The sequence below is a fragment of the Bos mutus genome, chromosome 4 (assembly GCF_027580195.1).
Source record: "Bos mutus isolate GX-2022 chromosome 4, NWIPB_WYAK_1.1, whole genome shotgun sequence".
NCBI lineage: Eukaryota > Metazoa > Chordata > Mammalia > Artiodactyla > Bovidae > Bos > Bos mutus.
The window spans coordinates 17,059-89,147 of NC_091620.1; the positions used below are offsets into that span (position 1 = coordinate 17,059).

General features: G+C 41.6%; 2 protein-coding genes across 6 annotated transcripts; one reads left to right on the forward strand and one right to left on the reverse strand.

The window, feature by feature from the left end:
- Positions 1-9,977: 9,977 nt before the first annotated feature.
- On the reverse strand, positions 9,978-17,863 carry LOC102285114 (GTPase IMAP family member 1-like). 5 transcript variants are annotated; one of them, XM_070368873.1, is made up of 5 exons: positions 17,767-17,863; positions 15,992-16,080; positions 14,876-14,916; positions 12,434-12,482; positions 9,978-11,287 (listed from the first exon to the last, which is right to left on the reverse strand). In XM_070368873.1, exons 4-5 carry the CDS (start codon positions 12,474-12,476, stop codon positions 10,446-10,448), a joined length of 885 nt encoding a protein of 294 aa, XP_070224974.1. In that variant the 5' UTR covers positions 12,477-12,482; positions 14,876-14,916; positions 15,992-16,080; positions 17,767-17,863; the 3' UTR covers positions 9,978-10,445. The 5 variants fall into 5 exon arrangements, with proteins under 5 accessions (XP_070224974.1, XP_070224972.1, XP_070224970.1 ...); XM_070368871.1 differs by having other exon boundaries at positions 15,992-16,137; XM_070368869.1 differs by lacking the exon at positions 14,876-14,916 and having other exon boundaries at positions 15,992-16,137.
- Positions 17,864-27,116: 9,253 nt separating this feature from the next.
- On the forward strand, positions 27,117-59,541 carry LOC102281688 (GTPase IMAP family member 7-like). Its single transcript, XM_070368748.1, is given in 3 exon segments — positions 27,117-27,190; positions 58,132-58,316; positions 58,319-59,541. Coding segments are annotated over 3 exon segments (924 nt in total). The 5' UTR covers positions 27,117-27,185; the 3' UTR covers positions 59,053-59,541.
- Positions 59,542-72,089: the final 12,548 nt, after the last annotated feature.

The following is a 72,089-nucleotide window of genomic DNA, read 5'->3' on the forward strand; positions in this document are numbered from 1 at the left end:
GTACTATACAGTCCATGGAATTCTCCAGGCAAGAATACTGGAGTGGGTAGCCTTTCCCTTTCCAGGGGATCTTCCCAACCCCAGGATCGAACCCAGGTCTCCCACATTGCCAGCGGATTCTTTACTAGCTGAGCCACCAGGGAAACCCAAGAATACTGGGGTAGGTAGCCTATCCCTTCTCCAGTGGAACTTCCCAACCTAGGAATCGAACCAGAGTCTCCTGCATTCCAGGTGGATTCTACCAACTGTGCTATCAGGGAAGCCCTTTCAAGCTCCATTCAGTTCAATTCAGTTCAGTCGTTCAGTCGCATCTGACTCTTTGTGACCCCATGGACTGCAGCACGCCAGGCTTCTCTGTCCATCAGCAACTCACAGAGCTTACTCAAACTCATGTCCATGAGTTGGTGATGCCATCCAACCATCTCATCCTCTGTCATCCACTTCTCCTCCCATCTTCAATCTTTTCCAGCATCAGGATCTGTTCCAATGAGTCAGTTCTTCACATCAGGTGGCCAAAGGATTAGAGTTTCAGCTTCAGCATCAGTCCTTCCAATGAATATTCAGGACTGATTTCCTTTAGGACTGACTGGTTTGATCACCTTGCAGTCCAAGGGACTCTCAAGAGTCTTGTCCAACACAACAGTTCAAAAGCATCAATTCTTCAGCTCTCGGTTTTCTGTACAGTCCAACTCTCACATCCATACATGACTACTAGAAAAACCATAGCTTTCACTAGATGGACCTTTTTCGGCAAAGTAATGGCTCTGCTTTTTAATATGCTATCTAGGTTGCTCATAGCTTTTCTTTCAAGGAGCAAGCATCTTTTAATTTCATGGCTTCAGTCACCATCTGCAGTGACTTTGGAGTCCAAGAAAAGAAAGTATGTCACTGTTTCCATTGTTTCCCCATCTATTTGCCATGAAGTAATGGGACTGGATGCCATGATCTTTGTTTTTTGAATGCTGAGGTTTAACCCAGCTTTCTCACTCTCCTCTTTCACTTTCATCAAGAGGCTCTTTAGTTCCTCTTCGCTTTCTACCATGAGGATTGTGTCATTTGCATATCTAGGGTTACTGATATTTCTCCCAGAAATCTTGATTCCAGCTTGTGCTTCTTCCAGCCCAACATTTCTTGTGATAAACTCACCATATAAGTTAAATAAGCAGAATGAAAATACACAGCCTTGATGTACTCCTTCCCAATTTGGAACCAGTCTGTTGTTCCATGTCCAGTTCTAACTATTGCTTCTTGACCAGCATACAGAGTTCTCAGGAGGCAGGTAAGGTGATCTGGGATTCCCATCTCTTGAAGAATTTTCCATGGTTTGTTCGGATCTATACAGTCAAAGGATTTAGCATAGTCAATGAAGCAGAAGTAGATGCTTTTCTGGAATTCTCTGGCTTTTTCTATGACCCAGCAGATATAGGCAATTTGATCTCTGGTTCCTCTGCCTTTTCTAAAACGAGCCTGAACATCTGGAAGTTCACAGTTCATGTACTGTTGAAGCCTGGCTTGGAGAATCTTGAGCATTACTTTGCTAGCGTGTGAGATGAGTGCAATTGTGTGGTAGTTTGAGCATTTTTTGGCATTGCCTTTCTTTGGGGTTGGAATGAAAACTGACCTTTTCCAGTCCTGTGGCCACCGCTGAGTTTTCCAAATTTGCTGGCATATTGAGTGCAGCACTTTCACAGCATCATCTTTTAGAATTTCAAATAGCTCAATGGGAATTCCATCACCTCCACTAGCTTGGTTCATAGTGATGCTTTCTAAGGCCCACTTGAATTCTCATTCCAGGATGTCTGGCTCTAGGTGAGTGATCACATCATCATGGCTATCTAGGTCATGAAGATCTTTTTTATATAGTTCTGTGTATTCTTGCCAAGTCTTCTTAATATCTTTTGTTTCTGTTAGGTCCATAACATTTCTGTTCTTTATTGAGCTCATCTTTGCATGAAATATTCCCTTGGTATCTCTAATTTTCTTGAAGAGATCTCTAGTCTTTCCCATTCTACTCTTTTCCTCTATTTCTTTGCACTGATCACCGAGGAAGGCTTTCTTATCTCTCCTTGCTATTCTTTGGAACTCTGCATTCAAATAGGTATATCTTTCCTTTTCTCATTTGCCTTTCACTTCTCTTCTTTTCTCAGCTATTTGTAAAGCCTCCTCAGACAACCATTCTGCCTTTTTGCATTTCTTTTTCTTGGGGATGGTCTTGATCACTGTCTCCTGTACAATGTCACCAACCTTCATCCATACTTCTATTAAATCTAATCCCTTGAATCTATTTGTCACTTCCACTGTATAATCGTAAGGAATTTAATTTAGGTCATACGTGAATGGTCTAGTGGTTTTCTCCACTTTCTTCAACTTAAGTCAAAATTTTTCAATAAGGAGTTCATTATCTGAGCCAGTCTTGTTTTTGCTGTCTGTATAGAGATTCTTCATATTTGGCTGCAAAAAATATAATCCAGCTGATTTTGATATTGACCATCTGGTGATGTCCATGTGTAGAGTCTTCTCTTGTGTTGTTGGAAGATGGTGTTTGCTATGATCCATGCATTCTCTTGTCAAAATTCTGTTAGCCTTTGCCCTGCTTCGTTCTGTACTCCAAGACTAAATTTGCCTGTTACTCCAGGTGTTTCTTGACTTCCTACTTTTGCATTTCAGTCCCCTCAATGAAAAGGACATCTTTTTTGTGTGTTAGTTCTAGAAGGTCTTGTAGGTCTTCATAGAACCGTTCAACTTCAGCTTCTTCAGCATTAGTGGTTGGGGCATAGACTTAGATTACTGTGATACTGAATGGTTTGCCTTGGAAAGTCAGAGATCGTTCTGTCATTTTTGAGAATGCACCCAAGTATCACATTTTGGACTCTTTTGTCTACTATGAGGGCTACTCCATTTTTTCTAAGGGATTCTTGGCCACAGTAGTAGATATAATGGTCATCTGAGTTAAATTCACCTATTCCAGTCCATTTTAGTTCACTCACTCCTAAAATGTTGATGTTCACTCTTGCCATCTCCTATTTGACCACTTCTAATTTACCTTGATTCATACACCTAATATTCCAGGTTCCTATGCAGTATTGCTCTTTATGGTATTGGACTTTACTTCCACCATCATTCACACCCACAACTGGGCGTTGTTTTCACTTTGGCCCCATCTCTTCATTCTTTCTGGAGTTATTTCTCCACTCTTCTCCAGTAGCATATTGGGTGCCTATTGACCCGGGAATTCATTTTTCAGTGTCATATCTTTTTGCTTTTTCATACTGTTTATAGGGTTCTCAAGTCATGAATATGGAAGTGGTTTGCCATTCCCTTCTCCAGTGGACCACATTTTTTCAGGTGTCTCCACCATGACCCATCAATCTTGGGTGGCCCTACATGGCATGGTTCATAGTTTCATTGGGTTAGACAAGGCTGTGGTCCATGTGATCAGTTTATTTAGTTTTCTGTGATTGTGGTTTTCATTCTTTCTGCCCTCTGAGGGATAAGGATAAGAGGTTTATGGAAGCTTCCTGATGGGAGAGACTGACTGTGGGGGTGGAAACTAGGTCTTGTTCTGATGGGCAGGCCATGCTCAGTAAATCTTTAATCCAATTTTCTGTTGATGGGTGGGGATGTGTTCCCTCCCTGTATTTGACTTGAGAGCAAACTATGGTGGAGGTAGTGAAGATAATGGTGACCTACTTCAAAAGGTCTCATGCACACACTGCCACACTCAGTGCCCCCAACCCTGCAGCAGGCCACCACAGACCCATGCCTCTGCCAGAGATTCCTGGACACTCACAGGCAAGTTTGGGTTAGTCTCTTGTGGAGTCAGTGCTCCTTTCTCCTGGATCCTGGTGCACACAAGGTTTTGTTTGTGCCCTCCAAGAGTCTATTTCCCCAGTCCTGTGTAAGTTCTGTAATCAAATCCCACTGGCCTCCAAAGTCAACTTCTCTGTGAGTTCTCAGTCCCTTTGCCAGATATCCAGGTTGAGAAATCTGTTGTGGGCCCTAGAACTTTCTTAATAGCATGAGAATTTCTTTGGTATAATTGTTCTGCAGTTTTCAGGTCATCTGCTCCATGGCTCTATGGCAGGGTTAATGGTGATCTCCTCCAAGAGGGCTTATGCCACAGGCTCAGGTAGCTGCACTCAGAACCCCTGTCCCTGTGACAGGCCATTGCTGTCCTGTACTTCCACAAGAGACTCAAACAGAGATCTGGCCCAGTATCTGTGGGGTCTATGGGTCCTGGTGAGCATGAGGTTTTGTTTGAGCCCTCCAAGCATCTCTGGCGGGTATGAGATTTGAGTCTAAACACAATTTCGCCCCTCCTACCATCTTGCCAGGGCTTTTCCTTTGCCCTTGGGTGTGGGGTATCTTTTTTTTTGGTGAGATCCAGTATTCCCCTGTCAATGGATGATTGTTCAGCCATGGGTTCGATTCTTGGGTCTAGAGGATCCCCTGGAGGAGGGCATGGCAACCCATTCCAGTACTCTTGCCTGGAGAATCCCACACACAGAGGAGCCTGGCAGGCTACAGTCTATAGGTGGCAAAGAGTTGGACATGACTGAAGTGACTTAGCATGTACACCCACACAACAGTAACTAACACAATATTGTAAAGAAACTATGCTGCAGCAAAAATTAATTTTAAAAAACTTCCAGTGTGAAGTAGTTTTAAAATATTCTCTGAAGGTAGGATGTGATAAGTTAAAGGTGCATATTGCAATTGTGGAACAACCGCTAAAATAATAAAATGAGGTACAGATAATAAAGCAATAGTAGAAATAAAAATTTTAAAATTACCCAGAAAAAAAGTAGAGAAAAGGGGGGAAAAAAGAACAAATTAGATGGGACAAACAGAAACAAATAGCAAGATGATGAATTTAAACACAACTGTTGTTGTTGTTGTTGTTTAGCCACTAAGTTGTGTCCAACTTTTCTGTGACCCCATGGACTGTAGCCCACTAGGCTCCTCTATCCAAGAGATTCTCCAGGCAAGAACACTGCAGTGTGTTGCCATTTCCTTCTCCAGGGGATCTTCCCAGCCCAGGAATCAAATCCATGTCTCCTGCATTGGCAGGCAGATTCTTTACCCGCTGAAACATCAGGGAAGCCCCAAACACAGCCATAGAAGTAATCATATTAGATGTAAACTATCTACATTCTTCAAGTATAAGACAGATGGAACAAAAAAGCAAGGCTTACCTTCATGCTGTCTAAAGGAAATCCCATGCTGAATATAAAGATACAGAGAGGCTAATGTTCAGTTTAGTTCCATTCAATCATTCAGTCGTGTCTGACTCTTTGGGACCCCATGGACTGCAGCATGCCAGACCTCCCTGTCCATCACCAACTCCCGAGTTTGCTCAAACTCATGTCCACTGAGTCGGTGATGCCATCCAACCATCTCATCCTCTATCGTCCCCTTCTCCTCCTGCCTTCAATCTTTCCCAGCATCATGGTCTTTTCAAATGAGTCAGCTCTTTGCATCATGTGGCCAAAGTATTGGGGTTTCACCTTCAACATCAGTCCTTTCAATGAACATTCAGGACTGATTTCCTTTAGGATGGACTGGTTGGATATCCTTGCAGTCCAAGGGACTCTCAAGAGTCTTCTCCAACACCACAGTTCAAAAGAATCAATTCTTTGGTGCTCAGCTTTCTTCACAGTCCAACTCTCACATCCATACATGACTACTGGAAAAACCATAGCCTTAAATAGACGGACCTTTGTTGGCAAAGTAATCAGCCTTACAGAATGTCTCTGCTTTTTTTATGCTGTCTAGGTTGGTCATAACTTTTCTTCCAAGGAGTAAGGGTCTTTTAATTTCATGACCACAATCACCATCTGCAGTGATTTTGGAGCCAAAAAAAAAATAAAGTCTTCCACTGTTTCCACTTTTTCTCCATCTATTTGCCATGAAGTGACCGGACTGGAAACTACTATCCAATCTGATCACATGGACCACAGCCTTGTCTTAACTCAGTGAAACTAAGCCATGCCATGTGGGGCCACCCAAGACGAACCGGTCATGGTGGTGAGGTCTGACGGATGTGGTCCACTGGAGAAGGGAATGGCAAACTACTTCAGTATTCTTTCCTTGAGAACCCCATGAACAGTATGAAAAGGCAAAACAATAGGATACTGGAAGAGGAACTCCCTGGGTCAGTAGGTGCCAAATATGTTATTGGAGATCAGTGGAGAAATAACTCCAGAAAGAATGTAGTGATGGGGCCAAAGCAAAAACAATACCCAGTTGTGGATGCGACTGGTGATAGAAGCAAGGTCTGATGCTGTAAAGAGCAATATTGCATAGGAACCTGGAATGTCAGGTCCATGAATCAAGGCAAATTGGAAGTGGTCAAACAGGAGATGGCAAGAGTGAACATCGACATTCTAGGAATACGCAAACTAAAATGGACTGGAATGGATGAATTTAACTCAGATGACCATTATATCTATGACTGTGGGCAGGAATTCCTTAGAAGAAATGGAGTAGCCATCATGGTCAACAAAAGAGTCAGAAATGCAGTATTTGGATGCAATCTCAAAAATGACAGAATGATCTCTGTTCGTTTCCAAGGCAAACCATTCAATATCATGGTAATCCAAGTCTATGCTCCAACCAGTAATGCTGAAAAAGCTGAAGTTGAATGGTTCTATGAAGACCTATAAGACCTTTTAGAACTAACATCCAAAAAATATGCCCTTTTCATTATAGGAGACTGAAATGCAAAAGTAGGAAGTCAAGAAACCTCTGGTGTAACAGGCAAATTTGGCCTTGGAGTATGGAATGAAGCAGGGCAAAGGTTAACAGAGTTTGGCCAAGAGAAACACTGGTCATAGCAAACACCCTCTTTCAACAACACAAGAGAAGCCTCTACACATGGACATCACCAGATGGTCAACACCAAAATCAGATTGATTATATTCTTTGCAGCCAAAGATGGAGAAGCTCTAGACAGTCAGCAAAAACAAGACCAGGAGCTGACTGTGGCTCAGACCATGAACTCCTTATTGCCAAATTCAGACTGAAATTGAAGAAAGTAGGGAAAACCACTAGACCATTCAGGTATGACCTAAATCAAATCCCTTATGATTATACAGTGGAAGTGAGAAATAGATTTAAGGGACTAGATCTGATAGACAGAGTGCCTGATGAACTATGGACGGAAGTTCGTGACATTGTACAGGAGACAGGGATCAAGACCATCCCCATGGAAAATAAATGCAAAAAAGCAAAATGGCTGTCTGGGGAGGCCTTACAAAGAGCTGTGAAAAGAAGAGAAGTGAAAAGCAAAGGAGAAAAGGAAAGATATAAACATCTGAATGCAGAGTTCCAAAGAATAGCAAGAAGAGATAAGAAAGCCTTCCTCAGTGATCAATGCAAAGAAATAGAGGAAAACAACATAATGGGAAAGACTAGAGATCTCTTCAAGAAAATTAGAAATACCAAGGGAACATTTCATGCAAAGATGGGCTCGATAAAGGACAGAAATGGTATGGACCTAACAGAAGCAGAAGATATTAAGAAGAGGTGGCAAGAATACACAGAAGAACTATACAAAAAAGAGTTACACGACCAAGATAGAGCCAGACATCCTGGAATGCGAAGTCAAGCGGGCCTTAGAAAGCATCACTATGATACTTTACCATTCGTGTAGAATGTTTGGACTGAACATGTGTTGTCAGTCCTCTTGGATATATACCCAGGAAGTGAAATTACTGCATCATATGGTAATCTATGTTTAACTTTTTGAGGCAATGCCAAACTGTTTTCTACAGCAGTTGTGTCATTTTACATTCCCACCAGCAGTGGACAAGGGTTAAATTTATCCACATACTCATCAGTATTTGTTATTTTTTCTCTTTTAAAAAAACCCAGGGAGTATGAAGTGGTATCTTGTTTTGATTTGCATTTCCCCAATGACAAATGATGTTCATTATTTTTTTTTTCATGTTTTTATTGGCCATTTGTGTATCTTATTTGAAAAAACTCCTAATCAAATCTTTCACTCATTTAAAAATTGGATTATTTGTCTTCTTGTTGCAGAGTTGTAAGAGTTCATTATATATTCTGGATATGAGATCTTTATCAGGTTGGCAAATATTTTCTCCCATTCTTTAGGCTGTGTTTTCACTTTCTAGATAGTGTTATTTAATGAGAAAAGGTTTTTAATTTTGATTAAATATAACACCTGTTTTTCTTCGGTGCTTTTGATGTCATATATTAGAAACTGTTGTCTGATACATGGTCATGAAGATTTGCACTTGTTTTCTTCTAAGAGTTTTATAGTTTTAACTCATATTTAGGTCTTGGATCCATTTTGAGTTAATGGTTTTATATCATGCAAGATAAGCATCCAAATTTACTACTTTGCTTGTGAATATCCAGTGGTCCCAACACTATATGTTGTTTCTATCCATTAATTTGTTACAGACATTCTTCATGGCATTCTTTATCCTCTTGTGTATATCCCACATATATACAGACAGCTCTCTAGTGTTGAACTAGGCGATTGCCTACCCTCTGGGATCCCTGGCATGTTCCTCCCCACATGCCCATCAGCTCAACCAGGGTCACTTAGGAACTTCCTAGCCTTCATTCCTTCCCAAAGCAGAAGCAAGAATCAGATGTTTCTCATTATTTGAGTCATAGATTAAAACTATCCATTGTTCACATGGGGCACTTTGTCATTCTATTTTCATCCTTTTTTCACATTTATTTTCACCAATCACCATCCCTTTTCTCAGAGGAGTGACAATGGCAGGATATTTCTCTGTTTACTCTAAGAGTGTATCGAAAAGTGAACAAGAAAAAAAGCAAGATCCCCTATTAGGACCTCTACTGAGATCCGCACACAACTCCTTAAACCAAAATGACCTTTGCAGCTGAGGAAATTTCAAGCCTCAGCATTGGGCATTGGTGTTCCTATTAGTGTTTGCAATGGCATCCATGCAGAGTTTGTGGGCCTCACAAACCCTCACAGGGTTTGAGGGCCTCTTAGGATTTGTGGGCCCAGTTGTTGCAGATCATTTTTCCTTTTTACACGTCTCTTTAGTGATCTCAGGGCTTCCCTGGTGGTTCAGCTGGTAAAGAATCTGCCGGTAATGTGGGAGACCTGGGTTTGACCCCTGGTTGGGAGGATGCCCTGGAGAAGAGAAAGGCTACCCACTCCAGTATTGTGGCCTGGAGAATTGCATGGGCTTTATAATCCATGGGGTCACAAAGAATCGGACACAACTGAGCGACTTTCACTTAGTGATCTGAGGTCATCAGTAGCCTGAGAATCTCTGGCTGGTAGGCAATAGGTAGAGGATACTGTAGGGAGAGACCTGGAAGTGCAAAGCTGTATTAGAGATGGGCTTCTGTTGGTGTGTGAAGACGGTGGTGTTGGGGATAAAGCAAATGTGAATAAAGAGATAGGGAGGCACACCTAGGACTGATGACACAGGCTAACCTGGCTCACTTACCTGTGCCAGACACCTGATTCTCCCAGGCATGCCTGGCACAGGGGTGACTCTCTACTCCATGATCATATCACCAGTTCTCAGCCCACAAAGACCTATTTGCCTTTTGAGATTCACACAAAATAAAATCTCCAATCCGCTTAAACCTTTAAATTTATCCCTGAATTGAAAAGCCATGCCCTTGCTTACCCTGTGAGTTGGTCAGCTAGTGAGAAAACCCCTCCTTGGGAGGAGACTTTCTGAAGGACCTCCATGGGCCCTAGGGAACCAAGGCTCCAATGACAGTCTCTTTGGACGTGCAGAAACATCTGCATTCAAGCTGCTGGGGGGCGACAATCCCCTGCCGGTACAGAGGGCCAGGTCTGCACTAATGTCTTCCCTCCTTGCCATCACACACCTGAGTGAGTGTGTGGGTGCATGGTTGTTTGCCAGTGGGGTCAGGAATGAGACAGCAGCATCTGTGTTCAATGCGTATATGAAGTGGATGAAGAAACAGCTGCAAATACTGATTTCTTTCAACACAATGTGACTGTCCAGTACATTTATTTCTTCCATTCAGTTCAATTCAAACAAATGAATATGTACTCAGACTCTGCCCTGGGGCGGTTCTGCCCTTGGTTCACCGGGGAGTCCAGGGGTGAGAGGGAAAATGGTCCTCATCTGCTTTCAGGAGTAAAAGCAGTTCAGTGACAGGATGGAGTCAAAGGCAGTCTGAGGTCAGGTGGAAAACACCTAAAATTAACAGTGGCTGTTAGGCTCTGAGGAAAGGGGAGTTCAGGGACCACCAGGTAACAGAGGAAGGTTTCAGGTGGGAGATTTGCCTGGCACGCCTCTGAGGTTGGTAGATTAGGCGAGGTGAGGGAGAAAAGAAGGGAATGCGTGCCCTGAAGCAGCAGCGCACCTGAGACGACCGTGATTATCACTGCAAGGGACGAAGTGTTATTTACAATGTGTCAGGGCTGACCCACCAAAGGCATCAGGCAGCTACCTGCAGAGCAGGTACAGCAGGAACAGGGCGCCCAGCAGGGCCACCAGGCCCAGCTTACACCAGGTCTCCGGCGCTGCTTTGGGCCACCGCCACAGCCCGGCCAGCGGCCAGCGCTCCGACCACGACGGCGCTCGGGCGGCCAGTCGCTCCGCCACCCTGCGCAGCCTCTCCTCGGGACTCAGCCCGCCCAGGGTCTGCGCCAGGCGGTACACGTCGTTGGTGTAGGGGGCGCCGCCGTGGTCCCTCACCAGCTCCTCCACCAGCCCCATCAGCTCCCCGACCTGCGCCTCCCGCTCCCCGTCAGCCGCTCGGTTGTCGAAGGCGCAGCAGCGGCCCCCGCACTCGGCCACCAGCTCCCGGAGCGCGCGGTTGTCGGTGTCGCGCACGTACTGCTGCAGCGAGCCCCCGTCCAGGTCCTCCCTGCGGGTGAAGACCACGACGGCGCGCGCCGCGATGCCCGCCCCGAAGAGCGCCTTCACCCCGCGCCAGGCCTGCAGGTCCTGGGCGGTGAAGCGGCCGAGCTGGGTCACCAGGAGCACGGCGTGGGGCCCCGGGGCGGACAGCAGGTAGCAGCGGCCTCTCTCCTTGAAACCCGGGTCTGCCTGGGCGACCTCAGGGCTGAAGAGGTCCGGGGTGTCGAGGACTTCCACGTCCCACGAGGCCCAGCAGCAGCTCCCCGTGGCGCAGGCCCTGGTCACTGCTGTGGTCGCGAGCCTGGAGAGGAAGTGCTTCCGCTGGAGGATGCTGTTGCCCGTGGCGCTCTTCCCGGTCCCCGACCTCCCGGCCAGGAGGAGGCGCAGCCGGCGCTCCTGCAGGGCGGACCTGAACTCCTGGAAACCTGTGGGCAACGGTGGTCTGTAAGCTTCGGAACCTGAGAGCAACGTGTCCTGGTTCCTGGGTCTCCTGGACGCCTTGTGAGCAAAGGAGAACAGAGCGCTTCCACGGTTGTCTTTGGGACCAACCCTTTACTGGTTTCCCTTGTGGCTCAGCTGGTAAAGAATCTACCTGCAGTGCTGGAGACCTGGGTTGGATCCCTGGTTTGGAAAGATCCCCTGGAGAAGGGAAAGGCTACCCACTCCAGTATTCTGGCCTGTAGAATTCCATGGACTGTATCATCCATGGGGTCACAAAGAGTCAGACATGACAGCGACTTTCACTTTCCCTCTACTGAGTGACCTGGTGTGAGATTTGGGCACTCCAAGGGGGTCTCTATCCGTCTGTTTCTCCTCTCTTTGGCGTCACACGTGCACCTATAGGTGCTCCAGCAGCTGCTGAACCTCTTTCTAGAGGATGCGCCTTTGTAATACAGGCCATTACTTCGTCTGATATGATCTGTCATCCAGGCTATGCGAAGCTGGTCCTTCTTTTCCCTGATGCCCTCCCACTGGGGAAAGGGGTGGGGCAGTGGGCCCAGCCGAGAGGGCTATCTGGAGTCCCATAGCCGGGGTTTGAATCATAGACCTGTCCTCTACCAGCCTTGTAACCCTGGGGAGCTGCTTAATCTAAGTGTTAAACCTCTTCTACACAAACGCAATCAATACTGTAGCACTGTCCTCATAGGACACTGTCAGAAAATAAGATGAGATCAACTCTCTTCCTTACCTTCCTGCCTCCCTCCTCCTCCTCTCTTGACTCTTAAACCTGCTGCCTAATAAGACGCTTGTGTAGCCCTCCATCCTTGTTCCCTAACATCTTCTACCTGGTGAACCATGTTCCCTCTAATACACGACTTGATGCCCTCTACATCCACTTCTGTTTATTCATTTTATTTTGGAAATGGAGATACAGGTTAGTCAAAGAACTTGATATCTCACAGCAGGGTGGGGGTAAAGATCCAGATGAAGTGCCATCCCCAGGGCTCTTGCTGCTTCACCCCAGCATCAAGTCACCTCTTGGCTTCTCTTGTTCAGTCTTGAATTAGCCCATCCCCCTACCATCCAGGGTTCACACCTGAGGGCAAATATGCATTGAGACGTGTTCTTACCATAGGCATTTTCTTCATCTCTTGCCACCTTCCGTCCTCCCATGATTACCTGAAAGAGTCCCAGATACAATTTGTTCATTCACTCATTTATCAAATAGATGTAACTGCTTACAGTCTGTCAGGCCAGGTCTAAAATGCTGGTGACCCTACAGTGAGAAGGTCGTAGTTCCTGCCTTCCCTGGGGCATTGGAAAGAGATTGGAGGAAATGTTCAGCAAAGACATTTGGAGGAGCCTAGTCTGGGGTTGGGATGATGCTGTGAGAGCACCTGGTAAGCTTGACTTTGTCTTCTCAGGGCCCCCAAATGCAAAGAGCAGAGGGGAGATGATAACATTTACTCTGTGTCAAGACGAGCCCCTTAGCTGGTCTGGAAATCAGTAGGGCTTATTGTGGGGGCTGTAAGATACTGAGACCCTGGTCTTGAAGAGCATGTACAGCTTGCTTGCCCCCAGTCCCAGTGCAGAGGCAGTAGACTGAACACTGCCTGGTGTTCTGGCCAGCCTGCCAGGACTGCCCCCAGAGCACCTCCCAGCGCCCGATATCTTATTCCATCCCTTACTGCTCCCCTCAAAGGCAGAGGCCACCACTGCCAATGGGTAGGTGAGCACCAGGGAAGGAGCAGAGAAAGCTCTGTGGTCTGGCTCCAACTCTTTGGTTCCCCATCCTGCCTCAGTGTGTACCCCTTGGTACACACTGAGGAAAAAATGAAACCAGCTCAGAAGTGAGGCCCCAAGCCCTCAGGCCCTGACTATGACCCCAGCCAAGGTGAAGACAGTCATCAATCTGGGGGAAGATTAAGCTCCCTTAAGACTCCCGCTCCTGCCACTTGGCTTTTGACTCCTCCCACAATAGGGTGGCAACTGGTATGGAGCCTAGGAGAAGCCCTGGCTGGCACCTGGCTCTGGCTGTCGCCCCTCCGACTCCAGCCCTGCCTCCCACCGCTGCGGTGGCTGCCAGCACACCCTGGGAGAAGACACAGTCACCGCTCACTTCTGGTCCAGCTCTCCCACCAAAGCCACCAGGCACATGCACACTGCAAAGGGACACTTCCACGCAAGGACATGCCTTCAAGACCAGGATAGGTGACTGTTTCACCTAACTTCATAGCAGCAGACTGAGAAAGTTAAAGAAAATGAGAAACAGAGGCCTATATTTTAAATGAAAGAACAAGATAACAGAGACAAATAATTTGCCTGCCAAAGAGTCCAAAGCAACAGTAATGAAAATGCTAACTGAACTTGAGAAAACAATAGCTAAACACAGTGGAAACTTCAGCAAAGAACTAGAGAATATAAAAACCAGTCAGAGCTGACGATTATGATAACTGAAATGAAAAACGTGCTAGAAGGAATTCAGGCCAGCTGAGGTGACACAGAAGAACACATAAGACAGAAGAGTGGAAATCACCTAACCAGAACAGCAACAAGAAAACACGTTTAAAAAATGGATGATAGTTTATGGGTCCTCCAGGACAACATCAAGTGTACTAACATTCACGTTATAGGTAGAGACGAGAGAGAAGTGGGTCAAAAATGTGTTTGGTGAAATTATAATTGAAAAGTTTCCTAACTTGAGGAAGAAAACAGATATTTGGGTACAAGAGGCATGGGGCACCGCTGTCAGAATGGCTGTCATCAGAAAACAAGAAATAACACATGTTGGCAAGGATATAGAGAAAAGGGATCCCTAGTGCACTGATAGTGGGAATGTCAGTTGCTACAGTAATGGTAGAAAACAGTATGGTGGTTCCTTGAAAAATTAAAAATAGAACTTCATATGATCTAGCAGTTTTACCTCTGGGTATATATCCAAAGGAAACGAAAACACTACTTCAGAAAGATGTATGCACTCCAATATTCATAGCAGCATTATTGATAATAACCAAGATAGGAAAGCAACCTAAATGTCCATCAATAGATGATTGGGTAAAGAAGGTGTTTTATATATACATGTGTATTGGCTTCCCTGGTGTTCAGACAGTAAAGAATTTGCCTGCAGTGCAGGAGACCTGGGTTTAATCCCTGGGTTGAGGATCTCCCTGGAGAAGGGAAAGGCTACCCACACCAGTGTCCTTGCCTGGAGAATTCCATGGACAGAGAAGCCTGGTGGGCTACAGTCCATGGGATCCTAAAGAGTTGGACACGACTGAGTGATTAACACTTTCATTTTTGATTCTCTCTTTTTGATATATATATAGATAAATAAATATATATATATATATATAATGGAATAATCCTCAGCCATAAAAAAGGATGAAATCTTTCCATTTGCAACAACATGCATGGACCTAGAGGGTATTACATTTACTGAAATAGGTCATACTTATTGCAATAAGTCGTATTATGCTTATTGAAATAAGTCATATGAAAGAAAAAATGCTGTATGTTTTCACAATCTGAAAAAAAAAAAAAAGTTGAATATAACAAAAGAGAAACAGACTCACCAGTACAAAGAATGAATTAGTGGTTACCACTGAGGACAGGGCTGAAGGGGGAGGCAAGATCGGAGAAAAGGATTAAGAGGTAAAAACTATTAGGTATAAAATTAAGATAAGGAATTCCCTGGCAGTCCAGTAGTTGGAGATTTCACTGCCAAGGGCAAGGATTTGAACCCTGTTTGGGGAACTAAATCCCAGAAGTCACAGGGTGTGGCCAAGAAATAAAAGATACAAAAATGTAATGTACAAAAAATATAGTTAATATTTTATATTAACTTTACATGAAGCATAACCTATAAAAAATGTCAAATCACTATGTTGTACACTTGAAAGTACTATAATATTTTAAGTCAACTGTATGTCAATTAAAAATAAGTAAACAAATAAGTCTAAGTACGATCTGTGTGCTAGAGAGACTGGGATGCTCCCCTCCCCCTCTTTATCCTCTTGCCCTCATATCTGAGGCTTCTCAAAACTCAAATTTGAGGTTTCTCAAAGTAAAGTGATTATACTCATTCAAACATTATTTAATACAATTAAACATTCTGTGATCAAGTTTGCCTGATCCCGTGAGCACCTGAACAAGAGAGCACAGTCTCTCCTCAGCCTACTTCTCCAGCCTCATTTCCAGTGAATCCCCGCCCACCCCCACCCCATCAGTCAGCCACTCCAGACACAGATTTCAGCACCTTTCCCAACCCACCTTGTGCTTTCCCTCCTAGGACCCTTCATCCCACCCCACATTTCTGCCTGAGTCCTGTCTGCTTTACCGTCCATTTCAAACTCTACCTCTTACAGATAGCTGTGTTCTTACAGATAGCTGTGTTCTCCCCCATTGGCTCCAACAACAAAGGAAAAGCAAAGAGAGGCTGGCTCAATAACCCGTCTCAAAGAACTCAGAGGGCAGTTTTGTCTAGAACTCAAGCCAAAGCTGTTTGCATTTCTACAGTATCTCTCCTGCACCCCCCACCCTCCAAAGCTTTCAGTAAAGTTTGTCCCAGGGGCAAATCCCTTGATGTGATTAGTTATTTTGTATCTAGAAATCAACAGGCTCCCTTAATTGACACCAGAGGTGAAATGAAGAAAGAGCTACAAGATTCACAACCAAGAAGAAGACTTTACCTGAAGCAAGGTGTCCCCTTCAAAGGTGGAAATGAGAATGTGTGCTACAGGAAATCCACAAAACTCTTGGGTATGCCGTTTGGAACTTCCTGCAAAGTTTGAAATGGAATTTGGGAAGTTCTTCTGAGGTTCTTAACAGCTAAAATCTGGGGTTACAAAGGTATACAGTTATTGGAAAAAGTAAAACTTGTACAATCCTTTCTTTTAAAATTTCAAGGAGTCAAGTTTTATTTAGCTAGTCCAGTACTCATTGAACCTGACATCTTTTGGAATTATTTAGGAGATTGTTAAAAATGTATGTATTTTTATCTTTTGCAATACTTTTTATTTTCTATAGTTCCTTTGATCTTATTGTCCATGTGCAATGCGCATTTTTATGTAGCTGCAATGCAATCACATACACTATTCACAGTCTGTGTTTTTTTCTTAATGTTATACACACTTGCCATATTGCTCCAATCTTTATTTTATGGCTGCAGAAATGCCATTGTGGTGATTCACAATATATAAAAATGTGTATTTCTTAGATTTATATTCCTATATCTGTACTTAAAAATATTAAGTTCCCCTCCATGCCAAATTATTTTTAATCATTCAGCCCATGACTTGAGTTTTTCAATCAGTTATCCTAGTCCCATCCCTCAGTACACAGTTGCGATGAGGAAATTAACATGGTACAGCAGCCCGCAAAGTACCCAGTTTGACTTGGGGAGAAGATATTCAAGAGTCCCTGCAGGGCAAGGGGTGAAGGCCAAGTTCATAAACTTAGTTGTTTTCTGCACTATTGTGGATAGTGTTAAGGAGAGTGGAGGTTTTAGGAGAATTGCAGAATTTTCACTTTGTAACTTGTTCTGAGGTTAGCTTTCCTTATAACTCCCCAGAAGTACCTTTTGCCTGTGCTGAATATGCTTTTGGGGTGTGTTTGTTGACTTTGAAAATGTGTTTTGGTGTCTGCAGTAGTTCTAGCAATCGCCCTTCTTATTTACTAGGGGACTAGGGAAGGATAGGGGCTTCCCAGGTGGCTCAGTGGTAAAGAATCTTGCTGCCAGTGCAGGAGTCACAAGAGACGTGGGCTTGATTCCTGGGTCAGGAGGATCCCCTGAAGTAGGAAATGGCAACCCGTTCCAGTATTCTTGCCTGGAAAATTCCATGGACAGAGCCCGGTGTGCTACAGTCCAGGGGGTCATAAAGAGTCGAACAAAAGTGACTGAGCATGCACACATACAGAGAAAGAGAGAGAATTTAGTCCCACATAAGAGTATGTGCCTAGAGAAGGAAATGGCAACCCACTCCAGTACTCCTTCCCGGAAAATTTCATGGATGGAGGAGCCTGGTGGGATACAGTCCATGGGGTCCCAAAGAGTCGGACATGACTGTGTGACTTCACTTTCACTTTCAAGAGTATATGCATCATGTAGCATCACTGATTCAAGGAACATGAATTTTGAGCAAACTCTGGGAGATAGTAGAGGACAGAGGAGACTGGTTGGCTACAGTCCAGGGGTTGCAAAGAGTTAGACATGACTGAATGACTAAACAACAATAGGAGCATGTGCAACAAGAGCTGGAGAGTGATGCTTACCACTTCTGAACTTACTCTATTTGACACTCAAAACATCCTTACTAACCTATGCATGCGAAGTTACTGTTTCTAGGTCTTGCTTTCCTTTCTCATACTTACTAGAATGCACATGCTCGCTAGTCAGTTTCACATGGGCTCTTCCTGTTCCCCACAGGTCCTACTCCCGGACTGACTCCCTTTCCCTTACACTCACCTTTCCTGCAGAATTGGTGACAGGCTCTAACGTTAGATCCAAGAAGCTCCTGATCTGCTGCCTGCCCTTGGCTATGGGTGCAGTGACTGGTTTCCTCCCCACCAATGAGGAAGTCTCTGTGCCACTCAGAGCTCAAGAATCTCAGAGAGGGGAGGGCCCAGTGGTGATGACTTAAAGAGACAGCAACATTAACCAGTGAACCGGTGGGTATGCAGTATTGTCCCTGCATATCCTATCCGATGCTGATTCCCTGGTAGCTCAGCTGGTAAAGAATCTGCCTGCAATGCAGGAGACCCTGGGTCAGGAAGATACCCTGGAGAAGAGATAAGCTACCCACTCCAGTCTTCTTGGGCTTCCCTGGTTAGCTCAGTCAGTAAAGAATCTGCCTGCAATGCAGGAAACCTGGGTTCAATCCTTGGTATGGGGAGGTTCCTGGAAGAGGGCATGGCAACCTACTCCAGTATTCTTACCTGGAGAATCCTCACGGACACAGCAACCTGGAGGGCTGCAGTTCATGGGGTCACAAAGAGTCGGACATGACTGAGCAACTAAGAACATCCTATCCCATAGCTCTGGGCTATGGTAATGTTGTCCAAAGGTTCCTGTGACACCAGCATCTTGTCCCCAACAGGGGCTATAACATCAGTGAGGAAGAGCATTTTAGGTTTCTGAGATCTCTTTTTATTTCCAACTTTTGACCAATAATCTTATCGCCAGTTGTCTCTTGCTTTTTAGGCATTTTTAAATAAAATGGCCCCTTGAGTGTCTCCTAACCCAGGACAGGAATTTTTGAGTGAACAATGCCACAAAAGTGGTTCTACCTGCCAGGAACATAACCTTCTAGGTTTATTGAGACATAATTGAATGTAATATCATCTACATTTAAAATCCATGATGTATTGATTTGATATGCTTATATATTGCAAAATGATTACCATCACAACATTAGCTAATATTTGCATCACTTCACATAATTACCATTTCTTTTTGGTGGTGAGATGTACTATCTTGGCAATGTTCAAGTTCAGTTCAGTTCAGTTCAGTCGCTCAGTCGTGTCTGACTCTTTGCGGCCCCATGAATCCCAGCACGCCAGGCCTCCCTGTCCATCACCAACTCCCGGAGTTCACCCAGACTCACGTCCATCGAGTCAGTGATGCCATCCAGCTATCTCATCCTGTCATCCCCTTCTTCTCCTGCCCCCAATCCCTCCCAGCATCAGAGTCTTTTCCAATGAGTCAACTCTTCGCATGAGGTGGCCAAAGTACTGGAGTTTCAGCTTTAGCATCATTCCTTCCAAAGAAATCCCAGGGCTGATCTCCCTCAGAATGGACTGGTTGGATCTCTTTGCAGTCCAAGGGACTCTCAAGAGTCTTCTCCAACACCACAGTTCAAAAGCATCAATTCTTCGGCACTCAGCCTTCTTCACAGTCCAACTCTCACATCCATACATGACCACAGGAAAAACCATAGCTTTGACTAGATGAAACTTTTATGGCAAAGTAATGTCTCTGCTTTTCAATATGCTATCTAGGTTGGTTATAACTTTCTTTCCAAGGAGTAAGTGTCTTTTAATTTCATGGCTGCAGTCACCATCTGCAGTGATTTTGGAGCCCCAAAAAATAAAGTCTGACACTGTGTCCACTGTTTCCCCATCCATTTCCTGTGAAGTGATGGGACCAGATGCCATGATCTTCGTTTTCTGAATGTTGAGCTTTAAGCCAACTTTTTCACTCTCCTCTTTCACTTTCAACAAGGGGCTTTTTAGTTCCTCTTCACTTTCTGCCATAAGGGTGGTGTCATCTGCATATCTGAGGTTATTGATATTTCTCCCGGCAATCTTGATTCCAGCTTGTGTTTCTTCCAGTCCAGCGTTTCTCATGATGTACTCTGCATAGAAGTTAAATAACCACAGTGACAATATACAGCCTTGACGTACTCCTTTTCCTATTTGGAACCAGTCTGTTGTTCCATGTCCAGTTCTAACTGTTGCTTCCTGACCTGCATACAAATTTCTCAAGAGGCAGATCAGGTGGTCTGGTATTCCCATCTCTTTCAGAATTTTCCACAGTTGATTGTGATCCACACAGTCAAAGGCTTTGGCATAGTCAGTAAAGCAGAAATAGATGTTTTTCTGGAACTTTCTTGCTTTTTCCATGATCCAGTGGATGTTGGCAATTTGATCTCTGGTTCCTCTGCCTTTTCTAAAACCAGCTTGAACATCTGAAAGTTCACAGTTCATGTATTGCTGAAGCCTGGCTTGGAGAATTTTGAGCATTACTTTACTAACGTGTGAGATGAGTGCAATTGTGCAGTAGTTTGAGCTTTCTTTGGCATTGCCTTTCTTTGGGATTGGAATGAAAACTGACATTTTCCAGTCCTGTGGCCATTGCTGAAATTTCCAAATTTGCTGGCATACTGAGTGCAGCACTTTCATAGCATCATCTTTCAGGATTTGAAATAGCTCAACTGGAATTCCATCACCTCCACTGGCTTTGTTCGTAGTGATGCTTTCTAAGGCCTATTTGAATTCATATTCCAGGATGTCTGGCTCTAGGTGAGTGATCACACCATCGTGATTATCTGGGTCGTGAAGGTCTTTTTTGTACAGTTCTTCTGTGTATTCTTGCCATCTCTTCTTAATATCTTCTGCTTCTGTTAGGTCCATACCATTTCTGTCCTTTATCGAGCCCATCTTTGCATGAAATATTCCCTTGGTATCTCTAATTTTTTTAAAGAGATCTCTAGTCTTTCCCATTGTGTTGTTTTCCTCTATTTCTTTGCATTGATTGCTGAGGAAGGCTTTCTTATCTCTTCTTGGTATTCTTTGGAACTCTGCATTCAGATGCGTATGTCTTTCCTTTTCTCCTTTGCTTTTCACTTCTCTTCTTTTCACAACTCTTTGTAAGGCCTCCTCAGACAGCCATTTTGCTTTTTTGCATTTCTTTTCCATGGGGATGGTCTTGATCCCTGTCTCCTGTACAATGTCACGAACCTCATTCCATAGTTCATCAGGCACTCTGTCTATCAGATCTAGTCCCTTAAATCTATTTCTCGCTTCCACTGTATAATCATAAGGGATTTGATTTAGGTCATACCCGAATGGTCTAGTGGTTTTCCCTACTTTCTTCAATTTCAGTCTGAATTTGGCAATAAGGAGTTCATGGTCTGAGCCACAGTCAGCTCCTGGTCTTGTTTTTGCTGACTGTCTAGAGCTTCTCCATCTTTGGCTGCAAAGAATATAATCAATCTGATTTTGGTGTTGACCATCTGGTGATGTCTATGTGTAAAGTCTTCTCTTGTGTTGTTGGAAGAGGGTGTTTGTTATGACCAGACGGCTGCGACCAGCACACTAAGCGCAGGCGGCTGCGACTGGCTCACTAAGTGCGGCAGAGATGAGCTACCCCATGTCTGAGGTCAGGGGCAGAAGCCGAGAGGACCCCATGCCCGAAGGTCGGGGGCCAAGAGGAGTTACCCCACATCCGAGGTCAGGGGCAGCAGCCAAGAGTGCCAGGCTGTGATGGCGCAGGAATGGCCGAGAGGAGCTACCCTGCATCCGAGGTCAGGGGGGGCAGCCAAGAGGACCTACCCCGAGTCTGAGATCAGGAGCGGTGGCTGGGAGGACCAACCCCACGTCCAGGGAGCCATGGCTGTGCAGGTGCAGGAGGGCCTAGAGGAGCTATCCCACATTGAAGGTCAGGAAGGGCCATGGTGAGGAGACCCCCTCGTCCAAGGTAAGGAGCAATGGCTGTGCTTTGCTGGAGCAGCCGTGAAGAGATAACCCACGCCCAAGGCAAGAGAAACCCAAGTAAGGTGGTAGGTGTTGCAAGAGGGCATCAGAGGGCAGACACACTGAAACCATACTCACAGAAAACTAGTCAATCTAATCGCAGTAGGACCACAGCCTTGTCTAACTCAATGAAACTAAACCATGTCTGTGGGGCAACCCAAGATGGGCGGGTCATGGTGGAGAGATAGGACAGAATGTGGTCCACTGGAGAAAGGAATGGCAAACCACTTCAGTATTCTTGCCTTGAGAACCCCATGAACAGTATGAAAAGGCAAAATGACAGGATACTGAAAGAGGAACTCCCCAGGTCAGTAGGTGCCCAATATGCTACTGGAGATCAGTGGAGAAATAACTCCAGAAAGAATGAAGGGATGGAGCCAAAGCAAAAAGAATACCCAGCTATGGATGTGACTGGTGATAGAAGCAAGGTCCAATGCTGTAAAGAGCAATATTGCATAGGAACCTGGAATGTCAGGTCCATGAATCAGGGCAAATTGGAAGTGGTCAAACGAGATGGCAAGAGTGAATGTCGACATTCTAGGAATCAGCAAGCTCAAATGGACTGGAATGGGTGAATTTAACTCAGATGACCATTATATCTACTACTGCAGGCAAGAATCCCTCAGAAGAAATGGAGTAGCCATCATGGTCAACAAAAGAGTCTGTAATGCAGTACTTGGATGCAATCTCAAAAACGACAGAATGATCTCTGTTCATTTCCAAGCCAAACCATTCAATATCACAGTAATCCAAGTCTATGCCCCAACCAGTAACGCTGAAGAAGCTGAAGTTGAACGGTTCTCTGAAGACCTAAAAGACCTTTTAGAACTAACACCCAAAAAAAAGATGTCCTTTTCATTATAGGGGACTGGAATGCAAAAGTAGGAAGTCAAGAAACACCTGGAGTAACAGGCAAATTTGGCCTTGGAATACGGAATAAGCAGCACAAAGACTAATAGAGTTTTGCCAAGAAAATATTCAAGTAGGTAATACCAAATTGCACTAGAATCACTGTGGTGTACCTACTCATCTTCTCCCTGGAGGTTTGTACTCTTTGACCAACATCTTCAAATTTCTCCCACCTCCCCCCTCTACCAGCCCTTAGTAACCACCATTCTACTCTCCATTTCAAGGAATTTGACTTTTTTAAATTCCACATTAAAAAGTGATACCATATAGTATTTTTGGTTCTCTGTCTGACTTATTTCACTTAGTAAATGCCCTCAACTGCACACATTTGCACTCATCGCACATGCTAGCAAAGTAATGCTGAAAATTCTCCAAGCGAGGCTTCAACAGTACATGAACCATGAACTTCCACATGTTGAAGCTGGATTTAGAAAAAGCAGAGGAACTAGAGATCAAATTTCCAACACCCATTGGATCATAGAAAAAACAACAGAATTCCAGAAAAACATGTACTTCTGCTTCATTGATGACACTAAAACCTTTGACTGTGTGGATCACAAACAACTGTGGAAAATTTTGAAAGAGATGAGACTACCAGACCGCCATACATGCCTCCTGAGAAAGCAAGGAGCAACAGTTAGAACTGGATGTGGAACAACGGACTGGTTTCAAATTGGGAAAGGAGTATGTCAAGGCTGTATATTGTCACCCTGCTTATTTGACTTATATGCAGAGTACATCATGCGAAATGCCAGGCTGGATGAATCACAAGCTGGAATCAAGATCACTGGGAGAAATATCAATAACCTCAAATATACAGATGATACCACTCTTATGGCAGACAGTGAAGAGGAACTAAAGAACCCCTTGGTGAGGGTGAAAGAGGAAATTGAAAAAGCTGGCTTAAAACTCAACATTCAAAAAATGAAGATTATGGCATCTGGTCCCATCACTTCATGGCAAATAGATGGGGAAACAATGGAAACAGTGACAGACTTCATTTTCTTGAGCTCCAAAATCACTGCAGATGGTGACTGCAGCCATGAAATTAAAATTTGTGGTGTGATATACTGAGATGTCCATTGCAGTTGTTCCTGCACCCCTTGTTAAAACTTTATTTATAGCATCCATCTTCAGTAAGAAAGCACTGAAGAACATTCTCTTTAGGGAAGGATTGAAGTGAAGCAACAAAAGCTGTGAAATTGAAACCAAAAAGAAATAAAAATAATGACAGAAATTGTGCAAACTAAATGATAAATCCCAGAAAGAGGGCGAGTCATCAAATGCTGTCAGATGATTTACTGCAGCCTCTGAACTCTTTTCCCAGTTCCTGTTCTCCTAATCAGCCTTTTCTTCCATTAGTAGGATCAGGGAATGGCTAAGAATCCAGGCGATACCAAAGTAAACATTGTGAATTTTGGAGGCGTGGGACTAAGAAACCTAGGTAGATAAATAAGGAAGGGAACTGTGGATTTCCTGAGAGTAACAGGAAAATGTGAAAGAAAAACCTATTTCCTTGCTTCTTGCTTTTTTGGCTGTTGGAGCCAAGCAGTAAATACAGCTGGTATCTGTAACTGTCTATAACCATCCAAAGCTCTGATGACCCTTGGGACTAAGGAACACTGGGAGAAGAGGGCCAGGACTAACAGTGGTTCCTCAGCCCAGGCCCATAAATCCAAGAACCCAAGAAATTGTCTGCACATGGTGGTTGCCCTTTTAGGACCTCTGTTCTCTGTACCTCTACCGGAGGTTTAGAACTATAAACAACCAACATATGAGAAGCAATGTTGGTAAGCAGGCCAAGGTGCATGATTCCTACCAGTGGAGACTCTGGGAGTTCATTCTCATTGGCTGAGGCCAAAATATTAGAGTAAATTCCATTCCATAAGTGTTAGTCGCTCAGTTGATCCCATGGACTATAGCCTGCCAGCCTCCTCTGTCCATGAGATTCTCTAGGCAAGAATACTGGACTGGGTTGCCATTCATTTCTCCAAGGGAACTCCCAGACCAAGGGATAGAACCTGGGTTTCATGCATTACAGGCAGATACTTTACCATCTGAGCCACCGGGGAAGCCCATTAACACTCCATCAGTTCAGTTCACTTCAGTCGCTCAGTCATGTTCAACTCTTTGTGACCCCATGGATTGCAACAAACAGGCCTCCCTGTCCATCACCAACTCCCAGAGTTTACGCAAACTCATGTCCATTGAATCAGTGATGCGATCCAACCATCTCATCCTCTGTCGTCCCCTTCTCCTCCTGTCCCTAATCCCTCCCAGCATCAGGGTCTTTTCAAATGAGTCAGCTCTTCACATCAGGTGGCCAAAGTATTGGAGTTTCAGCTTCAGCATCAGTCCCTCCAATGAACATTCAGGACTGATCTCCTTTAGGATGGACTGGTTGGATCTCCTTGCAGTCCAAGGGACTCTCAAGAGTCTTCTCCAACACCACAGTTCAAAAGCATCAATTCTTCAGTGCTCAGCTTTCTTTATAGTCCAACTCTCACATCCATACATGAGTATTGGAAAAACCATAGCCTTGGTGAGACGGACCTTTGTTGGCAAAGCAATGTCTCTGCTTTTTAATATGCTCTCTAGGTTGGTCATGACTTTCCTTCCAAGGAGCAAACGTCTTTCAATTTCATAGCTGCAGTCACCATCTGCAGTGATTTTGGAACCCTAAATAATAAAGTCTGCCACTGTTTCCACTGTTTCCCCATCCATTTGCCATGAAGTGATGGGACCAGATGCCATGATCTTCGTTTTCTGAATGTTGAGCTTTAAGCCAACTTTTTCACTCTCCTCTTTCACCTTCATCAAGAGGCTCTTTAGTTCCTCTTCACTTTCTGCCATAAAGGTGGTGTCATTTGCATATCTGAGGTTATTGATATTTCTCCTGGCAATCTTGATTCCAGCTTGTGCTTCATCCAGCCCAGCATTTTTCATGATGTACTCTGCATATAAGTTAAATAACCACAGTGACAATATACAGCCTTGACGTACTCCTTTTCCTATTTGGAACCAGTCTGTTGTTCCATGTCCAGTTCTAACTGTTGCTTCCTGACTGGCATACAGGTTTCTCAAGAGGCAGATCAGGTGGTCTGGTATTCCCATCTCTTTCAGAATTTTCCACAGTTGATTGTGATCCACACAGTCAAAGGCTTTGGCATAGTCAATAAAGCAGAAATAGATGTTTTTCTGGAACTCTCTTGCTTTTTCCATGATCCAGCGGATGTTGGCAATTTGATCTCTGGTTCCTCTGCCTTTTCTAAAACCAGCTTGAACGTCTGGAAGTTCATGGTTCACGTATTGCTGAAGCCTGGCTTGGAGAATTTTGAGCTTTACTTTACTACAGTGTTAAATGAGGGCAATCGTGCAGTAGTTTGAGCATTCCTTGGCATTGCCTTTCTTTGGGATTGGAATGAAAACTGACCTTTTCCAGTCCTGGGGCACTACTGATTTTTCCAAATTTGCTGGCATATTGAATCCACTACATAGAAAAGCACTAAATTCATTAAGTTGAGATGTCTGGTTTTCTTTAATTAACAGTAATCTTTTGATGTTCCTGACCACCTGGTTTTTGTTGCAAAATCCTACACATCCTGGCTCTTCCTTTGAGTCTTGGGAGCAGTCCCTCAGAGCTACCTGAGAGGCTTCCTCCTGGACCGAAGTCCTCAGGAAGTCCATCAAATAAAATATTATTCTCAACTTTTAGGTTGTGCACTTTTCCCAGTAGATTTGTTGTAAGAACTGTTGACAAAAGCTAAATTCTCCTGAGAATTTGAAAGCTAAACTCTCCTGAGAAAACCACAACTTCTCGAATCACTAAGCCTTCCATGGCCCATCCTGGCCAGATGTGTGGGTAAGGAATGGGGAAGGACACATTATAGTAATCTTACACCAGTCAGACCCTGTAAAGCAGGAGGAGAATATGTGGGTCAGTAAGAGAAACAAAAAGCAGGCAGGAGGAAAGGTAGAGGAAAAGAGAGTGGTGATCGATTAGATTCCTAGAACTTCTCTATCAGATTACTACAAACTAAAAGCAGGGACATTTATTTGGTAATAGTTTGGGAGTTCAAACTCGAAATGTTGACAGAGCCGTGCTCTCTGAAGGCTCTCAGGTCCTTCCTGGTCTCTTCCGGGCTTCTGGGGTTGCTGGCAACCCTCAGCTTCTAGACATATCACTGCAACCGCTTTCCTCTTGCATTTCACTATAAGCAGAAGGAGGAACCAGGCTGCACCTTCCACACTTTGCTTAGAAATCTCTTCAGCTAAATCATCTACTTTCCACCCAATAGTAGAACAGGCAGTATCCCCAGGATCCAGCAAGCCACGTGTCTGACTTCCTTCTTCCCTGAAGGGCCCTGTGGTCTCTTCCAGCTCCCAGGAGAGATGATCAGACACTGAGTCTGACTTTCTGGACAAGATTTAGGTCATTTAACAAGGGTCTTTTGGATCTAACATGATAACTCCAAACAATGAATATAATTTAAGAAATTTTGGTGCTATATCAAGCACATGAAGAAAAAGCTTTCCACTTCACAAAACTGAAGCACCCACCATATTATAGGGCAACATTTCTGTCTCTTTAAAACAGTTTCTTCACTGTCCCCACCCAATCTGCTTCCTGACTCCGAGGTCTCAGAGGTGCAGCAGTTAGAGCAAAATCAGGGGCTCAAACAGTTTCTCTGGAGGAAACCAGACAGCCCATCAAGTCCTTAAATGAGGTGAGCCTGGCTGAGAACAGATCCCAGGGAGACAGAGCTGCAGGGACAGTAGGGTAGGGGAGTCTGGGGAGGGTGTGGATTCTGGCCTGAGAAGGGACCAGGTGCTGTGCAAACAAGTCAGGAGATGATGCCAGAGTGGGGGAGATGGTGGTAGGGAGGGGAGTAAGGATGTCTGTTAACACATTGTCCATGCGTCTCATTTTAACAAGACAACGTTTTGCTTAATATTGCAACTTTCCTCCAGGAATCCCCAGAGGCTCAGCGGTAAAGAATCCACCTGCAATGCAGGAGATGCAGGAGTCCCTGGGTTGGGAAGATCCCCTGGATGAGGAAATGGCAACCCACTCCAGTTATTCTTGCCTGGGAAATCCCATGAGCAATGGAGCCTGGGAGGCTGTAGTCCATGGGATCACAAAGAGTCAAACACCACTCAAAATACATGCAGGCATCTTCCATCCAGTTGCTGTTGGGACAGACATTTAGTACCACTTGATAACCCAGAGTTTTCTCTTAGTGTCTTCAAGGCAGGTCTTTAGAACTACAAGGCAATTTAGGCCATTCAGTCTAAATCCCTTGTTAAATTTAATTTTATATTGCAGTACCATTTATTTTTAATGTATTAGTTTCTTGTGTACAGGTAAGCGACTTAGTTATACATATACATATACCCATTCTTTTTCAGATTCTTCGCCATATAGGTTATTACAGAGTATTGAGTGGAGAAGGAAATGGCAATCGTCTCCAGTATTCTTGCCTGGAGAAATCCAGGGTTGGGGAGCCTGGTGGGCTGCCATCTATGGGGTCGCACAGAGTCAGACACGACTGAAGAGATGTAGCAGCAGTAGAGTATTGAGTAGAGTTCAATATGCAACATGCTTTACAGTAAGTCCTTGTTGATTTTATGGAAATAGAATCCCTGAGAGCCTGGTGACTCCATGAGACCTTGGTGAATTCATGAGACAATGGATTACGCAGGTTATTTATGGCAGAGGAAACCTAGAACTCAGTTTGAATTCTTTTCAATACTTAACAGAGAGAAGTTGTGTCCCTAGGAAGATGACAGATAAGTTGAGGAGCAGGTGCTTTGTGGACAGGGTTAGCTATTCTAAAGAAACAATATTTGTGAAACCCTCCCCTTGCCTTCTCTAATTCTACCTGTTAGAATTCTGCTACCTGTTCACCATTTGGCAAAGAGAGTGAACTATTTTCCCCGATCTACCTCTGATCTGATGTAATCTATAAAATGATGAAACAGAGAAGGAACCTAGAAGAGGCTGGAGTATGCAGTGGTTAAGAGTAACCATGGTAGTCAGACAGACTTTGAATTGGATCTCTCTCTGCTCAATACCAATTAGCACCATGACTGTGGGCGAGTGTCTCAGAATTCTTAAGCCACATCAGTTTCTTCATTTAAACAATTCTGATAATAAAATTAGCTTCCCTGCAGGTCTTTTGAGGGAGTGAGACACAATTATCTCTTGAATAACACAGGTTTGAATTGTGTGTACTTTATATATTGTGCATTATTTTTGCATCACATTATCTTCTTGATTTTTATGTAATCAAATTGATATTCTCTTTCCTTACTCTTTTTCAAATCTTGGACATATTTTCCCCCCTCCTCACATTACAAAGATTTACCTATGCTTCTTCTGTTATTTATATGGATTATTTTTTTTACGTTTAAATTTCTGATTTATTTGGAATTTGAATGGCATCAGGAAATGGATGGAGTTTTATCTTTTTCTATATCATTATTTCAATATTGCTTTTTCAGTTCAGTTCATTTCAGTCGTGTCTGACTCTTGGCAACCCCATGAATCACAGTATGCCAGGCCTCCCTGTCCATCACCAACTCCCACAGTTCACTCAAACTCATGTCCATCGAGCCAGTGGTGCCATCCAGCCATCCCATCCTCTGTCGTCCCCTTCTTCTCCTGCCCCCAATCCCTCCCAGCGTCAAGGTCTTTTCCAATGAGTCAACTCTTCGCATCAGGTGGCCAAAGTATTGGAGTTTCGGTTTAGCACCAGTCCTTCCAATGACCACCCAGGACTGATCTCCTTTAGAATGGACTGGTTGGATCTCCTTGAAGTCCAAGGGACTCTCAAGAGTCTTCTCCAACACCACAGTTCAAAGCATCAATTCTTCAGTGCTCAGTTTTCTTCACAGTCCAACTCTCACATCCATATGTGACCACAGGAAAAACCATAGCCTTGACTAGATGGACCTTTGTTGGCAAAGTAATATCTCTGCTTTTCAATATGCTATCTAGGTTGGTCATAACTTTCCTTCCAAGGGGTGTCTTTTAATTTCATGGCTGCAGTCACCATCTGCAGTGATTTTTGAGCCCCCAAAAATAAAGTCTGACACTGTTTCCACTGTTTCCCCATCTATTTCCCATGAAGTGTTGGGACCAGATGCCATGATCTTAGTTTTCTGAATGTTGAGCTCTAAGCCAACTTTTTCACTCTCCTCTTTCACTTTCATCAAGAGGCTGTTGAGTTCCTCTTCACTTTCTGCCATAAGGGTGGTGTCATCTGCATAGCTGAGGTTATTGATATTTCTGCTGGCAATCTTGATTCCAGCTTGTGCTTCTTCCAGTCCAGTGTTTCTCATGATGTACTCTGCAGATAAGTTAAATCAACAGGGTGACAATATACAGACTTGATGTACTCCTTTTCCTATTTGGAACCAGTCTGTTTTTCCATGTCCAGTTCTAACTGTTGCTTCCTGACCTGCATATAGGTTTCTCAAGAGGCAGATCAGGTGGTCTGATATTCCCATCTCTTTCAGAATTTTCCACAATTTTCTTATTAGTCCACCTTTTTTCCCGCTCATGTAAGATGCTGCTTTAGTGAATACAAATATAGCATAATATAACTGAACTGAATATAAATGAGTATAGTGTGATCAATTTAGTCTATTTCTGAATTTTGTTTGTGTTTCACTGTTCTATCTATTCATGCACCAGACTGTTTTAATTATAGAAATGATAATGTTCTACTATCTGGTAAAGCTTCTGGTCTTTCTGGTCTTCCTTCATTGATGACTTTTCTTGACTGTCAAGGCTACATTTTCTATTTTCTTCATTCAAATGAACTTTATAATCAACTCTATTAGTTGCATGAAAAAAAAGTGATGACAAAAATGTTTTAAATTTATATTTATGTAAAGACATGCTAAAGAAGTATCTAATGTAAATTTTGTAAACTGCCTTAAACATGAATCAGTGTTGAATTTGGCCAAATGACTCTTCTGCACCTAGTTAGTTTTCTTCTTAATCTATAACTAGAATGGTTGTAAGAATCAATTTCTTCATGTTGGGCCACCCTAGTGTTTCTGAAATGATCATACTACCATGGTGCATTCCTTTTTAGTGTCTAATAATGGCCTCTTCTTCCACCATCAGGATCATGGAATGGCTAAGAACTGAGGGGTTATCAAAGTAAATATGGGTTTTGGAGGTATGGGACTAAGAAACCTTTCTAGGCAAATAGGAAGGGAATTGTGTCTTTTCTGAGAGTAATAGAAAAATGTGGGAGAAAAACACATTTCCTTGTTTCTTATTTTCTTACTGTTGGAAACAAGTGGTAAATAAAGCTGATATCTATAACTGTCTGTAACCATCCATCGCTCTCATGACTGCTGAGACTCAGGAACACTGGGATGAGAAGGCCTGGACTAGAAGTGGTCTCTTACCCCAAGGCCCCTGAAGCCAAGGGCACCAAGAACAGTCCCCTTCATGTAGCCTCCCTTTTACGACCACTGTTCTCTTCACCACTGCTGGAGGTTTATAACTATAACCACCAATCCTGAGAAGCAGTGTGGGTAAGCAGACCAGGGTTCCCAATTCCTGCCAGTGGAAGTGTGGGTATATGTTCTCGTTGTTGCTGTTGTCTTTGTTGTTCAGTCACTCAATCGTGTCCAACTCTTTGTGACACCATGGACTGCATCACAGCAGGCTTCCCTGTCCTTCACCATCTCTCAGAGTTTGCTCAAACTCCCATGTCCATTGAGTCGATGATGCCACCCAACTATCCCATCCTCTGTCGTCCCCTCTCCTGCCTTCAATCTTTCCCAGCATCAGGGTCTTTTCCAATGAGTCACCACTTCACATCAGGTGGCCAAAATATTGGAGTGTCTGCTTCAGCATCAGTCCTTTCAATGAATATTCAGGATTGATTTCCTTGAGGATTGCCTGATTGAATCTCCTTGATGTCCAAGGGGCTCTCAAGAGTCATCTCCAGCTCCACAGTTCAAAAGCTTCAATTCTTCAGCACTCAGCCTTCTTTATAGTCCAACTCTCACATCCATACATGACTACTGGAAAAACCATATCTTTGACTATACAGACCTTTGTCCTCAAAGTCTCTGCTTTTTAATACACTGTCTAGGTTTGTCATAGCTTTTCTTCCCAGGAGCAAGTTTTTCTCCCAAGGAGGGGCCTCTGAATGGAAATAAATCTGCTGCCTGCTGTGGTGCCCTCAGCCACTGCAGTCAACCCCATGGAGCACCCTGAGGGCACTCGATGTGAAAGCACCAGATACTGGCCCCAGATAGCTCAGTGTACATCAAAGGAATCAAAGAGCCCCATTCTTGCACCTTTCCTACATAGAAAACTACTAAATTCACTAACTGGAAATATCTGATTATCTGTAATTTACCATAGTCTTTTGATATTTCTGACCACCTGATGTTTGTTGCAAAATCCTATACATAATGACTCTTCCCTTGTCTCTTGGGAGTGGACTCTCAGAGCTATCCGAGAGGTTGCCTGTGGGGAGCGAGCTCCGCCCGTGGCAAAGGTCATGAGGAAGGAGGCTTGGCATACTCAAAGGTGGGATCAAGCCTCAGGAGTCTCCCTGGAAATTCTCGAGCATCTACCCCCAAAACCAGAGTCTGCCTACTTTCTGCTTTGTGCTTTCACCTACACCTCAGACTTTATGGGGGCCTGTCTCCCACTACCTCTCTCTGAAAAAAGAGTTAGCTTACAGCTCCAGTTAATAATTCCTGGGTGTGACAGTGTTTCAACCTACAAACTCCTTTGGAAATCCTCTAGGCTGCCTGAAGAGGTTTTTCCGGCCACATGTGATTGCTCAGAGCCTCCCAACTGTGAGAGGCATGAGATGTTCTAAACTGTCTAAATACAGATTCCTTTGAGCAGTTAAAAGATTGATTAGAAATTGTATTGGTGAAGGGTTTTTCACTTGTTGGGCCAATGTTTGCTGCTAAGTCTCCATATCCCTTACCTGCTGTGTCCCTGGCAGTGTATTGATTAATATAACTGGTGTAAATAGTAGCTTTAATGTTTGTAACCTGGGACCCTTGAGTTAATTCTTTTTCTTGTTATAGCCCACCACACCTTTGCTCTGTAGGAATGCAACTTTATCTAATGCTTTTGGAGGGTGGTGCTTGACTAATCACCTTTAGAGAAAAATAAGTTTTCTGAAGAAAGGGTCTTAAAATGTTAACAGGCCTCCAGGCCAGAAGATGATGCAAATCACCTAAACTTTTGCATATGATAAGTTTGCAGGAAGAAAGCCTGGCTTACTGCATAACTCTACCCCTTCCCCCATTATCTTCTATGCATAACTTAAGGTATAAAAACTACTTTGGAAAATAAAGTGCGGGCCTTGTTCACCAAAACTTGGTCTCCCCATGTCGTTCTTTCTCTCACCTTCTGGCTGAATTATTCAGCCTCTTTTCTCCACTGAATTTCCTCACTGAGCTATCCTTATTCTATTACTCTTTATATCCTTAATTAAAGTTTAATTAAGCAGTTGTTTCCTGATCCTCGCCGACGCCGTCCCCGCTTCGAATTCCCTAGATCCACTGGGGTTGGACCCTGGCAGTTGCCTCCTGGGCCAAATTCTCAAATAAAATTAATTCTCAGCTTTTAGGTTATACACTTTTTTCAGTCAATTTCTTGTTTAAACTGTTGAACAAGACAGATTCTCCTGAGAATTTGGAAGCTAAACTCTCCTGAGAAAGCCACAACTCTGTCGTCACTGAGACTTCCATGGATGGCCCATCCTGGCCAGAGGTGTAGGTAGGGAATGAAGAAGGACACAATCTAGTAACCGTGTACCGTCGGACCCTGTAAAGTGGGAGGGGAATGTGTGGGTCAGTAAGAGGAACAAAACAAAGGCAGAGCAAAGAGAAAGGTGATAGATTAGATTCCTAGAGCTGCTCCAACAGATCACTACAAACTATGGAGCTTGAAAGCAAGACATTTACTGCCTCACAGTTCTAGTTCAAACTCAAGATGGTGGCAGAACCGTGCTCTCTGAAGGCTCTCAGATCCTTTCTGGCCTCTTCCGGCTTCTGGGGTTGCCGGCAATCCTCAGCTTCTAGACGCATCACTGCAACCTCTTTTCTCTTGCATTTCACTGTAAGCAGAAGGAGGAACCAGGCTGCACCTTCCACACTTTGCTTGGAAATCACTTCAGCTAAATGGTCAGGTTCATCACTTACAAGTTCTACTTTCCACCCAACAGAACATGGAGTATCCCCAGTATACAGCAAGCTTCTTCCCTGAAGCACCCTGTGGTCTCTCACAGCTCCCAGGAGAGATGATCAGACACTGTCTGGTTTTCTGGGCAAGATTTAGGTCATTTACTATAACCCCAAACAATAAGTATAATTTTGGAAATTTTGATGTGACTGCAGGCACATGGAGAAAAAGCTTCCAACTTGGCAAACCTAAGCGCCACTTGTGGGCAATATTTCTGTCTCTTTTTTTAAAAAGGGTCTTCACTAGCCCCACCCAATTTGCTTCCTGGCTCTGAGGTCTCAGAGGTGCAGCAGTTTAAGCAAAAGCAGGGGTTGAAACAGCTGCTCTGAAGGAAACTTGACAGCTCATTAAGTCCTTAAAGCAGGTGAGCCTGGCTGAGAAGAGGCTCCAGAGCACAGAGCTGTAGGGGCAGTAGGATACCTGGAGTTGGAGAGGGCGTGGATTCTGGCCTGAGAAGGGACCACGTGCTGTGCAAGCAACTCCACTGAGAGGATGCTGCCAGAGCGGGAGTGGTGGAGGGTAGAGAGGGGAGTAATGGTGTTTGTTAGCATAATATCCACGCATCTCATTTTAACATGACAAACTTGCTGAATACTACACCTTCCATCCAGTTGTTGTTGGGATAGACATTGAGTACACTTGATAACCCAGACATTTCTCTTAAGAAGAAATGTGTTCCCAAGGCAGGTTTTTAGAGCTGGAAGGCAAATAGAGGCCACCTAGTCCTAATCTCTCTTTTTTAAAATTTAGTTTCTATTTTATATTGCAGTATAGTTGATTGTAAATCAACTATTTTTTGGGGGGGTAAATGGTATTTGAAGACTTAAATCTGGCATTAAGGGTGTTCATTGCTACTGGGCTCGTTTTTATGCTTTTTCAATGAAGTTCAAAACTATACAAACACACACAACCAAGAATAGGATTCCTGAAAATAATTTTTTGCAGGTTTTTCTGGAGGGAGAATACTGGGGGAAGTTAAATATATCCCACTGGGGATGGACAAAGAAATGACTGCATTGTCAAGTCTCTTGGAACAGTCTTTTGTGTGGTTCATTCATAACACAAAATACAATTAGGCTCATTTGTTTCCTTTGATTTTTACTGGTATTCTGAAATACAACTTTTGCTGTATAGTTGTGTAAACTATTTATATGGCTTTAAGATCGGCTCAGCTGGTAAAGAATCTGCCTGCAATGTGGGAGACCTGGTTTTGATTCCTGGGTTGGGAAGATCCCCTAGAGAAGGGAAAGGCTACCCACTCCAGTATTCTGGCCTGGAGAATTCCATGGACAAAGTCCATGGGGTCGCAAAGAGTCAGACATGACTGAGAGCCTTTCACTTTTTATTTTCAAGATCAAATCTGTGAAATGTAAGTATATCCCAACAAGTCTAGTTCCCAGCATCTATCCCTGTCCCTGCCTTCCTCTTTTTCCCATCCCCATATAAGTAACTTATTGTTTGTTTAGTTTTCAGATTATTCTTCCATTGCTTTTACAGATGAATGAAAAACACGTATACTACATTTTCTATATGTAGGTCTTATTCCTCCTCGTTAGAGAAATGCTAGTAAATTGTACATTATTTTCTTCACTTTGCTTTTTTTTCTTAATGATATATTCTGGAGATGTGTCCATACTGGGATATAGAGATATACTTCATTCCTTTTTACAATTGACTAGTACTGCACTGTGTGACTATACTTTAGTTAATTCCATCAGGTCCCTAATAATGGGCAGTTGATACGTTTTTGGTCTTTTGAGTTTTCAAACAGTGGTGCAATGTCAGGGAATGTTTAACAGGAGGATTCTTACATGCTGTTTCTCATAAATCCTCTGTTCCTTATTAGTTTCTGCTGCCAGAAAGGAGTAGAGCTGCACGCAGTTCTCAGGGCTGAGGTCATAGGATGAGACAGGTTTGAGTCTCCTTCAGTAAACATTCTCCTTACAACAAAACTGCTTAGTCTCAATCCTCTTTCTTGAGATATGGTTTGTCTTCTGACCTTGTGACCATTATTAATCCCTTGTTCCCTTGGTAATGGTTGCTGTACATTTGGTTTTCTCATCTTTATCATTGTTGAAAGAAATTTCTTGTATAACAGCCTATATATACTCAGAGAAAGATCATTAAAGCACATTTGCTCCATCAGAGCTTGGGTCCCCGTGTGTCTTTCTTTCTCTCTCTCTCTCTCTCTCTCTCTGTCTTTCTCCACCCCCTCCTCCAGCTCTCCCTTTCACTTTCTTATCATTGACTCCAGACCACCAGGTTCCGGTCGGCCCCAACAAGTGGCAACCAGAACAGGGACTCTGGTATACGTGGCATTTCAGACGGAGTGACTCAGGGCCTATTGAGGTCAGGACATATTGAGGTCAATAAGTACTAAGACACGGGTCAAACGGCTGGAAAGCCCCATCATTTCTGTACTTTATCTCACCATTTATTTAAGCTCAGGGACTTTTGGTTTCATGCCAATGAATAGAGGCTTGCTTTCAAACAGTGGTTAAATGTAATCCTTGATTCCCTGATAAAGGCAGTTTTGATTTAGAAATCTGGCATCGGGTCAAAGACAATGTTGAATGAGCCGCCGGGCAAGGAGAAAATATTCCAATTGATTTCTGGCCCCTATGGTCTCTCATCTGGAGAAGGCGATGGCACCCCACTCCAGTACTCGTGCCTGGAAAATCACATGGACGGAGGAGCCTGGCAGGCTGCAGTCCATGGGATCGTGAAGAGTCGGACACGACTGAGCGACTTCACTTTCACTTTTCACTTTCTTGCATTGGAGAAGGAAATGGCAACCCACTCTAGTGTTCTTGCCTGGAGAATCCCAGGGACGGGGGGAGCCTGGTGGGCTGCCATCTATGGGGTCGCACAGAGTCGGACATGACTGAAGCGACTTAGCAGCAGTAGCAGCAGCATGGTCTCTCATTAAAGCTGTAGTTCTGCCACTTCAAAGTAAATTCTAGCCCTCCCAATATTCAACAACTACAGAACACTTATTACATGAATATAAATTAAATAATAAAACTTTACAAAAGGCCCAATTAAAACAACATAAAATATTTCAAAAATTTCCTACTAATCCTACCCCGGCTACTCCAAATGCTCCTCCTCTCCCAATAGACGCAACTCCAAAAGTCTCTCCTTTGCTAGAACCTAATGATTCTAACAATGACTCTCCTGAGATACTTTTTGACATCAAAACTGGCAATACTTTTTTAGATAATAATGATAAGTCCTTAGCACAGACTCATATTTGCAAAAAATCGGCACTTACTCGCTCTCCTCCACAATAGAGGCTCTCTGAATTACTGGCTTTGCAATCACAAGTCTCTGAAGCCAGTGGTTTCTTTGCCTTTCCAGTTTTAAGAAATCCTAATGCTCAAGAGCACATAATACCTCAATATGAAGGTATTAATTTTTTTTTCATGCAACAAATGAAAAAGGCTGTAACTATGTATGGCCCACATTCGCCTTTTATTAAAGAGCTTCTAAATGCTGTGGCATTTTCTATTGGAAACTTTATTCCCTATGATTGGTGAATTCTAATAAAAGCTCTCCTTAAACCAGGAGAATATCTTCAGTGGACAATGTGGTTTCATGATATAGCCAGAGATCATGCTAACAAGAATGCTCGAGCTGGCACTCCCCAAAACCAAATTACCTTTGAAATGTTAACTGGTGCCAAACAATTTGATACCATAGAAGCTCAAATACAATGCCCTCCCTTGTTACATGAAGAATTAAAAACAGTGGCCCTTGAAGCTTGGGATCAAATTACTCAAGAAGAGTCCACAGGTAGCTACACTAAAATATTACAAGGACCTAATGAAAATTATGCTGATTTTTCCATACTGTAATCAGAGAAGAAACCAAAAAACAGCTAGAGAAATTACTTGCTTATACAAATCAGAAATGTCAAAAAGGTATCTTTCCAATTCATGAGACTGGGACTATTATTGATTATTTGAAGGCTTGTCACAATCTAGGATCAGAAACTCAAAAGATGCAAAGCTAGCTGAAACAATGGCTGCTACCTTTAAAAAGGGAAATAAAGGATATTTTACATATGGGGATAAAAACCATTTAAAAAGAGACTGCCCTAAAAAGGCTAATAAAAAAACATCCAAGAATCTGCCTTCGATGCCGTAGAGAAATGCATTGGGCCAAAGATTGTAAATCTAAATTTAATATTGAAGGGAAACCTATTCCAAGAAACTCCAAGCAGGGGACCACCCCCTCCCCCCCGCCCCGCCCCAGGTCCCCTTCAACAAAAACCAGGGGCAAATTCCATCTTTTCCCTCAAACCCTCACCATCCAGCAGTGCTGCCATTGATATACCAGCCCTAAATACTTTTCTCCTTTACCCTCAAGCAGTCACTTCTAGAATACCTACCAGACTTTTTGGGCCCTGCCCCCACAAACCATTGGTCTTTTACTCGGCCAATCTAATTTGACTTCTTTTTTTTTTTTTAACTTTACAACATTGTGTTAGTTTTGCCAAATATCGAAATGAATCCGCCACAGGTATATCTGTGTTCCCCATCCTGAATCCTCCTCCCTCCTCCCTCCCCATACCCTCACTCTGGGTCGTCCCAGTGCACCAGCCCCAAGCATCCAGTATCGTGCATCAAACCTGGACTGGCGACTCATTTCATACATGATATTATACATATTTCAATGCCATTCTCCCAAATCTCCCCACCCTCTCCCTCTCCCACAGAGTCCATAAAACTGATCTATACATCAGTGTCTCTTTCGCTGTCTCGTACACAGGATTATTGTTACCATCTTTCTAAATTCCATATATATGCGTTAGTATACTGTATTGGTGTTTTTCTTTCTGGCTTACTTCACTCTGTATAATAGGCTCCAGTTTCATCCATCTCATTAGAACTGATTCAAATGTATTCTTTTTAATGGCTGAGTAATACTCCATTGTGTATATGTACCACTGCTTTCTTATCCATTTATCTGCTGATGGGCATCTAAGTTGCTTCCATGTCCTGGCTATTATAAACAGTGCTGCAATGAACATTGGGGTATACGTGTCTCTTTCCCTTCTGGTTTCCTCAGTGTGTATGCCCAGCAGTGGGATTGCGGGATCATAAGGCAGTTCTATTTCCAGTTTTTTAAGGAATCTCCACACTGTTCTCCATAGTGGCTGTACTAGTTTGCATTCCCACCAACAGTGTGAGAGGGTTCCCTTTTCTCCACACCCTCTCCAGCATTTATTGCTTGTAGACTTTTGCATTGCAGCCATTCTGATTGGTGTGAAATGGTACCTCATAGTGGTTTTGATTTGCATTTCTCTGATAATGAGTGATGTTGAGCATCTTTTCATGTGTTTGTTAGCCATCTGTATGTCTTCTTTGGAGAAATGTCTATTTAGTTCTTTGGCCCATTTTTTGATTGGGTCATTTATTTTTCTGGAGTTGAGCTGTAGGAGTTGCTTGTATATTTTTGAGATTAGTTGTTTGTCAGTTGCTTCATTTGCTATTATTTTCTCCCATTCTGAAGGCTGCCTTTTCACCTTGCTAATAGTTTCCTTTGTTGTGCAGAAGCTTTTAAGTTTCATTAGGTCCCATTTGTTTATTTTTGCTTTTATTTCCAATATTCTTGGAGGTGGGTCATAGAGGATCCTGCTGTGATGTATGTCGGAGAGTGTTTTGCCTATGTTCTCCTCTAGGGGTTTTATAGTTTCTGGTCTTACGTTGAGATCTTTAATCCATTTTGAGTTTATTTTTGTGTATGGTGTTAGAAAGTGTTCTAGTTTCATTCTTTTACAAGTGGTTGACCAGATTTCCCAGCACCACTTGTTAAAGAGACTGTCTTTAATCCATTGTATATTCTTGCCTCCTTTGTCAAAGATAAGGTGTCCATAGGTGCGTGGATTTATCTCTGGGCTTTCTATTCTGTTCCATTGATCAATATTTCTGTCTTTGTGCCAGTACCATACTGTCTTGATAACTGTGGCTCTGTAGTAGAGCCTGAAGTCAGGTAGGTTGATTCCTCCAGTTCCATTCTTCTTTCTCAAGATAGCTTTGGCTATTCGAGGTTTTTTGCATTTCCATACAAATTGTGAAATTATTTGTTCTAGCTCTGTGAAGAATACCCTTGGTAGCTTGATAGGGATTGCATTGAATCTATAAATTGCTTTGGGCAGTATACTCATTTTCACTATATTGATTCTTCCAATCCATGAACATGGTATATTTCTCCATCTATTGGTGTCCTCTTTGATTTCTTTCACCAGTGTTTTATAGTTTTCTATATATAGGTCTTTAGTTTCTTTAGGTAGATATATTCCTAAGTATTTTATTCTTTCCGTTGCAATGGTGAATGGAATTGTTTCCTTAATTTCTCTTTCTGTTTTCTCATTATTAGTGTATAGGAATGCAAGGGATTTCTGTGTGTTGATTTTATATCCTGCAACTTTACTATAGTCATTGATTAGTTCTAGTAATTTTCTGGTGGAGTCTTTAGGGTTTTCTATGTAGAGGATCATGTCATCTGCAAATAGTGAGAGTTTTACTTCTTCTTTTCCAATTTGATTCCTTTTATTTCTTTTTCTGCTCTGATTACTGTGGCCAAAACTTCCAAAACTATGTTGAATAGTAATGGTGAAAGTGGGCACCCTTGTCTTGTTCCTGACTTTAGAGGAAATGCTTTCAATTTTTCACCATTGAGGATAATGTTTGCTGTGGGTTTGTCATATATAGCTTTTATTATGTTGAGGTATGTTCCTTCTATTCCTGCTTTCTGGAGAGTTTTTATCATAAATGAATGTTGAATTTTGTCAAAGGCTTTCTCTGCATCTATTGAGATAATCATATGGTTTTTATTTTTCAATTTGTTAATGTGGTGTATTACATTGAGTGATTTGCAGATATTGAAGAATCCTTGCATTCCTGGGATAAAGGCTACTTGGTCATGGTGTATGATCTTTTTAATGTGTTGTTGGATTCTGATTGCTAGAAATTTGTTAAGGATTTTTGCATCTATGTTCATCAGTGATATTGGCCTGTAGTTTTCTTTTTTTGTGGGATCTTTGTCAGGTTTTGGTATTAGGGTGATGGTGGCCTCATAGAATGAGTTTGGAAGTTTACCTTCCTCTGCAATTTTCTGGAAGAGTTTGAGCAGGATAGGTATTAGCTCTTCTCTAAATTTTTGGTAGAATTCAGCTGTGAAGCTGTCTGGACCTGGGCTTTTTTTTTGCTGGAAGATTTTTGATTACAGTTTCAATTTCCGTGCTTGTGATGGGTCTGTTAAGATTTACTATTTCTTCCTGGTCGAGTTTTGGAAAGTTCTACTTTTCTAAGAATTTGTCCATTTCTTCCACGTTGTCCATTTTATTGGCATATAATTGTCTCTTATGATCCTTTGTATTTTTGTGTTGTCTGTTGTGATCTCTCCATTTTCATTTCTAATTTTATTGATTTGATTTTTCTCCCTTTGTTTCTTGATGAGTCTAGCTACTGGTTTGTCAATTTTATTTATCCTTTCAAAGAACCAGCTTTTGGCTTTGTTGATTTTTGCTATGGTCTCTTTTGTTTCTTTTGCATTTATTTCTGCCCTAATTTTTAAGATTTCTTTCCTTCTACTAACCCTGGGGTTCTTCATTTCTTCCTTTTCTAGTTGCTTTAGGTGTAGAGTTAGGTTATTTATTTGACTTTTTTCTTGTTTCTTGAGGTATGCCTGTATTGCTATGAACTTTCCCCTTAGGACTGCTTTTAAAGTGTCCCACAGGTTTTGGGTTGTTGTGTTTTCATTTTCATTCGTTTCTATGCAAATTTTGATTTCTTTTTTTATTTCTTCTGTGATTTGTTGGTTATTCAGCAGCGTGTTGTTCAGCCTCCATATGTGGGAATTTTTAATAGTTTTTCTCCTGTAATTGAGATCTAATCTTACTGCCTTGTGGTCAGAAAAGATGCTTGGAATGATTTCTATTTTTTTGAATTTACCAAGGCTAGATTTATGGCCCAGGATGTGATCTATCCTGGAGAAGGTTCCATGTGTGCTTGAGGAAAAGGTGAAATTCATTGTTTTAGGATGAAATGTCCTATAGATATCAATTAGGTCTAACTGGTCTATTGTATCATTTAAAGTTTGTGTTTCCTTGTTAATTTTCTGTTTAGTTGATCTATCCATAGGTGTGAGTGGGCTATTAAAGTCTCCCACTATTATTGTGTTATTGTTAATGTCTCCTTTCATACTTGTTAGCATTTGTCTTACATATTGCAGTGGTCCCGTGTTGGGTGCATATATATTTATAATTGTTATATCTTCTTCTTGGGTTGATCCTTTGATCATTATGTAGTGACCATCTTTGTCTCTTTTCACAGCCTTTGTTTTAAAGTCTATTTTATCTGATATAAGTATTGCTACTCCTGCTTTCTTTTGGTCCCTATTTGCACGGAAAATCTTTTTCCAGCCCTTCACTTTCGGTCTGTATGTGTCCCCTGTTTTGAGGTGGGTCTCTTGTAGACAACATATGTAGGGGTCTTGTTTTTGTATCCATTCAGCCAGTCTTTGTCTTTTGGTTGGGGCATTCAACCCATTTACGTTTAAGGTAATTACTGATAAGTATGATCCCGTTGCCATTTACTTTATGGTTTTGGGTTCGATTTTATACACCGTTTTTGTGTTTCCTGTCTAGAGAATATCCTTTAATGTTTGTTGGAGAGCTGGTTTGGTGGTGCTGAATTCTCTCAGCTTTTGCTTGTCTGTAAAGCTTTTGATTTCTCCTTCATATTTGAATGAGATCCTTGCTGGATACAGTAATCTGGGCTGTAGGTTATTTTCTTTCATCATTTTAAGTATGTCTTGCCATTCCCTCCCGGCTTGAAGAGTTTCTATTGAAAGATCAGCTGTTATCCTTATGGGAATTCCCTTGTGTGTTATTTGTTGTTTTTCCCTTGCTGCTTTTAATATTTGTTCTTTGTGTTTGATCTTTGTTAATTTGATTAATATGTGTCTTGGGGTGTTTCACCTTGGGTTTATCCTGTTTGGGACTCTCTGGATTTCTTGAACTTGGGTGATTATTTCCTTCCCCATTTTAGGGAAGTTTTCCACTATTATCTCCTCAAGTATATCCTCATGGTCTTTCTTTTTGTCTTCTTCTTCTGGGACCCTTATGATTCGAATGTTGTAGCGTTTTAATATTGTCCTGGAGGTCTCTGAGATTGTCCTCATTTCTTTTTATTCATTTTTCTTTTATCCTCTCTGATTCACTTATTTCTACCATTCTATCTTCTAATTCACTAATCCTATCTTCTGCCTCTGTTATTCTGCTATTTGTTGCCTCCAGAGTGTTTTTAATTTCATTTATTGCATTATTCATTATATATTGACTCTTTTTATTTCTTCTAGGTCCTTGTTAAACCTTTCTTGCATCTTCTCAATCCCTGTCTCCAGGCTATTTATCTGTGATTCTATTTTGATTTCAAGATTTTGGATCAATTTCACTATAATTATTTGGAATTCTTTATCAGGTAGATTCCCTATCTCTTCCTCTTTTGTTTGGTTTGGTGGGCATTTATCCTGTTCCTTTATCTGCTGGGTATTCCTCTGTGTCTTCATCTTGTTTAAATTGCTGAGTTTGGGGTGTCCTTTCTGTATTCTGGCAGTTTGTGGAGTTCTCTTTATTGTGGTGTTTCCTCGCTCTGTGTGGGTCTGTACAGGTGGCTTGTCAAGGTTTCTTGGTTAGGGAAGCTTGTGTCGGTGTTCTGGTGGGTGGAGCTGTATTTCTTCTATCTGGAGTGCAATGAAATGTCCAGTAATGAGTTATGGGATGTCTATGGTTTTGGGGTGACTTTGGGCAGCCTGTATCTTGGAGCTCAGGGCTGTGTTCCTTGTTGGTGGAGAATTTGCTTGGTATGTCTTGCCCTGAAACTTGTTGGCCCTTGTGTGGTGCTTGGTTTCAGTGCAGGTATGGAGGCATTTGATGAGCTCCTGTCAATTAATGTTCCTTGGAGTCAGGAGCTCCCTGGAGTCAGGATTTGGACTTAAGCCTCCTGCTTCCAGTTATCGGTCTTATTTTTACAGTAGTTTCAAAGCTTCTCCTTCTATACAGCACCATTGATAAAACATCTACGTTAAAGATGAAAAGTTTCTCTACCATGAGGGTCACCCAGAGAGGTTCACAGCATTACATGGAGAAGAAAAGAGGGAGGAGGGATTTAGAGGTGACCCAAATGAGATGAGGTGGAATCAATACAGGAGAGAGTGGGCTAGCCAGTAATCGCTTCCTTATGTGCACTCCACAACTGGACCGCTCAGAGCTGTTCATGGAGTTATACAGAGAAGAGAAGAAGGAGGAAGGTGACAGAGGTGGCCAGGAGGATAAAAGGGGGGAATGAAAAGGAGGGAGACAGATCCAGCCAGTAATCAGTTCCCTAAGTGTTCTCCACCGTCTGGAACACACAGAAATTTACAGAGTTGGGTAGAGTAGAGAGGGGTTAGGGAGGAGACACAGGCGACCTGGTGGAGAAAAAGGAGAGTCCAAAGGGAGAGAGAGCAGTCAAGCCAGTAATCTCACTCCCTAGTGAAAAATGGGTACTGAAGATTGGGTTCTTAAAGGTACAAAATGGGTAACAAATACATAAAAGCAAAAATTAAAAATCTAGACTAGAGTTTGGAATTTCAAAAATACAATGTTAAAGAAAAGAAGGAAAAAAAAAAACCAAGGTCAAAAAAAATTATAAAATATATATATATGAAGTTTGCTTTAAAAAAAAAAATAGGGTCTTTTTTTTTTTTTTTTTTGCAAAGTAATCGGTTATAAAAGTGGAAATTAAAGGAATAATAGAGGACTTAAAAATTTTTTTAATTTAAAAAATTAAAAAAAAGAAAGAAAGAATGATCGTAAAAATAGTAAAAATATATCTAGGACTTTCTCTGGTTTTGTTGTGAGTATTGTGGGTTCAGTTCATTTTTGGCTAGTTCCTTGGTCCGACTTATATTTCTCAAGATCTATAGGCCCCTTCCTATGTAGTTGGTTCTAACCACAGGGTTTTAATCTATTGCCTGTAGTTTCCAAGGCGGATCCCTCTGTTATAGCTTCTTCTGTTTGCTGGTCTCTTCAGTGTCTGGTTTCCGCCCTGACACAAAGGGGACGGTGGAGGACACTTTTTTTTTTTTTTTTTTTTTTTTTTTAGGCTCACTTGTTCATTCGCGCTGTGGGGAGGGAGGGAGGGATACTGCAAACAAATAACACTGGTGTGTGCTCGCAGTGCCTCAGCCACACTGGGTCTGCCCCCCGTTCACGGCGCGTGTAGCCTCCCTGCCCACGCTGCTCAGGCTCTAGGTTGCTCTGCTGGGAACCATCCGTGGCCGGCCCTGGGCTGCCTGTGCTTCCCAGGTCCAAGCCGCTCAGGTTCAGGCACTCGGGTAGTCCTCAAACCCGCAGACTCTCGGTTGGGCCTGCGTTTTGTGCCCTTCCCAGATCCGAGCAGCTCAGGTGATGAGGTGTTTGGCGCGCGTTGCTGCGACTTATCGCCTCCCCACCGCTCGGTTATCTAGGTGTGCAACCAGCGCACCTTCTCAGGCAGATGTTGACCATCCAGACCCCCAAGGGTTTTAGTTAGCAAAGAAGCCTGCTTACAGTTTTATAGACAATGTCTCTCTGGGGCTGCGATTGTCCCCTTCCGGCTCTGGCTGCCTATCACCGGAGGGGGATGGTCTGCCACCGGCTATCTCTGTTCAGTCCTTTGTTCCGTGTGCGGGCCTGGCGGTGTCTTAGGTTAGGTCTGGCTTTTTGCGTGGTAGATACCCCACAGTCTGGTTTGCTAGCCCAAATTATTTCGCTCAGATAGTGCTCGGGGTATTCAGGCCAGATCCTTGCGATGCAGCCCGCGCCACGCCTCCCTGCCCAGCCCCCGCTTGCTAATGGCGGATGCAGGCGTCTGTGCTGCTTCTCCGCTGGGGGAGTTACCGTAGGGCTCGCAATGTGCAGGTTTTAATTGTTTATTTATTTTTCCTCCCAGTTATGTTGCTCTCTGTGCTTCCAAGGCTCGGCACAGATTCGGCAGTGAGAAGGTTTCCTGGTGTTTGGAAACTTCTCTCTTTTTAAGACTCCCTTCCCAGGACGGAACTCCATCCCTCCCTCTTTTGTCTCTGTTTTTGTCTTTTATATTTTTTCCTACCTCCTTTCGAAGACGGGTTGCTTTTCTGGGTGCCTGATGTCCTCTGCCGGCATTCAGAAGTTGTTTTGTGGAATTTACTTGGTGTTTAAATGTTCTTTTGATGAATTTGTGGGGGAGAAAGTGTTCTCCCCATCCTACTCCTCTGCCATCTTAGCTCCTCCCTCTAATTTGACTTCTAAAGAAATTGCTGTTCACCCTGAAGTAATTAATTCAGATTATAAAGGAAAAATTCAAATCATGATGTCATCTCAGATTCTATGGCAATTTAGAAAAGGGGACAAAATTGCTCAATTACTTCTTTTGCCTTACATTTCTATTAACTGCTCTAATGATGTACAGACAGGCAGATTCAACAGTAAAGATCAAAAACAATCCTTATAGACATCATTGGTATCTGAATATGCCTGACTAAATATAAATATCAAAATTAATGGTAAAAGATTTTCTGGTCTCCTCGACACTGGATCTGATATTACTATTATTTCCAAAACACTCATGGCCCAAATCCTGGCCTATACAAAAAAAATCTCTTGCCAAATTGCAGGAATTTCTCAAACCAAAGTACAAGAAATTTATCAAAATGTTCAAATCTACCCATATGAAGAACCAAAAGGCCAGCCTACAACATTAAGACCTTATGTGATAGATTCACCCCTTAATCTAATAAGAAGGGACTTACTTATGCAATGGCAAACTCATATATACATTCCACATTTTTTCTAGGGGCCACTGCTCATTTAACAAACAAAGCAATTATTAAAATAATAGCTTATAGACACACAATTAGAATTGAAACATATTGAAGAATCTTGCTCTCCTTGGAATGCTCCTATTTTTGTTATAAAAAGGAAATCTAACAAATAGCGTCTCTTAACAGACCTTTAAAAAGTTAATGCATCTGTGAAACCTATGGGTGCATTACCACCAGGGATCCCATCACCTACTACTATTCCTTAAAATTGGCACATTATTATTACTGATTTACAAGATTGCTTTTTAAATATACCTTTACACTCTTTAGACCAAGAGAGATTCACTTTCTTTCTCCCTTTTCCTAATCACATCAGGCCTCATAAAAGATTTCAATAGACTATGTTACCTCAAGGTATGCTTAACAGTCCTACTATTTGTCCAAATTTTGTAGCCAAGGCTTTACATCCAATGTGATAGCAATTCCCACATTCATATAGCATTAATAATATACTGTAACTTCAAAAAGGAGAAATGATATTTTTGACACTGAATGTCCATGATATTCTTTAGACTCCAGAGAAAACTGATTAAAATAAAATCTTTTTTGAAATTGCAAAACTGGTTCTTCTTACACGTGCAGTCAAGAAAAGGTTAACTTGTTAATATGTTTTTTGGAGTTCCAATTCTGCCTGGGAAACAAAAAGAGGCTTAAGAAAAAACTTAAAGTTAACTCTTATCATGTCCTTGGGATACACAGCCCACTCTATCCAGGACTCAACCATAAACAAATTGGTGGAACTCAAAAAAAAAAAAAAAAAAATATATATATATATATCAAAAGATATTTTAAATTTCAAGCAGAAAACTATGTCTATCTATCTAAATTTATCTATGTCTCAATGTCTATCTTTGTTTTTGAATAATATGAAATTAACTTATAAATGAGCTTTGTTTAAATTCAGGTTCACATGAACTGAAAAATATTCAATATTAAATATAATGTTTATTTAAATATAAATATAATTTAAATTGTTTACTAACGTAATTAAGACATGTCTTAAGTCATCAACATTATGTAATACTTTTATTATGCCTAGGTTTAAGGTAAACTAAATTTGTCAACAAAAAGGTAACTCTTTATATATACATATATATAAATATATAAATGAGATGAAAACTTTTAAACTCTATTTAAAATAATTATATTTATTTTATATATATATAAATAAAATTATATATTATTTTCCACAGTTTGTTGTGATCCACACAGTCAAAGGCTTTGGCATAGTCAATAAAGCAGAAGTAGATGCTAAAAAATAATAATAATAAAAATAAAATAAAATAATTATATTTAATAGAGTAATCTATTATTATAATCTAAAATAATCTATTATTATAATCTAAAATAATCTCTTAATATTGGGGTAACTTAAATTTCCAGAGTTGTACTAAACTAAATAATAAAAGTTTATTAAATAGCTAGGTCATTTCCAAATAAAGTAAGATTTTAAAACATTAACTACTGAACACTAACTTCCTCTTACAAAAAGTTTTTCTTACAGAAAAACTAAAGAGATTTTAGACTATTAATAAATATATATATAAATAAATATATAATAATACATAATATAATAAATATATTCACCAATCTATAAAATGCTAACATACAGACATTTCATAGTTGCTAAAGAAAAGTAAGACATACACTTTTAATAAAAAGATATAAGAAATGGCAAATAAAATGATTAATACAAAAATATAAAAAAGGTCTATGACAAATGAAAAAGAATTTTATGACAAATGGATATAACTCATTCCCCTGAACTTTCTTCCTCTTCCTTCTTACATGTCTCAATTGATACAAATTCTTCTTTTACGTGGGCCACACCTCTCCAAGGTGAAACTACACAACATGTTATAACCCCCCTGTTAGCTTACTTTGCAATAATGAGAACACCTGATTCTATAAAAACAGACAATGGCCCTGCCCTATATGTCTAAGCAGTTCAAACAATTTTTACATTCATTCTCTATTAAACAGATTATAAACATTCCTTATAATCCACAAACACAAGACATAATTAAACAAACACATTACATACTGAAACTACAAATAAAAAATTAAATAAGGGGGAATACACAGAAACACTTTTATCTTCCTTATCCAGAGCACACTTTACTAGATTCTAATGCAATATATTCTTTAAGCCTATAACTATTGTTAATATAGCTTTATTTCTGTTTCCAGTCTGTAAGATTCTTAAAACAAAATAACATCCGCTTCGGTGCCTGTTTCACAATACAAAACAAAAACAATATAAAAAAGACACCATTTGCTGAATAAGTTATTTGTTCCTAAGAGTACCAAAAGTGCAAAATATTCACCTTCTTTTCAGGTCTGTCTTGAAAGTATAATCATCTTCTTTGACACACTGAACAGAGAGATTCAACAGCTGCTAGGCTGAGTTTCTTTTCCCAGGACAAGGTCAGGTACTTGGATGTGAGCAGCGTTTCATTCGTCAAGTTGTTCTGCATCAGCTTTTCAGTAATTTCACTTAGGATAAAATGTTTGAGTGTTTGCTCCTAATCCTTTGCCCCAAATAACACAAACCACTTAAAACACAGTCAGATCCCATTTCTTTTTGTATCAGGAAAAACGTATGTACTGAATGAAGAAAAAATCAACCCATTATTTCAAAACCACATCCAAATTTTCATGGTTAGTCAGTGATGGCAGCAAGACTGTGGTGCCTCATGGGAGTTAGGGCAGGCTTGCTTACTGACACGTTGCTTGGTTGGAGCTGATGACCTCTACATTAGACAGACTGTGCCACCGACACCTGGGCCTAATGAAAAAATATTTTTTAAATGGGTGTATATGTCTACAAAGGCTTGTTTTAGGCCGGTGACTGTCCCATCTATTAAACACGAGACATAAACTGTATCAACCAGACAAACCTACCTCTAACACCATCAGTGTTGTCAGTTCCAAGATACCCAAAGACCAAGAAGTTAACTTAGAGCCAAAATTGGGTCTATTTGATTTACATATGTGAAAAAGAGAAACAATAGCATTGGCTGAGCAAGATGGTGGCTCATACATTTGACATGGAAGTAAACAAATTCATGGAAACAACATTCGGGAGGAAAGGCTTAGGTAGTCAAGAGTCAAGGTCAATTTAAAATGAAAGCTTCTCAGTGTCCTCTTGGAGGACATTATCTACCAGTCCCCAAACAGATCTCTAGATGATTTTTTTTTGGACTGAAATATTTCCTAGGAATGTTTTCATCATTATCACTTTCCTTTCTTTCTATAACTATTGTTAATATAGCTTTATTTGTTTTAAATTTACTGCAAGGAGATATTTTGACAAAAGAAGAAAAACATTTCGAGACATTGAAGGACACCTCCCTTCCTTTGCCCATGTGGTATCAGGACGGGTTAACTAATCAATGGGAATCCAGGAAACTAATCTTTCAGGGAAAGGGGTATGCTTCTATTTCTCCAGATGGATCCAGCGAACTCACATGGCTTCCTCTTTGGAAGATTTGACCTAAGGGGGCCCCCAACATTCAAACTAGAGATGAAACAACAAAAACCCCAAGAGGAAGAAATTCCAATACAAGCCATGACAACTTTAAAAATTTCCAAAAAATACTGCACTCAATGTCATCGACCTTAGGATCTCCTTACTTGGGGGACAGATAAAAACCCTTACTAATCAAGCTGAAAATCTGATTTCTCAACAGGGAATGCCTCGGAATCCTGAAACTATTTTTGTCGCTATGCTTGCTTTGCTTGCTTTTGCTTCCCCTGCTCAGGCTGACTTGATTGATCACACTTATTGGGCTTATATACCTAACGCCCCCCCAACCTTTTTATTGTAGGTTGTAGGATGGACAGATATAGGACCAATCATATCCACTAATGCCACTAGTCAACATATATGCTCCTTCCTTGGAGCTTGGAAGGGCCCTTTCATCCTGAGGAAGAAGGAAGACTAATTAACATTTCTCTAGGCTATGAAATCCTTTCTTTATGCATGGGCCCAACAAAATTACGTATTTAATGTTAGTCAACAAACATGGGCTTTCATCCTGCCTCCAAAAAGGAACTTCCACACATTGCTTGGACTGTTTACTGCCCTGTTCTTTCATAAAAATCATATCAATACTATCAAAACTCTAGGAAAAGGACAAAAGTTAGAATGTAAGGGGTTTATTTATAAAGACTTTAAATATACTCCTGTTTATTGAGATAAATGTCAAGCTAAATCAGGGAAATTTATGTTTTTGGCCAATTACACAATTGTTGATTGGGGACCCCATGGTATATGGCTACCTAACTGCTCAGATGATATTAACAGTACTATATGTGATTATGTCACTTAAGTAACATAAAAGATTACCAACAGTTCAATGAAACACTTCCATGAAAAGGACTCCTTGGCTGGCTTGATGGCGAAATGACAATTTCTCACCCTCAAATCATCCTCAATAAACAGATTGGGCTTAAACAATGGGACATCTGGAAACTTGCTGCAAGCACCGAAGAACTTGGGACTTAGACTGGACATTTCACAGAGACCACTCATAGTCATATTAATTATTTCTTTCGCTATAATCAATCATATTTCATACAAGCCTGTGTTCCACTTCCTTTTGTTGTAGCTATAGGAAATTTACAATTCAATAAGACTTTATGTTCTGTAACTTGTATAAACTGCAAATTATATACTTGTCTTAACTCCTCTATTTCCTAAAGAAATGATTCCCTTTTTTATTCTTCTATCTCGACGTAATCCATGGTTACCAATAAATCTCCAGCAGCCCTGGGAAGCAGGTCCCATAGCTGAACTTGCTTCCCAGTTACTTACTAAGTTGCTCTGGTGATCTAAACGATTCATTGGATGGCTGATTTTTGGCATTTGGGGATTAATAGCTATTTGCACCACTGCTGCTGTCACTGGCATTGCTTTACAAACCTCAATTCAAACACATAATTTTATCCAAAATTGGACTAAAGATGCTCATTCTATGTGGGCCACTCAGGCTCAGATAGATGAGGATATTCAAGATGAAATACAGGAACTAAAAACAGCCATCAGATGGGTTGTACAAAATAGATAGATGTACAAAATAGATAGATGTACAAAAACAGGTGATGCTAAAATGTGATTAGAATTCTACTCAATTTTGTGTTACTCCTGTGTAACTGGGAACAAATCAAATTTCATTCACAAAACATACATGATAATTCCTCTCTGAATGTACAATTATTACAAAAAGAAATCTTTGAAACCTTTTCTAAAAATCTGTCCTCTTCCACTAATTTGCAAACTTTAGCTGAACAACTAGCTGATCAATTATCTGGGCTAGACCCACGCGGATGGTTTCAAACCTTTACTCACAGCATCGGGTCTAGAACTGTAATTTTGGTGATTGTCTTGACAATTATATTTGTCATCTACAGTTGCCTTCATGCAAAAGTTGTTAAAACTAAACAAACTCAAATGGTCAGAACCCTTTTTACAAACATTATAAATAAATAAGGGGGAATTGTCAGGGAATGTTTAACAGAAGGATTCTTACATGCTGTTTCTCATAAATCCTCTGTTCCTTATTAGTTTCTGCTGCCAGAAAGGAGTAGAGCTGCACGCAATTCTCAGGACTGAGGCCACAGGATGAGACAAGTTTGAGTCTCCTTCAGTAAACATTCTCTTTACGACAAAACTGCTTAGTCTCGATCCTCTTTCTTGAGATGTGGTTTGTCTTCTGACCTTGTGACCATTATTAATCCCTTGTTCCCTTGGTAACGGTTGCTGTACATTTGGTTTTCTGATCTTTATCATTGTTGAAAGAAATTTCTTGTATAACAGCCTATATATACTCAGAGAAAGATCATTAAAGCACCTTTGCTCCATCAGAGCTTGGGTCCCCGCATCTTTCTTTCTTTCTTTTCTCTTTCTCTCTCCCTCCAGCTCTCTCTTTCACTTTCTTATTATTGACTCTGGACCACCAGGTTCCAGTCCATTAAAGGATCCCAACAGTGAAGTTAACAGCCTTTTGCATAATTTTCTTCTGTTTTTTTTGTTTGTTTGTTTGTTTTGTTTTGTTTGTTTGTTTGTTTTGTCGGGGTGCCTTTGGGATAAATCCTAAAATTGTAATTGATAATCAAAGGGTAAATGCATATGTACTGTTGCAAGTACTTGCTAACTTCTCTGTTTCTTTTAGACTGTTTTTCTCTTCCCAATAGTCATGCAGGAGAGAAACTATTTTCCCTAAACCTTTTATTTTTAAATATTTATCTATTTGCCTGTGTTGGGTCTTAGTTGCAGCATGCAAGATCTTTGTTGCCATGTGGGATGTTTCCTTGGGACACACGGGCTCTCTGGTTGTGGTGAGATTAGTTGCTCCATGGCATGTGGGCTCTTAGTTCCCCAACCAAGGGTAGAACCTGCATCCCCCACATTGCAAGGTGGATTCTTAACCACTGGGTCACCAGGGAGTCCCTCCCCTATACCATTTACCAATAGATTGTATCATAAAACTTTCAAGTTTTTGCCAAACCTGTACATGAGAAATAACATTAAAGTATAACATTAATTAATTAATTTTAGGGTTTTTCTGTTTAGATATATTTTTGTCTATTATGAGTGAATGTTAATATCTTTTTATATATTCAAGAGATATTTACATTTTTTTCTTGAACTTGTTCATTCAAATCTCTTACCCAATTTTCTATTGAGTTATTGGTCTTTTGTTTCTCTACTTTTAGATATTGTTTGCTTTCTAAAATATTTTTATTGAAGTATAGTCTATTAACTATAATTGCAGCAGAGTGATTCAGTTATATATATACAGATAGATAGAGAGATAGATAGATATTCTGATTCTTTTCCATTATAGGTTATTATAATTTTTTGAATATAGTCCCTTTTTATTATACAGTAAATCATTGTTGCTTATGTATTTTATATATAGTGGTTCAGTTCAGTTCAGTCACTCGGTCGTGTCCGACTCTTTGCGACCCCATGAATTGCAGCATGCCAGGCCTCCCTGTCCATCACCAACTCCCAGAGTTCACTCAAATACACGTCCATCAAGTCAGTGATGCCATCCAGCCATCTCATCCTCTGTCGTCCCCTTCTCCTGCCCCCAATCCCTCCCAGTATCAGGGTCTTTTCCAGTGAGTCAACTCTTCGCATGAGGTGGCCAAAGTATTGGAGTTCCAGCTTCAGCATCAGTCCTTCCAAAGAAAACCCAGGACTGATCTCCTTTAGAATGGACTGGCTGGATCTCCTTGCAGTCCAAGGGACTCTCAAGAGTCTTCTCCAACACCACACTTCAAAAGCATCAATTCTTCAGACCTCAGCTTTCTTCACAGTCCAACTCTCACATCCATATATGATCACTGGAAAAACCATAGCCTTGACTAGACAGACCTTTGTTGGCAAAGTAATGTCTCTGCTTTTCAATATGCTATCTAGATTGGTCATAACTTTCCTTCCAAGGAGTAAGCGTCTTTTAATTTCATGGCTGCAATCACCATCTGCAGTGATTTTGGAGCCCAAAAAATAAAGTCTGACACTGTTCCCACTGTTTCCCCATCTATTTCCCATGAAGTGTTGGGACCAGATGCCATGATCTTAGTTTTCTGAATGTTGAGCTTTAGGCCAACTTTTTCACTCTCCTCTTTCACTTTCATCAAGAGGCTTTTTAGTTCCTCTTCACTTTCTGTCATGAGGGTTGTGTAATCTGCGTATCTGAGGTTATTGATATTTCTCCTGGCAATCTTGATTCCAGCTTGTGCTTCATCCAGCCCAGCATTTCTCATGATGTACTCTGCATATAAGTTAAATAAACAGGGTGACAATATACAGCCTTGACGTACTCCTTTTTCCTATTTGGAACCAGTCTATTGTTCCATGTCCAGTTCTAACTGTTGCTTCCTGACCTGCATATAGGTTTCTCAAGAGGCAAGTCAGGTGGACTGGTATTCCCCTCTCTTTCAGAATTTTCCACAGTTTATTGTGATCCACACAGTCAAAGGCTTTGGCATAGTCAATAAAGCAGAAATAGATATTTTTCTGGAACTCTCTTGCTTTTTCCATGATCCAGCAGATGTTGGCAATTTGATCTCTGTTTCCTCTGCATTTTTCTATATAGTGGTATGTACCCATAAATCCTATACTCCCAATTTATCCCTTTTCCCTAACTCTCCTATTTGGTAATCATAAGTTTGTTTTCTGTGTCAGTGAGTCTGTTCCTGTTTTGTAAATAAAGTCATTTATTTTTTTAGATTCCACATATAAATTGTACCATATTTTTTTTTCTGTCTGACTTACTTCACTCAATATGAAAGCATCTCATTTCATCCATGTTGCTGCAAATGGCAATATTTCATTCTCTTTTATGGCTGAGTAATATCCCACTGTATATACAAACCACAGCTCCTTTACACATTCATTGTAGATGGACAATTAGGTTGTTTCCATGTCTGGGCTATTGTAAATGGTGCTACTATGAACATAGGGCTGCACGTATCTTTTCAAATGAGAGTTTTATCTGGATAATATGCCTAGGAGTTGGATTGCTGGATCATATGGCAACTCTATTTTGAGTTTCTTGAGGATCTTTCATACTGTTCTTCATAGAGGCTATACCAATTTATGTTTCCACCAACAGTGGAGGAGGGTCCCCTTTTCTCCACACTCTCTCCAGCATTTATTATTTGTAAAATTTTTGATGATGGCAATTCTGATTGCTGTGAGGTGATACATCAATGTAGTTTTGATTGCATTTCTTGAGTAGTTAGTGATGTTGAGCATCTTTTCATGTGCTTATCAATCATCTGTATAGATATTATTTGTATAAAAAGGTAAATTACCCCTCTTTTATATAAGCAGGAATAATTTTTCCCCTAGTTTGACATTTATGTATTGTGTATGGTGGGTTTTATCCCCACAATATCTGTTTGATTTTTATGTAATCAAATTTAGGAGTCTCTTTTCTTACTCTATTTCAAATTTTATAAATATTTTACTATAACCAGGTTACAAAGATTTACCCATGTTTCTTCTATTATTTATATGGATTAACTTTTTTATATTTAAATTTCTAATCCATTTGGAATTTGGAAGGCATGAAGAAAATGGATGCAGTTTTATTTTTTCTATGTGGTTATCTCAATATTGCTTACTAGTCCATCTTTCTTCACATTGATGTGAGATGCTACCTTACTGAATATAAATGTAGCATAATGTAAATGATTTGAATATAAATGAATATAGTATGATCAATTTGGCCTATATTTGAATTTTCTGTTTTTGTTTCACTGTTCTGTCTATCCATGCACCAACATCATACTGCTTTAACTATAGAAACTGTTGTATTTTACTACCTGGTCAGGAAGCAACAGTTAGAACTGGACATGGAACAACAGACTGGTTCCAAATAGGAAAAGGGGTACGTCGAGGCTGTATATTGTCACCCTGCTTATTTAACTTATATGCAGAGTACATCATGAGAAACACTGGGCTGCAAGAATCAAAAGCTGGAATAAAGATTGCCAGCAGAAATATCAATAACTGCAGATATGCAGATGACACAACCCTTATGGTAGAAAGTGAAGAGGAACTCAAAAACCTCTTGATGAAAGTGAAAGAGGAGAGTAAAAAAGTTTGCTTAAAGATCAACATTCAGAAAACTAAGATCATGGCATCTGGTCCCATCACTTCATGGGAAATAGATGGGGATACAGTGGGAACAGTGTCAGACTTTATTTTGGGGGGCTTCAAAATCACTGCAGATGGTGATTGCAGCCATGAAATTAAAATACACTTACTTCTTGGAAGGAAAGTTATGACCAACCTAGATAGCATATTCAAAAGCAGAGACATTACTTTGCCAACAAAGGTCCGTCTAGTCAAGGCTACGGTTTTTCCAGTGGTTATGTACAGATGTTAGAGTTGGACTGTGAAGAAAGCTGAGCACTGAAGAATTGATGCTTTGAACTGTGGTGTTGGAGAAGACTCTTGAGAGTCCCTTGGACTGCAAGGAGATCCAACCAGTCCATTCTAAAGGAGGTCAGTCCTGGGTGTTCTTTGGAAGGACTGATGCTAAAGCTGAAGCTCCAATACTTTGACCACCTCATGTGAAGAGTTGACTCATTGGAAAAGACCCTGATGCTGGGAGGGACTGCAGGCAGGAGGAGAAGGGGACGACAGAGGATGAGATGTCTGGATGGCATCACCGACTCGATGGACATGAGTTTGAGTGAACTCCAGGACTTGGTGATGGACAGGGAGGCCTGGGGTGCTGCAATTCATGGGGTCCCAAAGAGTTGGACATGACTGAGTGACTGAACTGAACTGAAAGCTAATCTTCCCTCTTTTTTTTTTTTTTTTGGCTTCATTGCCCAGGCTAATTTTTTTTTCTTCATCCAAATAAATTTTATAGTCAATTGCTTTAGTTGCTGGGTTTCCCAGCTGTGAAAAGTGAAAGTCATTGAATCATGTCCAACTCTTTGCAAACACATGGACTATACAGTCCATGGAATTCTGCAGGCCAGAATACTGGAGTTGGTAGCTTTTCCCTTCTCCAGGGGATCTTCCCAATCTTGGGATCAAACCGGAGTCTCCTGCATTGCAGACAAATTCTTTACCAGTTGAGCTATTAGGTCCCAGCTGGTTCACCAACTGAGTCAGGTGGCTCAATGGCAAAGAATCTGCCTGCCAATGTAGGAGACTTGGGTTGGATCCCTGGGTCAGGAAGATACTCTGGAGAAGGAAATAGCAACCCACTCTAGTATTCTTGCTTGGGAAATGCCATGGACAGAGAAGCCAGGCAGGCTACAAAAGAGTTGGACACAACTTAGTGGCTGAACAACAAACAATTTTAGTTGCATGAAAAAGCAAGTGATCAAAAATTTTAAATATATATATAATCACATTAAAGAAGAATCAATTAACCTAAATTTGATGAACTGCTTTAAACATGAAGCAGGATTGAATTTGGCCAAATGACTCTTCTGCATCTAGTTACTTTTCTTCTTAACCTCTTAATGGAATGTATTGTAACAGTCAAAATCTGCATGTTGAATCACCCTAGTATTCCTAAAAGAATCATACTTACTCATGTGATACTGCTTTTCACATCTAATAATTTATTTAGAACTTTTTACCAATATTTATACATGAGACATGTCTATAGCTTTACTTATTGTGAAATCTTTGTTAGCTTTTGGAGTTAACATTACACTTGCTTCATAGAAAAAACTGAACATTTTCCTTCATAGCTATGTGATCAGGAATAGTTTGAGTAACACTGAGATTATCAGGTCTTTAAAGGTTTCATGAGTTCCCTGGGAAACCATCAGGACCTGACACTTTTGTGGGGACACTCTAACTACTTGGTTATTTCTTAAATAACAATTCAACTGTTTAAATTTTCTGTCTCTACCGGGGTCAATATGCATAAGAGAACATTAGAAACTTTCAGGGAGGAAAAGAAAGAAGGGGAAAGAGAGTGGGAATGGTTCCTACTTACCTAAATTGACCATTTTCCTCTCTCCTACCCTTTCTTAAAGTGGTGTGGGTGCCTGTGCGCCAAAATCTCTTAATGTAAATATGGCTGCCACGCCAAACAACGCTCTGAGGATCCTGCTGGTCAGGAAGACCAAAAGTGGGAAAAGTGCGACTGCAAACACCATACTGGGGGGAAAAGTACTCAAGTCTGAGATTGCTGCCCAAGCTGTTACCAAAACTTGTCAGAAGCATCCCTGAAACGGAAGGGGAGAGAGCTTCTCGTTGTTGACACCCCAGGGCTCTTTGACACCAAGGAGAGCCTGAACACCACCTGCAGGGAAATCAGCCGATGTGTCCTCGCCTCCTGTCCCGGGCCTCATGCCATCGTCTTGGTCCTGAGGCTGGGCCGCCACACACAGGAAGAGCAGCAAACCGTGGCATTGGTCAAGAATCTGTTTGGGAAAGCAGCCATGAAGTATATGATCATCTTATTCACTTGCAAAGAGGAGCTGGAGAACCAGAGCCTGAGCAATTTTCTGGAGGATTCGGATGGAAACCTACAAAGCCTCCTACAGGAGTGTGGAGACCGCCGCTGTGCCATCAGTAACAGCAAAAACACAGAGCAGGCTGAGAAGGAAGCTCAGGTGCAGGAGCTGGTGGAGCTGATAGACAAGACGGTGCAGAACAACCAAGGGGCTTACTTTTCTGACCCCATTTACAAGGACATAGACCAAAAGCTGAGACAGCAGGAGGAACACTTGAAGAAAGTCTATGTTGATGAATTGCAAAACAAAATTAAACTAGTAGAAAAGGAATATGTCCATAAACAACCAGCAGAAAAGGAGAAACAAATAACGTTGCTAATGCAGAAGCATGATGAACGAATGAAAAATATAAGGGGAGAAGCTGAGATGAATATATTTCAAGTTTCATTCAACATGATTAGAAATGTGCTTTCAAAAATATGGCACATGTTCTGGTAGTATAAAGTTTATTTTTACTCCTCAGTTTACTAAACCTTGTTAATGCGGTAATGTTTATTTTCCAAAGATGGTTAAAACCCTATCTTCTGACTTCTTACAATCTGAATCCTCTTATGATCTCTCTCCCTTGAGCTATGGGTCTATGTTCCTAACCTTGAAATTGGAGGGATTTTGTGACTGCTTTGAGAAATAGTGGGTGGTTGAAGGAACACCATATGACTTCTAAGATTAGATAGGGAAAATGCCTCCTTGCTCTTCCACATTGGTTACCCTTGGAATTTGCCCACCCTGTTGTGAGGAAGCCTGAGTAGAAGCCCAAGTCGCCCCCATGAAGAGAACCTGAAGTCACTGCTGCACTCCCCTGGCTGACATTTCATCTGCCATCCAGAATCATCTTGCTGGCCTTGCAAGTGAGGCAACACAGAGTGGATTCTTCAGCTGCCAACTGATGAAACTGCAAAGAGCAAAGATGAGTCTTCCCCATGGGGTCCTGCCCAAATTGCAGATTCATGAGAAAAATAAATGATTGCTATTCTTTTAAACCACTATGTTTTGGGATGATTTGTTATGCAGTGAGGATTGCATGCAAGCAGGCTAAGTTGTTTCAATCCTGTCCTACTCTTTGCGACCCTATGGACTGTAGCCCACCAGGCTCCTCTGTCCGTGGGATTCTCCAGGCAAGAATATTGGAGTGGGTTACATGCCACCTTCCAGGGGATCTTCCTGAACCAGGGGTCAAACCCACATTACTTACATCTCATACATTGGTAGGGGGATTCTTTACCACTAGCATCATCTGGGAAACCCATGCAGTAAGAGTTAACCAGAATTAAATAACTTTCCAGCTCATTCCCCAGCACTCCTGGCTCCTACCTGTCCTTCCACACAATGCCAATAAATTTAAGAGTTTATGAAATTGACATAACCAGGTAATGATCCATTTTGTAGAGTTCAAAGATTCAATTTGGGAAAATTCAAATAAGAAACATTGCCTATGTTAAGTGTAGGCCCCACTGATCTAGTAACTAGTATATTATTTGAATCTACACCTATGAGAACTTTGTTTGTGAAGCATGGGCTTCTCTGGCACCATTACTCTATGGTTCATGGAGATGTGGAAGTTGGCAAATTCTCTTGTTTTATTCTCTTCTCTTTTTGCTATTAAATGTATCTCTCTTTTTTTTTTTTTTTTTTTTTGCTATCAATGCCATCTAAGTATAGTACAGATTAACATGACTGTTATTCTATACAAAAATATTTTATATGTCATTTTATTTAAATTAATTATTATAACAACCTTATAGAAAAGATGACAGTGAGTCTCAGGACTGTAAGTAATTTGACTAGAGCCATCTGAATTTTTGCCTAGAGATCAATAGAGCTGAATTTTGATTCATATCTGCTGGCTTTTAAAGCTCTTTCAAAGGCACTAGTTCGATCTTTTTAGACATCTTAATTTTTTTAATTGGAAGAAATTGCTCTCCAGTATTATGTTGGTTCCTTCCATATTTCAACATGAATCAGTGATAGGTACACATATGTCCCCTCCCTCTTGAACCCCCTTTCCACCCCTGTTGGTTGTCACAGAGCACAACCTAGGGATTTGAGATCTCTGCATCAAACAGCACATTTGCTAATGGAATGTTAATTGACAGGAGCTCTCCTAAAGGCCTCCATATAAACACTAAGATAAAGCCCCACCCAAAGACCCGAAATCTCCAGTCCTGGACACTTCACGCCAAACCATTTGCAAAACAGAAACACAACCCTGATCATTAGCAGAAGGACTGCCCAAAGCCACATCAAGCCCATAGACACCCGAACACACACTTCTAGGCACAGCACTGCCTTTCAGAGAGACAAGGTCCAGTTCCATCCACCAGAGCAGAGGCACAAGTCCTCCCAACTAGGAAACTTTCACAAGACACTGGTCCAACCCCACCAGTGGGCTCTCTCCCTCTTTTAAGGTACTGTCCTAACTTCAAGTGCTCCTAACTGTCATATAAAAACCTCTTCTCTATCAAATAGTTTTCATTTGCCTCTGCACATCCACACTTCACCCCCCCTCTCCCTTTCAATCTAACTTGTTGCCTGGGAGGCTGATCTGCATGGACTACATCAGTGGGATCTCTTGCTGTCAGTCCTCTGCTTGGTTTCTGCCAAAGGAAATCCAAGCAGGAGATCTCTTGAAGGTAGAAAAGCAAGATCAGTATATCTGTCCTCCTGCCTTTCTCCCTGTGGTGTCATCTCTGAGTAGTTGCTACTCCTAAGTTGAAGGTCATAGCTCCTCTCCTTGAGATCTCTCCACCCAACTCTCCTTCTGGATTCTGCCTTTTGTTCACCACTTAGGTTACTGATACAATTTCCTCACTGTTACTGGACCTCTCCCTTGTCATTTCCAAACCTTGTATCCATCACTCATAGGAAGCCTCTTCACTAGACTCAGATTCAATTATGTCACTACAGACCATCTTTTTTCTGCTAGAATCCTGATGGATACATCTTATGATACCTACTTCTTTTTCTATTTGAAAGCATTCCCTGATTTTTATTTTTTTCAATCCCCTGACAGCAGGAAAGTCTCATGTGACTGTTGAAATCTCTGGGAAAATTTTACCCACATAGACTGTGACATTGACAGTGAACACATTAAAGGTTCTCTCTTGCTAAAATCATTACAAAACTTCAGTGATACAGAGATGAGTGTATATTAAAACACATATGGTAGATAACTCAAACTCAAATATCTGGAATTTTTACAGCTGTCTTTTGTTTTGTCTGTGAAAGTGACAGTGTTTACTGCATCCATGAAACTTAAGGACACAGGGATTGGAGATTAAATCTCAAGAAAATAACATCTCAAATACCTGCTCATTCCAAGGTTCATCACAAATACTATGAATGGAGTAAGACAACGTGGAAGAAAAGTCTGTTGTGAGAAACATTCATAGTATATGTGAAATAACACTGTGGGCCCCAACTGCTATTTGCTATAAAAGAATCTTATGTTTATAGTTAGTTCCTTGTGAGTGATTCATCAGTGCTACATTATCTCTAGAGAGTGAACAATCATGCACTGCCCAGACGTATTTCCTTTATGAACCATTTGGATGATATTTTCTCTCAGGGATTTGCAGAAGCATTATGAAGTCAGTTAGCTTGTGTGTTTCTAGGCTTGTGTTAGGACCTAATGAAGATGCAACTTAAAGGAGCTGATTTCTTTTCTCTCAAACCTATATTCTATTTTTGAAGGTAAAACATACTTAGAAGAAAAATGAGTAATTGAAGTGAATCATATAGGTATCATCTTTTCCTTGATGCGTGAATTCTTGACCATTAGATTATCTTTACTTTCATCATATCCCAGTTTTCTCTGAAGGTGGTTCTGAACCCTGAGGTCTCAGGAAGTTCCCATACTCACTGTGTGTACTATTCCTATGGTTGAAATATGCGACAGCCATGATCCGTAGTTGGGGAAAGTAGGATTCATAGGAGAAGACTTGAGGAAGAATTCCAGGTTTGAGGTCTACTCTGAAGGATGTATAGGATGTGTGCATGTGGATGATGGGATGATAAGCCCCTTTCTTTGCAGAAAGAGGAAAGTTAGGGTCTGGAGGTGAGACCACCAGGGTAGACTCAGAAGTGACAGCCTTCAATTAGGTTTGTGACAAGGTGAGTATCAGAGTCAAAGGGAGGGTCTGACACTGAAATTTTAAACTGAAGTTTATGTGAGAGGCCTAGGGTGAATGTGGCAGGATATTAACAATAAATATTCATTTCGACTGACTCAGTACTGACAACATCCCCACATTCCAGTCTTAAGTACTAAAAGATTTGTGTAGAACTTGAAAGGAAGCAGGTGGTGACCAGTTCTGTGAGGTGTAGTTGTTCAAATAATTCAGTAGATATTTGAAGAGTTCAAGAGGAAAGTGAAAGTGAAAGTGGCTCAGTTGTGTCCAACTCTTTGTGACCTCATGGACTGTAGTCCATGGAATTCTCCAGGCCAGAATACTGGAATGGGTAGCCTTTCCCTTCTCCAGGGGATCTTCCTGACCCAAGAATTAAACAGGGGTCTCCTTGCATAGCAGGCAGATTCTTTACCAATTGAGCTATGAAGAAAGGGCTTTGTAAAAGAGGACAGTTTGATTGGAAGGACAACAACCTTCAGGGTTGGCAAATTTAGGGGTTTTATGCCTAGAGTAGTGGCTCCCCTAGTCAAGAGGGTGATCTCTCTGTAACCATGGCATTTCATAAGGGAGGCTCCACGGGGAATTCTCTTGTGCTCTACCTAATAGGACAAGAGATCTCTCTTGCTTCACACCAATAAGATGGCCCCCTGGGTCTTGATGCTGCCTAAGGACATTAGTGCTGCATGGTAAGAGATTCCTGGGGGGCAAGACCTCTGGAGTGAAACTTTAGAGCCAGATGCTCTTGGGGGAAATATAAAAGATGTTGCCATGTGCCAGAGGATAATGATTGAGGAGGCTGATTTGAAGCAACCATAGCTTTCACTGACTGTGGGACCCAAGTGTGTTCTTCCCACAAGTCAGCTGTAGGCCACACAGGATGGAGCCAGCCAAAGCTGGCTTAAAGGGGACTTGACTGGAAGTCTACCAGGGATCCCAACTCTGCCAGGAACTGGAGTTGAAATGACCAGCTGGAGGGCAGATAGCAGTCAGCAGTTGGACATGTAATGGTAGATTTCCAGGGGAGGTTATCTGCCGAGTCATTAATGGAGCTCCATGAGGAAAAGAGCCACTAAGTGTGTCTCCATTCCCCAAAGACCAGATTGCACCAGACTTGTCTTCAGTGGTTTCTTTTCTGTCCTCCAACCAAGGAGGAGTCAGAAGCAAGGCCAGTGGCTGGAGGAGGAGGAGGTGAGGGCAGGGGTGCAGATGGAAGCAGCCCTGTCCACACTGCTCGGCCTTCAGCAGAAGCTGGCAAAAGCCATGGGAAGGAGAGGCTTTACCCTTCAAAGAAATTCAGCTTGATTATTGGGTTGGGAGCTTTAATTACACAATGGATGAGCAGGGGTTGGAGAGAGTTTCTGCTTAGGATAGCAGCTATCCAAGATTTCCTTCATGAGACACTAGTGGAGCCAACATGACAAGTCTGTAGGAGACTAGAATAAATGTCTTCCTTCTTTGTGATGTCTTTCTTACTTAATGCAGGGCTTAGATATAGATCACCTCGTTTGCTGTGGAGGAGAGCACACTACAGAAGAACCCCAAGATCTTCCCCTTCTATTCCTGAAATAGCAGCATTGGGTGCTCTGAGTGGTGTAGCAGGAGTCCAGAGAAGCACTGTGCTCCTTAAGATTATGGGAAGAAGTTTGAGGTGGCCACATCCCTCTCACAGACTGGTAATTATATGTAAATCCCACAGTCAGAACAGTCATAGAGGTGGAGTAGAGCCTGCATGTGTGAAATGGTAGAAGTGTCCCTCAGAGCCCTGATCCTTATGTACTCAAGATCAGTCAAAGACCAGCCTTGACCAGCTAAGCATCTGTGCAGTGGAGTCTCCATGCCCTTGGGACTGAAGAGAAAGCAGGTGAATGGAGACTCTCACAACAAGTATAGGGGATAACTCTGGCAAACGCTTTCACTGTTCTTAGAGAACAGAACTTGACCTCATGGAATGACTTTAGTTTTTGGCAGAGTCTCAATCTGGTGAATAAAGTCAATAACCAAGCTTGAATACATGCTTTGGTTGAAAATAAAAAGCAGCTACAAATAGACTTGTTTTCTTTCCACTGTGGCATTTAAGTTCAAAGATGACTCCACCAGAAGGGTTCCAGAGATGTTGAGTAACGAGTCTCAAGGTCAAGGAAGCATGCATGAAATGCAGCAGTCGTTTGTAAAATGCTGTGTACAGAACCCATGAACAACCAAACATTTGTGACAATCAATCTGTTGAACGTAGACTCAAAATTACATATTCCTGGAAGATAGCACACATAGAAGCCCCTGATGACTTCACCCAGCAAGTCTTAAATGGTGACCAACAGAGCCTGTCCTTACTGAACGTTGACGTGTCTCTAATGAGAAAAGCTGGCCTCAAAATTACCATGTCTCTTAGTGAAGACAGAATGAAAACCACAATCACAGAAAACTAATCAAACTGATCACATGGATCCAAGCCTTGTCTAATGCAATGAAACTATGAGCCATGCCATGTAGGGCCACCCAAGATGAATGGGTCATGGTGGAGAATTCTGACAAAGTGTGGTCCACTGGAGGGGATTTCCTGATAGCTCAGTTGGTAGAGAATCTGCCTGCAATGCAGGTGACCCATGTTCTATTCCTGAGTCAGGAAGATCCACTGGAGAATACCCACTCCAGTATTCTTGGGCTTCCCTTGTGAATCAGCTAGTTCACTGGAGAAATGAACAGCAAACCATTTCAGTATTGCCTTGAGAATCCTATGAACACTATGAAAAGGCAAAATGATATGACACTGAACAATGAACTCCTAAGGTCGGTAGAAACCCAATATGCTACTGGAGAAGAGTGGAGAAATACCTCAGAAAAGAATGAAGAAGCTGAGCCAAAGCAAAAACAGCATCCAGGTGTGGATGTGACTGGTGATGGAAGTAAAGTTCGATGCTGTGAAGTACAATATTGCATAGGAACCTGTAATGTTAGGTCCATGAATCAAGGTAAATTAGAAGTGGTCAAACAGGAGACGGCAAGAGTGAACATCAGCATTTTAGGAACTGGTGAACTAATATGGACTGGAATGGGCAGGTTTAATTCAGATAGCCTTTGCACCTACTACTGTGGGCAAGAAATGGACTAATCCTCATAGTCAACAAAAGAGCCTGAGATGCAGTACGTGGGTGCAGTCTCAAAAATGACACAATGATCTCTGTTTGTTTCCAAGGCAAACCATTCAGTATCACAGCAATCCAAGTCTATGCCAAAACCACTAATGCTGAAGAAGCTGAAGTTAAATGGTTCTATGAAGACCTACAAGACTTTCTAGAACTAACAGCAAAAAAAGATGTCCTTTTCATTGTAGGGGACTGGAATGAAAAAGTAGGAAGTCAAGAGATACCTGGAGTAACAGGCAAGTTTGTCCTTAGAGTACAAAATGAATTAGGGCAAAGCCTAGCAGAGTTTTGCCAAGAGAATGCATTGGTCATAGCAACCACTATCTTCCAACAACACAAGAGAGGACTCTTCACATGGACATCACCAGAAGGTCAACACCAAAATCAGATTGTTATATTTTTTGGCAGCCAAAGATGGAGAAACTCTATACAATCAGCAAAAACAAGACTTGGAGGTGACTGTGGCCCAGACCATGAACTCTTTATTGCCAAATTCAGATTTAAATTGAAGAAAGTAGGGAAAACCACTAGACCATTCAGGTATGACCTAAATCAAATCCCTTATGATTATACAGTGGAAGTGACAAATAGATTCAAGGGATTAGATCTGACAGAGAGAGTGCCTGAAGAACTATGGACAGAGGTTCATAACATTTGTACAGGAGGCTGTGATCAAGACCATCCCCAAGAAAAAGAAAAGCAAAAAGGCAAAATGGTTGTCTGAGGAAGCCTTACAAATAGCTAAGAAAAGAAGAGAAACTAAAGGCAAAGGGGAAAAGGAAAGATATATCCATCTGAATGCAGAGTTCCAAGGAATAGCAAGGAGTGACAAGAAAGCCTTTCTAAGTGGTCAATGCAAAGAAAGAGAGGAAGCTAATAGAATGGGAAAGTCTAGAAATCTCTTCAAGAAAACTAGAGATACCAAGCAAATATTTCATGCAAAGAAGGGCACAATAAAAGACAGAAATGATATGGATCTAACAGAAGCAGAAGATTTTAAGAAGAGGTGGCAAGAATACATAGAAGAACTATAAAAAAAAAAAAAAAAATCTTCATGACCCAAATAACCATGATGGAGTAATCAATCACCTAAAGCCAGACATTGTGGAATGTGAAGTCAAGTGGGCCTTAGGAAGCATCGCTAAGAACAAATCTCATGCAGGTGATGAAATTCCAGCTGAGTTATTTTAAATTCTAAAAATTGATTCTATCAAAGTGCTGCACTCAGTATGCCAACAAATTTGGAAAACTCAGCAGTGCCACAGGACTGGAAAAGGTCAGTTTTCATTCCAATCCCAAAGAAAGGCAATGCCAAAGATATTCAAACTACTATACAATGGCACTCACCTCACATGCTAGCAAAGTAATGCTCAAGATTCTCCAAGCTAGGTTTCAACAATTCATCAACTGAGAGCTTCTAGATGTTCAAGTTGGATTTAGCAAAGCCAGAGGAGCCAGAGATCAAATTAACAAATTCCATTGGATCATAGAAAAAGCAAGAGAATTCCTGAGGAACATCTGCTTCATTGACTATGCTAAAGACTTTGACTGTGTGGATCACAACTAACCATGGCAAATTCTTCAAGATATGAGAATACCAGACCATCTTACTTGCCTCCTGAGGAATCTGTATGCAGATCAAGAAGTAACAGGTAGAACGGACATGGAACAACAGACTGGTTCCAAATTGGGAAAGGAGCATGTCAAGGCTGTATGTTGTCACGCTGCTTATTTAACTTCTATGCAAAATGCATCATGCAAAATGCCAGGTTGGATGAATTACAAGCTGGAGTCAAGATTGCAGGGAGAAATATCAATAACCTCAGGTATGCAGAAAACACTATCTGAATGCCAGAAAGTAAAGAAGAACTACAGAGTCTCTTGATGAAAGTGAAAGAGGAGAGTGAGAAAGCTGGGTCAAACCTCAACATTCAAAAAATGAAGCTCATGGCATCCAGTCCCATCACTTCATGCAAAAAGATGTGGAAACAATGAAGACAGTGACAGACTTTCTTTTCTTGGACTCCAAAGTCAATGCAGACAGTGACAGCAGCCATGAAAGTAAAAGACGCTTGCTCCTTGGAAGAAAAGCTATGACCAAACTAGACAAAATATTGAAAATCAGAGAGACATCATTTTGCCTACAAAATCTGTCTAGTCAAAGCTATGGTTTTTCTAGTAGTCCTGTATGGATGTGAGAGTTGGACCATAAAGAAGGCTGAGCACCAAAGAATGTATGCTTTTGAACTGTGGTGTTGGAGAAGACTCTTGAGAGTCCCTTGGATTGCAAGGAGATCAAACCAGTCAATCCTAAAGGCAATCAATCCTGCATATTCATTTGAAGAATTGATGCTGAAGTTGAAGCTCAAATATTACCACCTGATGAGAAGAACTGACTGACTAGAAAAGACTGTGATGCTGGGAAAGATTGAGGGCAGGACAAGAAGGGGACAACAGAGGATGAGATGGTTGGAAGGCATCACTGACTTGATGGACATGAGTTTGAGCAAGCTCCAGGAGATAGTGAAGGACAGGGAAGCCTGGCCTGCTGCAGTCCATGGGGTCGCAGAGTCAGAGATGACTGAGTAACTGAACTGAACTGAAAAAGTGGCCTTGGACATGGTCACTTCCTCCCTAGGAAGCATTGGCACCATTATCCAAACAGAATATAGTGTGTTCCTACTGATGAAACTGTTAAGGTGTCCTCTTTATTAAGTCACACGAGGGCACAGTGAACACCCTGAGGGATCCCAGCCCCTATGTGTGGGACGTTGTAAATCCAAGATTCAGGTCATAGGATTTTCGGCAGAAAAAGTTGTCATTCCGTTGGGAATCACTGACTTCACCCATGTTCTCTCACATGTGACTCTATTGTTGCTGTGGCATCTGCCTGCATTGCAGCCAGGGAGCCACCAGAGCAGCCATCTCCATGCTGGTGAAAGGCCAGGGAGAGGGGAGCCTGTGAGATCGCGAGAGCTGGTCACGGGGTTGAGAGGTGGTCCAGCAAACTGCACCCATGCAATCGAGGACTCCCCAGCTGCTCCCTTGTCCTAGAAATGTGCCTTCTGCTTGCCTTCCCCACTTCCAGAAGCCCCTCTAAGGATGCAGCCTCAGATAGAAACTGATACTGTCTGGATCGTATAAGTGATTGAACCCACTTAAGGCCTCTCTATAAGCGTTTCAGATTCTGGCAGACAGGTGTGAAGAACTGCTTTTCTTGGGGCTGCCCAAGACAAACATCTTGAGTCAGTCCCCTGTGTATTAAACCTGCCAGCTTGCAGCCTGGAGTGGTATGTTTCACCATCAGGTTTCAGATGAAACCTGGATAGATCCTGTGAAGCTGCAAAACAAAATACATTTTAAAAAATCAGTCTCATCTATATTTAAAAACAATATTTGTTGGATTATCCAGGGAAATCATTCTCAAATATTTTTGCTTGTGAAACAGAATTCTTATTATCTAAATCCCTTCTAAACTGGGCTGCATTCTCTGGGATATGGAATGAACAAGTTGCCACGTTGCAGAATAGGACTTGGTAGGTGTTTGCTTTCCACACTGTTGAAGTTTCACCTGCCTTCCCGCCTGGGTCCTCTCTACCATGCTCCCTGAGTTCTTATTTTTACATAGGGGAATGTCTTCTGTATTGATTCTTTATTTTATAAATTATTCCTTTTTTGTTTGTTGTTTATCCCTTCAAGGAGCACTGATAGGTCTGGAGAAGCAGAGATATTTATCTGCTATCATGTGCAAATATATTCAGTTGGCTAGAACAGCACTTGGCATGAAATAGGCTCTCATTAGACACTGAAAAGCCTATTTCATTTGATATGTTGTTTGTGTTTGTTTAGAATTGTATTGCTGTATTTTGCCTTTACTTCTGCTTTCAAACTACCTCTAGTTTCATGTTTTAGATTCAGATTACTTCTGCAATCCACTTAAAAAAACATTTATTTTTGTAACTGAAGTCTGTGCTGTCTTTATCATAATTATAATCTGTAATCTATTTGGATACATTCATAATTTTATTTTCTGCTGTCTACATGTCCAACCTCTTTCATAATTTGTGTTTTCTTTCTTCTTTGTATCTTAATTTGGATTATCTGGCTATTTTTTTCACTGTCTAATTTTTTCCTTTACTTGTATGGAAATTTTTAATGTTCCTTCAATTTTACAGTTCAGTTCAGTTCAGTCACTCAGTCGTGTCTGATTATTTGCGACCCCATGAATTGCAGCAAGCCAGGCCTCCCTATCCATCACCAGCTCCCGGAGTTCACTCAGACTCACATCCATCCAGTCAGTGATGCCATCCAGCCATCTCATCCTCTGTCATCCCCTTCTCCTCCTGCCACCAATCCCTCCCAGCATCAGAGTCTTTTCCAATGAGTCAACTCTTCGCATGAGGTGGCCAAAGTACTGGAGTTTCAGCTTCAGCATCATTGCTTCCAAAGAAATCCCAGGGCTGATCTGCTTCAGAATGGACTGGTTGGATCTCTTTGCCGTCCAAGGGACTCTCAAGACTCTTCTCCAACACCACAGTTCAAAAGCATCAATTCTTAAAGGTTACATATCTCTTACAGTTATAGCAAAATATTGGCTTTATTCCCTATATAACATATATTCTTACTTTGTCAAAGTTTAAAAGGAATTCTGTTTTCATCTTTCTGTTACACAACAAATATTTTAGAATATTTTAGTCTTTATTCCCACCTGCCACCCTTATCTCTACATTATTGTTGTTGTGTATTTTAATTTTCTTATTTTTTTCCTTTTTAAGCCCTGGTGATTTAGTCTGTAAGTCGAGTCCAACTCTTATGATCCCATGAACTGTAGCCTACCAGGATCCTCTGTCCATAAGGTTTCCCAGGCAAGAATATTGGAATGGATTGTCATTTCCTTCTCCAGGGGATCTACCTGACCCAAGGAATGAACCTGGGACTCCTGCATTACAGTCGGATTCTTTACCAACTGAGCCACCAGGAAAGCCCTAGAAAGTATTAATAGTATCTTATTTTTTTCTTTCTTTCTGCTTCTTTTTCACCTATGATTTACCATCTGGGATTACTTTTCTCTTGCTCAAGTACACTCTTACAAATTCTAGTTAAGTTTTGCTGCTGGTAAGACTGTCTGGGGAGGCCTTACAAATAGCAGTGAAAAGAAGAGAAGCAAAAAGCAAAGGAGAAAAGGAAAGATATAAGCATCTGAATGCAGAGTTCCAAAGAATAGCAAGAAGAGATAAGAAAGCCTTCCTCAGCGATCAATGCAAAGAAATAGAGGAAAACAACAGAATGGGAAAGACTAGGGATCTCGTCAAGAAAATTAGACATACCAAGGGAACATTTCATGTAAAGATGGGCTCAATAAAGGACAGAAATGGTATGGACTTAACAGAAGCAGAAGATATTAAGAAGAGATGGCAAGAATATACAGAAGAACTGTACAAAAAAGATCTTCATGACCCAGATAATCATGATGGTGTGATCACTGACCTAGAGCCAGACATCCTGGAATGTGAAGTCAAGTGGGCCTTAGAAAGCATCACTAGGAACAAAGCTAGTGGAGGTGATGGAATTCCAGTTGAGCTATTTCAAATCCTGAAAGATGATGCTATGAAAGTGCTGCACTCAATATGCCAGCAAATTTGGAAAACTCAGCAGTGGCCACAGGACTGGAAAAGTCAGTTTTCATTCCAATCCCAAAGAAAGGCAATGCCAAAGAATGCTCAAACTACCGCACAATTGCACTCATCTCACATGCTATTAAAGTAATGCTCAAAATTCTCCAAGCCAGGCTTCAGCAATATGTGAACTGTGAACTTCCTGATGTCCAAGCTGGTTTTAGAAAAGGCAGAGGAACCAGAGATCAAATTGCCAACATCCGCTGGATCATGGAAAAAGCAAGAAAGTTCCAGAAAAACATCTATTTCTGCTTTATTGACTATGCCAAAGCCTTTGACTGTGTGGATCACAATAAACTGTGGAAAATTCTTCAAGAGATGGGAATACCAGACCACCTGATCTGCCTTTTGAGAAATCTGTATGCAGGTCAGGAAGCAACAGTTAGAACTGGACTTGGAACAACAGACTGGTTCCAAATAGGAAAAGGAGTACGTCAAGGCTGTATATTGTCACCCTGCTTATTTAACTCATATGCAGAGTACATCATGAGAAACGCTGGACTGGAAGAAACACAAGCTGGAATCAAGAT

Coding starts and splice junctions, on each gene's coding strand:
- LOC102285114 (XM_070368873.1), bottom strand. CDS start 12,476: ATGGGAGGACGGAAGGTGGCAAGAGATGAAGAAAATGCCTATG. Junction 11,288..12,433: donor AGATGAAGAAAATGCCTATG/GTAAGAACACGT, acceptor CGTTGCCCACAG/GTTTCCAGGAGTTCAGGTCC.